The 72,089-nt window shown below is 42.7% G+C and overlaps 1 protein-coding gene across 1 annotated transcript; it reads left to right on the top strand.

Annotated features, from left to right (window-relative positions):
• Positions 1–32,861: 32,861 nt before the first annotated feature.
• Positions 32,862–70,585, top strand: VGLL2 (vestigial like family member 2). Its single transcript, XM_078773507.1, has 4 exons — positions 32,862–33,304; positions 42,132–42,426; positions 64,397–64,804; positions 66,949–70,585. The coding sequence occupies exons 1-4, from the start codon at positions 33,224–33,226 to the stop codon at positions 66,990–66,992; spliced, it is 828 nt and encodes a 275-aa protein (XP_078629633.1). The 5' UTR covers positions 32,862–33,223; the 3' UTR covers positions 66,993–70,585.
• Positions 70,586–72,089: the final 1,504 nt, after the last annotated feature.

The following is a 72,089-nucleotide window of genomic DNA, read 5'->3' as shown; positions in this document are numbered from 1 at the left end:
TAAGCCACGCCTCTCAACGGGGCGTGGTATGCAAGGCAAGCGTTCGCCCGGTAAAGGCAAGTCTCAACAAGCCCGGGCGAGTCCGGACACGTGACCGCTCGCCGGTTGCGTCATCGGCCGGTGCAGGGTAATTGTGTCATGCTACCGGTAACCGCTACACGCGCCCCCCCCAGAATTAACATGCACCGGGAGAGTCAGTTTGAGGAGGGTCTTGATGACCCGGCCGAAACGACCCCTGACGATTCGTGTGGGGGTGGTAGGTTGCGGGGCGGTGGATGGTCGGGTGGGGGGCCTGGTTGACGGGGGACGGCCCCGACATGGAGGAAAGGCCAACCGTGGAGGTTGGTCGAGGTCCAAATGGGCCGGCTTGAGGCGGTCCACGGAGATGCGGTCCGCCTTGACGCCGATGTCGATGGTGAACGACTTGTCGTCCCTCTTCAGGACCCGGAAAGGTCCATCGTACGGCGGCCGGAGCGGTCCCCGGTGTGCGTTGTGCCGGATAAAAACGGACTCCGCAGTGCGAAGTGCTGGGGGGACGTGGGGTTGGGGGCAGCCGTGGTGGGACGTGGGCATGGGGGCAAATCTCCTGGCGGCCTCCTGGAGGACCGAGCGTTGGCGAGCCGCGGACCAGGGGCCGGTGGCGTCAGGGATGAATTCGCCCGGCACGCGCAGTGGCTGGCCGAAGACCAGCTCGGCGGTGGAAGCCTGGAGGTCCTCTTTAGGGGCCGTTCGGAGGCCCAATAGGACCCACGGGAGCCTGTCGGCCCAACCGTCGTCCTGGAGGCTGGCCCTGAGAGCGGCCTTCATCGAGCGGTGGAACCGCTCGCACAAGCCATTGGCTTGGGGGTGGTAGGCCGTGGTGCGGTGAAGCTTGACCCCCAAGGCCTGGGCGACCGCGCCCCAAAGCTCGGAGGTGAATTGCGGGTCTCTATCGGAGGAGATGTCCGAGGGGGCGCCGAAACGGGCAATCCAGGTGCCATTGAAGGCCTGCGCCACGTCGGCGGATGTTGTTGATGCCAGCGGGACGGCCTCCGGCCACCTGGTGGTCCTGTCCACCATTGTGAGGAGATGGGTGAAGCCCCGCGAGGAGGGAAGGGGTCCCACCAGGTCCACATTGACGCGGTCGAAGCGCCGCGCGGGCACGTCGAATGGTGCCAACGGGGCCTGGGTGTGCCGGTGGACCTTCACGCGCTGGCAGGCGACACAGGCATTGGCCCAGTCGCGGACGTCTTTACGGAGCCCGTGCCAGACGAATTTCGCTGCCACGAGCTTCTGTGATGCTTTCCGGCCCGGGTGGGAAAGGCCGTGGAGGGCGTCAAAAATGTGCCGCCGCCATCCGGTGGGCACGATGGGGCGAGGTTGGCCCAAGGAGACGTCGCACAGGAGAACTGTGCCTGTGTCCTCGAAGGGGACGTCGGCCAACCGCAGGCCTGTGTCCGCTGTCCGGAGGGCTTGCACCGTGGGGTCGGCGGTCTGGTCGGCCGCCATGCGGGCGAAGTCCACACCCAGATGGACGGCCTTTGCGCCGGACCGGGAGAGGCAATCGGCCACAGCGTTGTCCTTGCCCGCGACGTGCCGGATGTCCGTCGTAAATTCGGACACGGTGGAGAGGTGGCGCTGCTGGCGGGCCGACCACGGCTCCGTAACCGTGGCCATGGCGAAGACCAGGGGTTTGTGGTCCACAAACGCCGTGAACGGGCGGCCCTCCAAAAGATGGCGGAAGTGGCGAACAGCCAGGTAAAGGCCGAGGAGCTCGCGGTCGAAAGCGCTATACTTGCGCTCGTTAGGGCGAAGCTGCCGGCTGAAGAAGGCCAGCGGTTGCCAAGCTCCGTTCACCCACTGTTCATGCACGGCGGCCACCGCGTAGTCGGAATCGTCCGTGGTGAGGGCGATGGGTGCATCGAGCGCCGGGTGCGCCAGCATGGTCGCGTTGGCGAGGGCCAGCTTAGCGCCTGTGAGCGCCGCGTCCATCTCTGTGATCCAGGCGACGACGTGCTTGGCCGGCTTGCCACGGAGGACTTCGTACAGGGGGCGCATGAGTTGGGCGGCGCGAGGCACGAACCGGTGGTAGAAATTTACCATCCCCAAAAATTCCTGTAGGGCCTTGATGGAGCGAGGGCGCGGGAAACTTGTGACTGCCTCCACCTTGGTAGGCAGCGGGACGGCCCCGCGCTTCGTGTGCGGTGCCCCAGGAAGTCGACGGCCGTTACGCCAAACTGGCATTTTGCCGGGTTGATGATGAGGCCGTGCTGGCCGAGGCGCTCAAAAAGCGTGCGCAGGTGGACGAGGTGCTCCGCCCGGGAAGTTCTGGCGATGAGAATGTCATCCAGGTAGACGAACAGAAAGGTGAGATCGCGCAGCACACTGTCCATCAGCCGCAGGAAGGCCTGGGCCGTGTTCTTAAGGCCGAACGGCATTCGGAGGAACTCGAAGAGGCCAAAAGGTGTAATTACAGCCGTCTTCGGAACGTCGGCCGGCCGGACAGGTACCTGGTGGTAGCCCCGAATGAGGTCGACCTTGGAGAAGATCACCCGCCCCGCCAAATGGGCGGAAAAGTCCTGTATGTGTGGTATTGGGTACCGGTCGGGGGTGGATGCGTCGTTGAGGCGGCGGTAATCGCCGCATGGTCGCCATCCGCCACCCGGTTGGGTATTCGAGCGCCGCACAATTCCCAATCGCTCCAGCGCGTTGAATTCCGCCTTCGCTACGGCGAGTTTGGCCGGGTCGAGGCGGCGAGCCCTGGCGTAGACCGGTGGACCTGTGGTCGGGATGTGGTGTTCGATGCCGTGCTTGACGGCGACGGCCGAAAACATCGGCTGCGTGAGGGCGGGAAACTCGGCGAGTAGGCGGGTGAAATCGTCCACGGCCGGGAGCGCGCAGGCTGGCTTTGTCGGAGCGGAGCCGCTCAATGAGCAAGCGAGCGAGCTGAAGGTCTCCGTGTTGATGAGTCGACGCCGTTTGACGTCGACCAAAAGCCCATGCGCGCAAAGAAAATCTGCACCCAGCAAGGCCATGGGCACGTTCGCAGTGATGAAATCCCACCTGAAGCGCTGGCCCCCGAAGCAGAATACGACGCTGCGTGAACCGAAGGTGCGGATGGAGGAACCGTTTGCGGCGACCAAAGCGGGGCCGCACAGCGCGGCCTGTTTGTCCTCCACCGAGGCGGGTATCACGCTCAGCTGAGCACCGGTGTCACACAAAAAACGCCGCCCGGACTCCGTGTCCATGATAAACAGAAGGCTGCCTGAATGGCCGACGCTCATGGCAGGCAGCGAGCGCCGGCCTGGTCGTTTCCCGACCCGCCAAAAGTGCACGGTAGGCGGCACGTTCTGGCCTTCTGCCCGAACCTGGCATGGTAATAGCACATGGTCCGCTCTGGTGGAGGCTCCGGCGGTCGCGTCGGGTTCGGTCGACGGGGCGTCGCGGCGGCCGCTGCCGCCAGTGGCGCTGACTCGGCCGGTGGAGGCGCCGCTCGTGGCGCGGGCATTGCCTCGGTCGGCCCAGGGTCCCAGGCGGCCGCTCCGACGTGTCGCCTGGCCGAGCAAAATTTATCGGCCTCCTTGGCCAGGGCGTGAGGGTCCGTGATGGGCGAATTAGCCAAAGCTAACCGTACCTGCCCGGGTATTCTGACATTGGTTTGAGACTCTGCCATTCAATATTGTATGGGCTGCCTCTGCTAGCCTCACTCCGAGCGAAGAGCAGGGTGAAGTCTTTGCCATCATAGACATTCGACTGGACAACCGTCCCAACACTCCAGCCACTCTCAGAGGCAAGATAGAAACAGGTGCTCAGGGAAATGTTTTACCATTCAGAATATTCAGAAGAATGTTCCCAGGCAAGCTCAACTCTCACAGGTTTCCCCAGAATGGTGGAACTATTCCCAAGAAGACTACCCTCCATGCATATGGGGGATCTAACATACTGTACGTTACTTCGGGGCTCATACTAGGGCAGAACAGCCAATGCTGAGTTTTATGTCACAGAGTCTGATGGCTCAGCCATATTAGGCCTACCAACATCGTCCGCCCTACGGCTTGTGGTGCTCAACTGCTCTGTGAAGGACGATGACAAATCACAGCACCTACCAGTCACATCCAAAGACGACCTATGTAAGCTTTACCTGACCGATTCAAAAGGATTGGTCATTTCAAAGGAAGGTTACACATCACTACAGATAATTCCATACATCCAGCCATACACGCACCTCGCTGCTGTCCCATACACATGCGGGACAATGTGAAGCGCCAGCTTGATGAGATGGAAAACCTTGGCGTCATCACAAAAGTGACTGAACCTTCTGACTGGGTATCTAGCCTAGTTTACACAAGGAAACCTAATGGTCAGCTCTGGATATGTCTTGACCCGAAGGACCTCAACAAGGCCATCAAAAGGCCCCACTATCATACCCCAACGCTGGAAGAAATTACACCAAATTTTCACAATTCATCGGTATTCTCTACGTAGGATGTGCGGCATGGATACTGGTCGATCGAGCTGGAAGATGAATCCAGCACGCTCAGGTGCTTCAACAGCCCGTTTGGCCGTTATCACTTCCTCAGGCTGCCATTCGGTCTCAAAATGAGTCATGACGCATTCCAACATAAAATGGACGAGATACTGGAGCAATGCCAAGGCGCAGAAGGCATTGCTGATGACATTACCATCCATGGCCGGACTAACGAGGAACATGACATCAACCTCCATCGCCTCATGACCACCGCCCGTGAACATGGTCTCGTCTTTAACCGAAACACATGTGAAATTAAGAGGCCAAGTGTGAAGTTTTTTGGCTTGATCCTTGATTCAAATGGACTCCACCCAGACTCTGGTAGTGTTGAGGCGATCAGAAAATTGAAGGCACCCACTAATGTCGCACAACTACAACAGCTCATCGGCATTGCGACCGACATGGCGTCATTCGTACCGCATCTCTCAGAACAAGCTAAACCACTTTGGGAGCTCCTAAAACACGGTGCTAGCTTTGAATGGACTTCCTCACACCAACGAACATTTGACTCGATCAAAAAACTACTCTGTCGCCAGGCGACGCTCAGCTACTTTGATCCACACAGCACGACTGTCATACAGGTGGATGCATGCATGCACAGACTTGGCACCGCTCTATGAGTGAATGGCAGGCCCATAACATTCGCTTTGAGGACTCTCAGTGACGTTGAAACCAGGTAGGCCTATACCAACATTGAACGCGCGCTACTTGCAGTAGTCTATGGGTGCAAGAGGTTCCACACAGACGTCTACGGAAGTCACTTCACTGTGGAATCCAACCATAAACCATTGGAAATTATTCACCTCAAGAACCTCTCAGCAGCACCTCAGCGACTTCAATGCCTACTTCTCTGTATTTTACCTTAAGACCTGACCATCGTGTACGTCCCAGGAAAGGACATGCTGCTGGCTGATGCGGTCTCGCCAACCGTGCGAGAACCATGTCGACACCCCGGACACTAGTGTATCCATCAGTCTTGTTCAGTTTCCTGCCAATAATCTTGCAGAATTACGCCAGTCTATGCATAAGGATGAGGAATTGCAGCAATTGAAACACATCATTATCAATGGATGGCCAGATAGACGTATATCTGTACCTCACCAGCTTCGGCATTGCTGGGCCTATAGAGACGAACTAGCCATCGAGGATGGGCTCATTATGAAAGGTGAACGCATTGTCATACTGCGGATGATGCAGCATGAAAGCCTCTCCCGCTTACATGAAGCTCATCAAGGAGCTGATAAAACAAAGCTCCGTGCCAAGACATGCGTCTTTTGGAATGACATCAACAAGGATATAGAATCCATGACACAGTGCTGCACTACCTGCCAGCAATATCAGAAATCCCAACGACCGGAGCCACTGTCACAACACCATATACCAACCAGACCATGGAAAACTGTCGCAGATGATCTATTCTTCTTCGACCATGCAGAACACCTGCTCATATGTGACTACTACGCAAAATTCCCTACAATCAAGAGGATCAGCAGTAGTCCGAGCAGCGATGCAGTCAGCCAGGTGTTTAGATCCATCTTCTCGGAGCACAGCATACCTGATCGTATTGTAACAGAGCATGGGCCACATTTTGCATCCAAAATGTTTGCCGACATTGCCAAGAAATGGGGATTTGACCATGTTACCTCCAGGCCTCACTTCCCATCCTCGAACGGTTTCATCGAACATCAAGTTCAGACGGTTAAGAACATTCGGCGTGGACCCATTCATGTCTCTTCTGATCCTGCACTCCACGCCTATTGATCACTCCCTTCCATCACCTTCTGAACTACTCAACCAACGCACTCTCAAGACAAACATCCCGATGCACATCCATAACACTGCTACAGGGAAGGACAACATTGCGTTTCTACTTCAACAACGCCAATGGCAGCAGAAGACGTATTTTGACCAACACGCCGGACCACAACTGTGCAACCTCAACCCGGGTCAGCCCGTCCGTGTCCAGGACAGCAACACTGGATAATGGTTACCAACAGCTGTAACGGGTGTGTGCCCGGAACCCCGCTCATAAAATGTAACTACCAAGTCGGTAACCATGCTACGCCGTAACTGCCGTTATCTGAAGCCATCGCCTGATGACAACCACCGAAATGCCCAAACAACTCTTTCACCAGTGTCACCCAAATGTGTACGGTTCATCGTGCCAGATACGTCACCCAGCCACAACCTTCCACCATCATATCTGACTCTCCAAACAACAACATTCCCACAGGTCAGCGTACACGTAGGCCTACTGGCCGTTTCATCAAGCCACCACCCGCCATGATGTGTAATATGTATGGGGCATTGGCAGCTCGCTGTCCTTTTTGGTAATTATCATTATGCTTCACTTTAGAAGAAGGGGGATGTTAACCACTGAATTATTAATGCCTCTTTGCTATCTATTATATAAGAGAGACGTCTGTGTGTGTGTGTGTGTGTGTGTGTGTGTGTGTGTGTGTGTGTGTGTGTGTGTGTGTCGCCATTTTTCTCAGAGATGGCTGAACGGATCTTCGTCAAACTTTTAGAGGTTCATCAGTGAGTGCCTGGTTACCTTATCCTATAAGAGGCCTGGGAGTGTTTTAGGGATTTTTTTTTTTTTGAAAAAAAAGCGTTTATTTTGAGTTTTCTTTTTTTTTTAAATCACTCGATAGTGCCAAAGCTTTTTAAAATTGATGACAGTTATATATATAAGTACACATTCGCATAAATAAATAAAAAACAATCACCAGACATTTGAATACAAATAAATCAAACAATTCCGGAAGTGTACGAAGTTTAGTAGTACGGCTTCTTCTTCCTGATCGGCATCAGCCACCAGCATATAGAAATAGATGAACGCCTTTCCTCTCCTGATTCCCCCCTCCCTCCTCTTCCCCGCTCCGTCCCTCTCCCCCATCACCTCCCCTCCCCCCCTCTCTACCCTCCCCGCCTTCCTCCTCCTTCCCCCCACTCTCCCCTACCCCCACTTCCTCCCCCCACGCCCGACCCCTTCCTCCTCCTCCCTCTTCCCCCTCCTCCCCCGCCCGGCAACGCCAAGTACTTCTGCTAGTTACCAATAATTCTGTGCCACAATAACTCGTATATTATTTACTCATTTAATTCTGTGCTTTATTAGAGTTTATTATAGGCCTACTCATGACTTTGGGGTACTTCCTCTTCCGGTGCACTGTTCAATCCAGCTCGTCTTGCAACCAACTGTACCTGGCTCGTGGTTATTTGTGTCCATGCTCTTCCTGTGCTTATTACTTCACCTCGCTCGGTCCCGATCTATCACAGATGGCATACGAAAAGTTCCACCTGTTGGGACAAGTGTCCAAAGCTGGAGAATACGGTACACTGCAAAGGTAATATCGGATGACACACTGGATGAATATCGGATGAAGCTGGTGAGGTACAGACAATGACTACTCGGATGACACAAAGAACCGTTCACATTGTGGTACAAGCATGTGAAACTTGACAGAGATGTTCTTATGTAGATACTGTTTAAATCCAGTAGATAAGCCAACTCGAAATTCAACATGGCGGCCATTTGTTTTCTTCAAAAATGTCCTTTAATTTTTTTTTCAAAAATTGAAATTTTTGTTGAAAAATTGTGAAATTGAAAAATTGAAAATTGCTAAGATGCACCATAACGTTTTTATTGATATTTCATTTAGGATGAACGAGTACAATAATTTTTTTTGCAGAACTGCATATTATCCTATAAGAGGTCATTAAAATTTTCAATTTATCTTAATTAGCACCAGTAAAGGTAAACGCCTCACCTTTCTTCAGAGCGAATGTCCAACCAAAACACGCTCAAACTTTGTTAAAACATGAGCTTTTAACCATCATACTTTTGGATGATGAGGCCACAGCAAGACTCTCTGCTCACCTTCACTCTTTCATTCCTCTTTTCTCCCACTTCTGGAACAAACTCCCCCACTCTCTTCAATCCCACTCCACCCTCCAGGTCTTTAAAACAGCTGTTCACCACCATCTCTTATCTTCCCCCATCCAAAACCTTGATCTTTTCTACCCCCGTTAATTCACCCCTGATCCACTTTTCTGAAATACCAACTTCTTTCCTGAAAGTCCGAGCAGTGTCCATGTGTTTTATACCTCCAACACATGTGTTACCCTTCCGATGCCTCCTCCCCCCAAGCCCTCTCCCTCCCACAGATCTCCCGATGTCCCTGTTCTCGACTGTTACTTGTATCCCTGTACTTGTGTGCTTCCCTCTCTCCCCCCCCCCCCCCCCAATCTTGTATCCCGCTCCCTTTATTATATGTTTTAAGTGTTGTTTTTTTTTTTCTTGTGATTAATGTTAGCTCTTACACGAGCCTCGATCTTGTATTAAAAAAAACATCGATCCAAGATGGACAGACACCAGTACAGCCAGACCACGTGTGCGCAGTACGGACCACGCGTGCGCAATACAGACCGCGCATATACCTACGCCACTTCACTAACAGCAGTAACAACATTAACATATGACAATATGTATTTGTGTGATTTTTGTATTGATACTCGTACATTCTAAATTCAATATTTAAAAGTTTATAGCATATTTTAGCAAATTTGGCGGCCATTTTGAAAGAAATGGACGCCATGTTGAAGTTGGAGTTGGCTCGTCGACTGGATTTAAAAAGTATATATGTAAGAACATAACCGCCAAGTTTCATGCTTGTATCATAATGTGAACAATGCACCCCAATAATGGGTGTTATCGCCGCGTCGCTAATACACGAGGTGGGGCCATGGAGTGCAGCTGGGCGGAGTAAGGCGGCCCCGCCCCTCGCGGAATGCGATCCCTCTCGGTCGGCCTGCGCGGCGCGGAAACCCAATCGCCGCACGCGGGCAATTTCCATCCCGCGCGGCGAGAAGGGTCGGGGGGTCAGAGAAATTGGGCTTGATCGGCGCGCCATTACGGCGGCCTTGGATGCTTTAATGCTTTCCATATTACCCCTCGCTCGTTCCCCGCCTTTCACGTAAAGAACGCAATCCACAGCGGCCTCGAACCGGTTACATCAGTGCAACCTAATGCACGTGTTTCAAAAAGCGAATACCGTCACGGGTACACGGGATCGGGCCACAAGTCGTGCGCCCTTTCGTAGTGTGCTCGACGATGGAAACGTTTGCCCTGCGCACTCCGAGTGCACTCACTGCGTGTCTAATGTAACATCAATGTATCATGTGTGCGCGGATTTCTACAAACGTGTACACACGCGTCCGAAGCGCACGCGTCCACACAACGGAGAGTTTTCATGCTCGCTGCACGTGCGCGCCATTTAAAGGGTTTCCCCAATATTACGTCACTTATAAAGATTTTCCACTCGTTAATGGCTGTCGCGCGCGGTGAAGGCCGAAAAGCTCGATGGATAATGGTGCCGAACGTACTCTGAAGTCTCATCATTCGAGCCTTTCATTATACGTGGATCGGCCTGTTTGACCTTCTATTCCCGGAATCCCAATCTGAGAACGCACAGCTCATAAAGCCTGGTATGCCAAGTTCAAATCCCATATACGGAGTTGATTGGTTTATTTGATGCGGATGTTATGGTTCATTTGGTGTCGGAAAAAAGGCTTTCAGATCAAGAAAGATAAAGAAAGAACCTTTGTAACCATTCGGAATGTAAACAAAATTCATAACGGCAAAAATGAAGAAGGTTTGTGTTGGTCTGTTGGTGTTTTCATCCGAACCCCTGACTGATCATGATGAACATGATCCTGGCCCATGGGGAACCCAAGTTCAAATCCCAGCACACTGACACACCATATGTATTTGTCCTTTTTTATTTGTATTTGTATTTGTCCTCGTCCTGGTAATTTTTTTTTTTTTTTTGGGATACAAGATCGAGGCTCGTGTAGGAGCTAACATCGATCACAAAAAGACAAACTGACACATAAAACATAAGATAAAGGGAGCGGGAGACAAGATGGGGAGAGAGAGGGAAGCACACAAGTACAACATTTGAGAGCAGGGACATCGGGAGATCTGTGGGACGGAGAGGGCTTGGGGGGAGGAGGCATGGGAAGAGGGGGGGGGGAGGAGGCATGGGAAGAGGGGGGGGGGAGGTAAAAAAACAAAACACATGGACACTGCTAGGACTTCCAGGAAAGATGTCGGTATTTCAAAAAAGTGGATTTGGGGTGAATTGACAGTGGTAGAAAAGATCAAGGTTTTGGAAGGGGGAAGATAAGAGATGGTGGTGAACAGCTAGCTGTTTTAAAGACCTGGAGGGAGGAGTGGGATTGAAGAGAGTGAGGGAGTTTGTTTCAGAGGCGGGAGAAAAGAGGAATGAAGGTGAGCAGAGAGTCTTGATTTTGGCAATATCACCAGAAGAGGGTTGCTGGCGGATCTTGTGCGACCTGTACGAATATTTGGGGGACAGAGCACAGAGAGAGCTGGGGGAGCCAGGCCGGAGAGGAGTCGGTAGAAGACAGAAAGACCACCAACCTGCCTGCGGTGAGAGAGAGAAAGACCCTCAGAGTCAGCTTCATCGCGGGAGATTCCAATGATTCTGAAAGCTTTGGAACTTAAAGCTTATTGTGAAAGTACACACTGATGTCTACTACTCTCCCTGTCAGCTTCTTGATAATTAAACAACAATGACGTCATGTAGAGCATGATACTTCCAAAATCCACCCTCCCCAAAATAAAAAGTTGCCATGGATACATCAAATTGTCCATTTCATTAAGATTAAAATTGACGATCTTAATCAAAGCTCGGGTCAATCGGATTAAAATTGATGATTTTTCAGATGAAAATTGATATTAAAAGTTTGACCTTAGGTTGACCTTTGACCTTTTGACCTCAAAAATAGATGGTTTCCCAATTCAGTGATGCACCATGTAATTGCTGTTTAACTTTCAAGTTAATAGGATGAAAAGTAATGATTTTTCAGATGAAAATTGATGATCGTAGAAGTTTGACATTGAGTTGACCTGTGGCCTTTTAACCTCAAATAGTTTTTTCAATTTAGTGACAATATGCAAATGCTGTTAAATTTTTAAGTCAATCGGATGAAAAATGACAATTTTAGAAATTAGACCTTAAGTTGATCATTGACCTCAAAATCAATAGGCTTCTTCCTTATGACCAACTCCACCATCTGGTGAAGTTTCGTGAAGATCGGTTTAAAATTGTGACCTGTAGGCGATTGACAGACAGAAGAACGCACAAGACAAACCAACATACTTGAAAAAGCTTCGATTTTACAAGTAATAACTGAGTAAATGCAGCACTGGAGTATCGGGACTCAGGATGATCGCAAAAGACAAAGATGGAGCCTTCGATCAGGATTTAAAAGTTTCCTTAGAAATTATTGTACACTTTAATTTGTGACGTTTCCTTTTGTCGGCATTTGTGATGTGTACACGTCATTTGCAGGCTTACATTTCATGACATGTCATCACTCTGCTGTGGAGGTGTGCGAAATGTTCGATTCTAATTGTAACTTTTAAAACGATATACCTGTAACATTTAAACAAAACATAGTCAATAAGGGATTTTTGAAATGACGTAATCTGCCCCAGAATGCTTGAAGTGCATGCGCAGAGTATATCTTACGCGCCAGATAAGAATTGTAACATAAAATGGCTCACAAAGCTTCTAAAATAAGCTGAACATTCTTGGGAAAGTACCTGACAGAAATGGGTGTTCCTCTGCACAACAAAAGATTTGGAGAATTTTCTGATCGACTCGCCCAAAAAGTTAACATCTTGCAGCCCGTACTGTAAAAACTCCCGACGATGTGGGCCCATGCAAGGCCTATGTATGGCCGCGTTCTACCCGATCTCCCTAATCATCCCTGCCAGTCAGTGGACTTTGAACCTTGCGGGATTACCTCGTGTGAACATGGCAGGCTTGCTGATTTATTTAATGGACGTCTTCAATGGGAAAGACGATGCTATCATTACCAACATCGAGGCAGGCTTCCCACAGGGAGACACCGTATCTGGTTTAGTTGCTTCTTAACACCGATGGTGAGGTCATATCTGGGGCTTGTCAATCCACAGGGAAAGTTTAAAATGGTGATGTTTTGCTGTTAATCATGTTTGGGAGGAGAGGGGAGGAGAGTGGTGGGTGTGGGAGTTGTATGGGCTGTGAGGGCATTATTAGTCCCCTACTGGTTTCATTTGAGGGGACTATATAGGTATGCTCTCCATCTGTCGGTCTGTCCATCCATCCATCTCACCTGTGGTTTTTCATAAAAAAATTTCCCCATACCCTTTAACATATGACAGGTTACAGAAAAAGTTCGAGTTTCAGGGAGCTTCGTCGATTTTTCACAGTTATGCTGTTTTTGGAATTAGAAAATATCACATCGGTAAGGGACATGTATTGCAAAACAATTCTCACTCTTGTTAATATTGTTATGTTTGTGGGGGTAGATGATGGAATCACATAGTAAAGATAGGATTGTAGAGTTATAGCATGGACCGTGGATGCGTAGGAGACATCTCGATGTATTTAAGAAGGGAAACTGGAGCTTAAGATTGTTTATGTGTCTTCACACGAGGGGTGAAGCTGTGCTAACTAGTTAGGAATTAAGGTTAGTTCTCCCCAGTATGTGATATTCCCTCTGTGATCTTGTCCCTACATTTTTACAAATACAACCAGGCCAGCCATGTAAAGCTTCCATTAAACAACAATAACCATCCACTGCATGCAAACAGATTCCCGAACATTGCCGATCGGCAAGTAAGCCACGCCTTACTGAACACTCACGCCAAGCAAAGCCGGAAGGCCACGCCCAAAGTTCGTGATTGGTCGAGAGGAACGTAGGGTGATTCAACAGAGCTCGGCGATTGGTCGGGGTGATGTCAGAGCAAGAAGCTTCGAGAGGAGGGAGAGGAAGAAGAGTGCGTCTCACTCTCTCTCTCTCTCTCTCTCTTGATGTGGGTTTTTGGAGGAGGAAGGCAGCTCCATTGTGCACTTTTGAAGAGTGGAGAGCTCTTGGCTGCGTGGGCAGCATTGTGAGGTGTTGTTTTGGCTGTGGTGCTCTTCAGAGGCGGAGGAGGCCGTGAGCGAAGCAAAGGAGGCCGTCCTGTCTAATTGCCTCACGCCGGTGGCTACTTCGGGCGCGGCACGGCCACCATCTTGTGCTGGGTTCTGCCGGAGGGACATCGAGCTCTGGGCCTCGTCCCCAGTTGCAAACCTCGCAGAGAAACTTGTGAGGCCAGAGCTAAGTGACTGCACTATAAAAAGGGAACATATTGTTGCGGTTTTGAGAACCCACACTTGTGAATAAATATAACATCATTAAAGGTTAAAGGTAGCACCCCATAGGTAGGCCACAAGCAACACGTAGGTCACCATAGGACGTCAGTTATTTCTTAGTCTGTGTTAGATAAGGCCATCCCCAATAGTTGAATCTGCGTTGCGTCAATCAAATAAGAGTAGGCCCTTCCGTCCATTTTTGCAGCCTCCCTCCAAGCGACGCCATTAAGCACGCTCCCCAGTCTGTGCCCCATGGCCCCTCCCAATTTGGTACGCTCCTTGGCCACAGCCTTCGCTGCCCTTGAGCGTGAACTCGCTCAAACCCCACCATAAGCCACGAGGTGAAGCCCGGAAAAAGGGGGCGGAGCGCCAGGGAGGAGGTGTGGCCACGTCACCCAGCCGTCAGGGCGGGGCCGGTAAGCAATAACCAGCCAACCAGGGCTGGAGTGACATCGCCTGGCAGGGCGTGGTTGGGGCTGGCGGAGCGATCGCTGGCTTGACTTATAAAAGCGCGCGCAAAAGCCCTTTTACAGGACTGCTGCGATTTGAAGGGCTTGGAAGGACTCTCGTAGGAAGCTTGTGTTAAAAGGACTCTCGCTAAGGACTGTCGTGATTACCGAGAGTCGGACTCGAGAGTATATGCGCTTGATCGTGGTTGAACAGGACTGGCTCCATTTGCAGCATGATAAAGAACTGATCGTGGTTGAAAGGACTGTGCAAAGAGGGCTCGCTGGCATTGGTATTTCAAAGCAGGACATTTGGGAGGGAGCGCTTGGCGCGAGTCGTGCGAATAATACGTACGCCAGTACACCAGCCTTCCCCCCGTCATTCTAATTGTCCGTTCGCGCTACGTTACAATACGAGCTGCCTGCCGGGTTTTTCATCGCCTGGACCGGAGCCGGACTGGAGCCTGGACGCGCTGGTGACCTTCCATCCGACCATCTGCAATCCCCGTGTGAGTGTCTGTATGTGAGACGGGCCCGTTTGTCCAGGGAATAAGTTAAGACTGTAATTAAGATTGCCCTGTGTGCTTTTCCTTCCTCTTTCTTTCATGTACATTTCTTTCGTTTCCTCTTCTTCTTTGTACATATGTTCATAAATTGCTCTGTTCTTCCTATTTTCCTGGTTTCCTCTCCATCCGATCGCATCAGTCTTTTCTCTAATTGGGTAAGCGTGGCACGATTCGGAACCGCTACAATCGGGTCTAGTCACCTGTTAACAGCTCGGATCGTGGATTGCTATCCGTTCGGCCTATCCCATCAATATCCGTGGTTCGAGCGGGAGTTATTCCCTTGCTTTACAGTCGGTGGTAGTAATTAGGTAATAAGACTAAAAATCGACCAACAACCCTATTTACCACCGACCGGAAGGAATGTTATAACTTCCAGGACTCGCGTCGGCCACATAAAAGGACAAGGGGATTAACCCCCTCTTGATAAGGGGAGAGCCGACGTCGGAGATCCGTAACAATATATTATATTTTGTCTTCCCCCTTGTCTGTATTTGAGTCCGGATGTGGAGGTACCTCACATAGGAAATAGTTTTTACCTCAACATTAAATTTGACATTTTCGTCTGATTTATTTTCATTAAGTCATTATTGTTGGATTTCGTTGTTGTGTCTGTTCGTTGTGGCTTCCTTTCACGAGCCTCGATCTTGTATACAAAAAAAAACAAAAAAACCAAAAAAAAACCTGTGTGTTTCGTTTAATTAAACATCTCAAATTCCTTCATTCCCACGTGCACCAAAAACAACCGTCATCTTTTGGGGACACCTCGGAGTTAAAGCTGGTTCGGCTATTCGTCCAAGGCTGGTGTTCATTGGCCACAGACAGGACAATATATACGTTTTGTTTGGTTCCATTTTGTTTGGTTCCGTTTTGTTTGGTTCCGTGGCTACAGGAGTAACTACATTCGGTGGAGCCATCCAGGATGAACAGTTTACTTTTTGTATCCCAATGATCGACCGGATCTGCATCCGGACCTGAACCAAAATCGAATTCACTTGTTCTTGTCACCGAACCAACTCTTCCACCGAGTTTTGTCACAACTCGCCCACAACATTTTGAAAGATAATGCTATATATCATTTTTAGCCCACTCAATTGTGAATAATCACAGAACAAATTTTCATATCCAGAGCTGGTTCTGGAACTTCACCTAAATTGAATCAATTCTTCCTTGTAACACACCCGACCTGTCCACCAAGTTTTGTCCAAATCCATCCATAACTTTTTGATATCCTGCTCACAGACAAACAGGGGTGAAAAATAACCTAGAGTTTTTACCTTTTTGGCAGACAAAATTATACTATATTATCTATTGATAAAAGGAGAAGCGTGTGTGTGTGTGTGTGTGTGTGTGTGTGTGTGTGTGCGTGCACGTGCACCTTGAGGAAGAACGGTGCCCAGCTGATGATTCATGCAGTCGGGAAACTAGTCAATTGCTTACGGGTTAACGTTCTTGCTTTAGGTGGAGAAACGATGTTTGAGATTTGCAATTTAAATAAAGTTGAATACGGGATGTTGTGAAATTAACATCATTTACAACAATCCTTTAAATTATTTATATTTAAGTTTAGGAACAACCGATACTGTACAATTAATTGTGTGTGTGTGTGTGTGTGTGTGTGTGTGTGTGTGTGTGTGTGTGTGTGTGTGTGTGTGTGTGTGTGTGTTATATCCACTGCCACTGCTAGCTTCTACCAACAGTAAATGCAATGGTTTAAACGTGACACCTATCATCATCCATGGATATTTTTCGTATTCCGATATTTCCGTGAGTCCAATTTTCATTCAGGAACACAACAATTAACAACTTGCCTTCACCTCCTGGATGGCAAATCCAACGGAAGGCAATCTCATTTCCTTTCACAAAGCCCGGAACAAGTGTGTCTACCCTCAGGAGAGCTAGGAAACAATATCTCTCTACTCTCAAGAGTGAACTCTCAAACCTGTCTTCCTCTTCCAAATCCTCGTGGCATCTGGTCAAATCTGTTTCTGGTGTTTTTTCCTCCTCCATCCCCTCCCTTACCTCAAACGCTACACAGCTGACTCCACATGTGAAAAAGCTAAATGCCTCAACTCTGTGTTTGCATCAAAATCTTGTGTCCCAAACCCATCTCTCTCTGTACCCACCTTACCCAGTCAAACCCAGCTGCTCCTGGACTCTGTGTCCTTCTCTCCTGACGAGGTGGAAAAGTTTCTGTCAATCCTCGACTCTGATTCTGCAACTGGACCAGACGGCATCAGCCCACGGGTCCTAAAATCCTGCTCTGCCATCCTATCTCACCCTTTCTCTGTTCTCTTCACCCTCTCTTTTCCTCAAGGTCAACTGCCATCAGCTTGGAAATCGGCCAACATGACCGCTTTACACAAAAAAGGTGTAAAAACAGATCCTTGCAACTACAGACCAATTAGCCTGCTCCCAATTATCAGCAAAGTCATGGAATCCATCATTGCTTCGGATATCAAATCCTTCCTCTTCTCCAATGGCTTGATCTCTGATCATAAATTTGGATTCAGACCAGGTTATTCTACTCTGGATATGCTGCTTCTGCTGTCCCAACAATGGATGGAGGTCCTCAATGTCAAACAGGAAGTTAGAGCTGTCTGCCTTGACATATTACGTGCCTTTGATACAGTCTGGCACCCCGCTCTGCTCACCAAACTCTCCTCCTGTGGTATCCATGGAAATCTCCACGCATGGCTTGCGGACTTCCTCTCTGATCGTAGTCAACGTGTGGCCCTGAATGGATTTCTCTCATCTCCTCTTCCTGTTCAGGCTGGAGTTCCCAAAGGCAGTTTTCTGGGTCCTGTGCTTTTTCTGGTCTTCATCAATGATCTCTCCAACTCTCTGGAAAATCCTCTCTATCTCTTTGCTGATGACTCCACTCTCTGCCGCTCCATACCTCATCCCTCAGATCGACAGTCTGCAGCCTCCTCACTCTCTGCAGACCTGGATAAAATCAGACTGGTCAAACAAGTGGAACATGTCTTTCAATCCTGAGAAATCTCACACTCTCATGACGTCTCTCCAAAAAGACCGTCTGGACAACCCTCCCATCTACTTTCTCAACAATCCTCTCCAAGAAGTTCTGTCACTCAAGCTCTTGGGTCTCACAATCTGCCATGATCTTTCCTGGGAAAACCACATTTCCAAGCTGGCCTCCAAAGCCAGTCTCCGACTGGGCATCCTCCGTCGTGCGAACCCCTTCTTTGGCACACCTGAGCTCCTCACCACATACAAGGCTTTCATCTGCATCTCAATGGAATACTGCTCTCCCCTCTAGGCTGGTGCTCCTGCCTCACACCTCGCTCGGCTTCAAGCTGTTGAAACCAAAGCTTTCAGAATCATTGGAATCTCCTGCGATGAAGCTAAGTCTGAGGGCCTTTCACTCACTCACCACAGGCATGTTGGTGGTCTTTCTGTCTTCTACCGACTCCTCTCTGGCCTAGCTTCCCCAGCCCTGTCTGTGCTCTGTCCCCCAAATACTCCTACAGGTCGCACAAGATCTGTCAGCAACCCTCTTCTGGTGAAACTGCCAAAATCAAGACTCTGTGCTCACCTCCACTCTTTCATTCCTCTTTTCTCCCATCTCTGGAACAAACTCCCTCACTCTCATCAATCCTACTCCTCCCTCCAGGTCTTTAAAACAGCTGTTCACCACCATCTCTTATCTTCCCCCATCCAAAACCTAGATCTTTTCTACCCTCATTAATTCACCCCAGATCCACTTTTCTGAAATACCAATCTTCTTTCCTGGAAGTCCTAGCTGTGTCAATGTGTTGTTTTTTTTTACCTCTCCCACCCCCCTTCCCACACCTTCTCCCCCCAAGCCCTCTCCCTCCCACAGATCTCCTGATGTCCCTGCTCTCAAATGTTGTACTTGTGTGCTTCCCCCTCTCTCCCCATCTTGTGTCCTGCTCCCTTTATTGTGTCTTATGTGTCCGTTTGTTTTTTTTGGTCATTAATGTTAGCTCTTACACAAGCCTCGATGTTGTAAAAAATAAAAAAAATAAAAAGGGGTTCACCATTTTAAACTTGCCACTCTTTCATCTAAACTAGGGCATGCCCGTACTATATATATATCTAAAATTATATCCCCCCCCTCTATTTACATGAAATGGTTTGGTCCAAAGCGAACGGCTTGCGAGTATGGTGACAATCCCCCCCCCTCTATTTACATGAAATGGTTTGGTCCAAAGCGAACGGCTTGCGAGTACGGTGTTTTTTATCGGACCCGTGGAATTATAGATAGTAGTTTTAATTAGTTTTAAAACATAGTTTAACGCCAACATAGTTTGCCAACGTGAAATAAATGAATACGCTCTCAAATGTGCCGTCCGAGGCAGAGTGTGTTCGCCACGTTCGGCACACGCGATAGCTCGCTGCTCTCTGATTGGTTGAATCGTTTTTTGGACATAGCTCGGTAAGTAATTGTCCGATTAATATGAAACCTTGAAAAGGCACATCCTCGGGTCCCCAGCAATATACCTGGCAAGTTTAAAGTATATCGGACCCGTGGTTGTCGAGAAACAGCGGTCACAGACAAACAAACAAACAAACAAACAAACACACATACAGAGATTACTGGAATTATAGATAGATGCTGAACATTATGTTTGAAAGGTGATTTGAATTACAGATTTCGCGCTGGCAACGGCAGGTTAAAAATGCCCGGCGAGCAGAACCATTTCAGTGAAAACACACAGCGCATGCGCAGAAGGCCTCGTTTAGCATTTATATGTCATTTGGAAAGTCCCGTATTGCCTAGAAAATATTTGCAGTATATGTTAGTAACTATGATGAGGTAATTGATGAAAAGAATACAGAGGAAGGGCAAGATGACAGAACATTGAGGGATACCAGAATTAATGTGATGGGGGGTGGGGGGAGGGGTCAAAGATGGCACCATTAATGCAGGTAGAGATCGATTTCCCAGTGAGAAAGCTGGAAAGCCAGGAGATGGGCTGTGGCTGAATACTCATACTATACATTGGGAGCTTCACTCAGAGTCCTTTGCACCAAACGCTGACAAAGACTTTGCTGATGTCCAGCACAACAACTCGACTTTCTCTGAAGTACTTGAGAGCTGAAGAGCATTTCTTGGCAAAGTAGGCGAGATGACTACCAGTGGACCTGGCTTTGCGGGAAGTCCTATTGGTGGTGCTTGATGAGAGAGTAAGATTCGAGTTGGGTTAAAAGTTATTTATTGATGAGAGAATCCATGACTTTGGTGATATTGGAGGTCAAGTTAATTGGATGGCAATAGGAGAAGGTGAAAAGCTTGGAGAAAATCGGAGTAAGTCTGCGAACGCAGAATTTGAGGACCACAACAGGAATGCCATCTGGATGCCGTTTTGCCTATGTTGATCTCAAAAATAGTTGGTGGTTGAATTCAGTTAGCTGATATGTAAATCCTATTCAAATTTCAAGTCAATCGGATGAAAATTGAGGATTTTAGAAACTTGAAAGAACAATTGGTTCACCTTTTAACCTCAAAAATATATAGGATTTTGTCGGACCACGAACTCTACCGTTTAGTGAAGTTTCGTGGAGATTGGTTTAAAATTGTGACCTATAGGCAAGCATAAGTGAGCGGACAGATAAACAAACACACAAACCGGAGTGATCAACACACTTGTCAAATAAAAAATATTTTTGCCAAGTAATAACGCACAAGACCAACCATTATACTTGAAAAATCTTCGATTTTCACAAGTAACACGCATACAGAATGCCACGCAACCAACCAACATACTTTAAAAATCCTAATAATAATAAAAAAAGTAATGTCAGACATTAGAAGATTGTGCATTAGAAGACATTCGTGCATTAGTACCGAGCACGATCATTAGGAGATCGTGCTCAGTACATTAGAAGAATCAGATCAAAGAAAGCTTTCATTCATTCCATACGCAGCATGTTACTGGTGGTTGCATCATTGCTGGGAGCAAGACCGGTAGGTTAGAGGTTAAGACTGTTGGAGCAATGATTTGGAATTTGTTTATGGTGCCTCAGAGATACACTACATGACCAAAAGTATGTGGACACCCGAACATCACACATCTCATTCCACAATCATGGGCATTAATATTTTGGTCGCCCCCCCCCCCCCCCCTTTGCTGCCATAACAGCCTCCACTCTTCTGGGAAGACTTTCCACTAGATGTTGGAACATTGTTGCGGGGATTTGCTTCCATTCAGCCACAAGAGCATTCAGCCACAAGAGCTCGCTGTCGGTGTTCCAATTCATCCCAAAGGTGTTCGATGGGGTTGAGGTCAGGGCTTTGTGCAGGCCAGTCAAGTTCATCCACACCGATCTCGACAAACCATTTCTGTATGGACCTCGCCTTGTGCACGGGGGCATTGTCATGCTGAAATAGGAAAGAGCCTTCACCTAACTGTTGCCACAAAGTTGGAAACACACAATCGTGTAGAATGTCATTGTATGCTGTAGCGTTAAGATTTCCCTTCAATGGAACTAAGGGGCCGAGCCCGAACCATGAAAAACAGCCCCAGACCATTATTCCTCCTCCACCAAGCTTTACAGCTGCCACTATGCATTCGGGCAGGTCGCGTTCTCCTGGCATCCGCCAAACCCAGATTCGTCCGTCGGACTTACAGATAGTAAAGCGGATTTCAACACCCCAGAGAACGCGTTTCCACTCGTCCAGAGTAGAATAGCACCGAGATTTAAACCACTGCAGCCAATGCTTGGCATTGTGCATGGTGATCTTAGGTTTGTGTGTGGCTGCTCAGCCATGGAAACCCATTTCATGAAGCTCCCGACGAACAGCTGTTGTGCTGACGTTGCTTCCAGAGGCAGTTTGGAACTCGGTAGTGTGTTGCAACCAAGGACAGACGATTTTTACGTGCTATACGCTTCAGCACTCAGCGGTCCTGTTCTGTGAGCTTGTGTGGCCTACCACTTCATGGCTGAGTTGTTGTTGCTCCTAGACGTTTCCACTTCACAATAACAGCACTTACAGTTGACTGGGGTAGCACTAGCAGGGCAGAAATTTGATGAACTGACATTGGAAAGGTGGCATCCTATGACGGTGCTACATTGAAAGTCACTGAGCTCTTCAGTACGGCCCATTCTACTGCCAATGTTTGTCTATGGAGATTGCATGGCTGTGTGCTTGATTATATATACCTGTCAGCAATAGGTGTAGCTGAAACAGCCTAATCCAATAATTATGAGGGGTGTCCAAATACTTTTGGTCATGCCATGTGTGGCGGTTATCACACTTTATGTCTATAATCCTCAGAGGTCACGAGACTTGTCTTGGTTTCAAAAAGCGTGTCTTTAATTCACGTAAAAACTGAAAAAGAAAAATACAGCCATTCAGTACATGCCGTTAATCATGGCGGCATAACGAACTTGCTATATGATTTACACAAAACCTACTATGATACATTTGCATCCACACAATACAATAATTTGCCTAAAGTTACTTCAAGAGGTTCAACAATAAATTGAGATTCAGCTTACCTCTATCCAAGGGTCGGGTATTAAAGAGAAAACATCGAAAATGGAGCCGATCAGTTCTTTCGTTCGTCGCGGACAAAACGGTTTGGCAGGAAGAAAGCGGAGGTGCCAGAATGCTAATACAGCGCCTAGCCACCACAGGAAGTCATAATAATAATATTTGCTGAAACAAAAGTTACATGGCTCCTCTAATTTGACATTTCAAATTATCTTTAAACAATCAATACACCCAAATCTACCAGTTACAATGATGCAATAAATGCAATTACCCACAACTGAGGTATTCAAAGTTATCATCAACTGAAAACAAGCATACAGAGAAACACTGAATTCTTGAAGCAAGATAATCCAATATGTATCTACATTGTTCAATAGTCCATTAGAGGTTTGGCTCCTCGTCAGGGGATTCCCGGTGCACCAACATCACAATATTGTGGATGGGTCTCTCGAAAATAGATTTTCCAACTTGGATCTTGACCTTCCGGGTATGTCCATCTTGTCCAGGATAAGCCTCGATGACACGAGCCAACAGCCATTGGCATCTTGGTAGTGAGTCATCCACCATCATGACAATATCATCTTTAATGAGGCTCTTCTGGGGCTTTGTCCACTTGTTTCGTTCTTGCAGGGTAGATAGAAACTCAGACTTCCACCGTGACCAAAAGTCATTGGCCAGGAACTGCACACGACGCCATCTGCGACGACAATATAGGTCTTGGCGAAACAAACACGCCTGGTGGAGGAAGAACCACCTTGGATTTCAGCGTCAGCAGCTGACTCGGTGTAATTGGTTTAGGAGAATCTGGGGACCTCATATCGACGTAAGTGAGAGGCCGGCTATTCACGATGGCCTCTGCCTCAATCATGAGAGTTCTGAACAGCTCGTCATCCAAATGCTGTCCATGCTGCTGTCGGAGAACCGATAGAGTGTTTCTGGTAGAGCGAATCATCCTCTCCCATGTTCCTCCCATGTGACTGGCATGGGGAACATTCATATTGAAAACAACCCAGTCACAACTGTGCTTGAGTAACTCATGTGAAATTTTCATATTGTCCATTTCAACCAGGGCGGCATTCAATTCGCTCTTGCCTCCAATGAAATTGGTGCCCCTGTCCGATCGAAGCTGTCTGATGGGGCCCCTCCTGCAGATGAATCTCCGATAAGCGTTGTTGCTGTTGGTGTCAATATATCTCCAGTCCTGTGGTGAAGTGTAGTCTCGTATCTTCTGCACATGGCGCACCTCAATGTTTCCGGCATGTCACACATCTTAACACATGCATTGTCACAGCGGCTCTGGCTCAAACTATCCAAAATCCAGCTTGACAAATTCCATTCAATGTCATGCCACGACCAGAGTGACCACTCTCAACATGATAATGGTCGATGATGATGCTACTGATATGGCTGTGACGTGGAAGCAGAATAGGATGTTTCACATCCCTTGGCACCGCTGCTCTCTTAATGCCACCAACTCTCAATATTCTGGTTTTATCCAGAAAAGGGTCAAGCGTGCATAGTGGGCTCCTCTTGCTGACTGACTGATATCTGTATTGATTCCCATCACTTGAATCATGGCTAGATCAAGATCTGCTCAGAATATAGATTTCCCTGGGGAAAGCCTGAGCCTGCACCAGTCTCACAATCATTTCTTCTGCCAGTTGCATTTCAACCACAGAGACAGGAGCATACGTCTTCATCCCGTCATCGAGCAGCACATGGCGGTTAACAGGAATTCTGGACGGCATCTTCACCCTGTGATTTCTAAGTTTTTCAATAAAGCGAAGACACACTGCTATGGCTCTCTTGAGACAAAACCAGCTGGAGAAACACTGAAATCTATCCATCAGACTTGTAGAGCCAGCGGGTGTGGGCTGGACACTGAACGCTAATATGCTCTTCACCTAAGGATCATCTGTTGTCAGCTGGACACATTCATCAGCAGGTGGTGGGATATCAGTCGTTGAAAGGACTTCTGGACCAGTCCACCATAACTTACTGTCAATCAATATTATTGGGCTGACAGACCATGGGAAGCGAGATCAGCTGGGTTGCTGTTGGTGTCAATATATCTCCAGTCCTGTGGCGAAGTGTAGTCTCGTATCTTCTGCACATGATTGGCAACGCAGATATGGAATCGTCTACTTTCATTGGAGATATACCCAAGTACTACTTTGCTGTCAGTATAGAAGAACTGAGTGATGTTATTGTATTCCAATTCCTTCAGGAGAAAGCTGCTCACTTTCACAGAGGTGACAGCCGCTGTAAGCTCTAGTCTAGGTACTGTGACCGGTTTCGATGGAGTCACTCGCGATTTCCCCATAACCCGTGTTGAGCTCACTCTACCTTGAGCATCTGTCAGTTGAGGATAACTGCACTGACCATAGCCATCCAAGCTGGCATCAGAGAAGTGGTGTAGTTCTGTTAATTTTACATCATCAACATCCTTTGACTTGTAGCATCAGGGAATCTCAAGTAAAGACAAGTGACAAATATCATGTCTCCATTTCTCCCACTGGGCTTTGGTGCTTTCAGAGACTGGATCGTCCCAGTCACGTCTTTCATGGCACAACTCTTGGAGAATGAGTTTTCCCACGAGCAGGAAAGGGGCAACAAGACCAAGGGGGTCAAATATGGAGCTGACTGTAGACAGAATTCCACGGCGAGTGAGAGGTTTCTCTTGGAGTTCAACTCGAAATTGCAAAGTGTCAGATTGAACAAACCACTGTACTCCTGGAGTGCACTCCAAAGGCAAATCTTCTGGAAACATGTCAATGTTCTGAATGTCCTTGGCATGCTCAGAAGTGGGGATTGCCTTCAGAACATCTTTGTCATTTGAGATGTACTTGTGGAGATGGAAACCTCCCTTCTCACATAGCCGCCTGCTGTCTTCTATCAGTTGTCGGGCTTCAGCACTTGATGCTACTGACTTCAACCCGTCGTCAACATAGAAGTCTTTCTTGAAGAAATCTGCAGCTTTCTTTCCACAACTCTTCTCAAATGAATCGGCAGCAGACTTGAGTGCAAAGTTTGCACATCCTGGTGAGGAGGTTGCACCAAAGAGGTGGACAGTCATACGATACACCACTGGTGGATTGCCCAGTTGGCAGTCTTCCCACCATAAGACTCTCGGTGGATTGCGGTCCTTCTCATCAACACCGACTTGGTGAAACATGGCCTCAATATCACAAGTGAAGGCCACATGTTCCTTGCAGAAGCAGCACAAAACACCAACTAGATTATTGGTCATATCAGGGCCTTGCAGTAGGTGTCTGTTGAGCACTTCCCCTTCATACTCTGCACTGCAATCAAAGACGATCCTTATCCTCCCAGGCTTCTTTGGGTGATATACACCATGGTGGGGTATGTACCACACATATCCATTGTCGAGAGCAAGCTCACTCTCCGGGACCCTCTCAGCATAGCCCTTGTCAATAATGTCCTTCATGGCGACAGTGTAGTCATCCAGGGCATCTGATCATTTTTGCCTTCAACTTGTTCAGTCGTCTCACTGCCATCAGTTTATTGTTTGGAAGTTGGATCTTATCTGTCTTTGGAGGTAGTGGCATTTCAAAATGGCCATCGTCCTTCGAGTAGATTCCTTCTTGCATTTTTTGGAGAAATCTTCTACCTTCGACAGACACCTTCTCATCCGTGGCCCTTTCACTAAAGTCCAACTCAAACATCTTGCTGACCTGGATGGGAGTTATCTCCTTCACTTGGGTATGAAAGGCAAAATGACACTGTCTCTCATGTGATAAAGTTGCAAATCTACTGGCATGGTTGTTGTCACTTGTATCTTCACGATGCATCATTCCAACGACACCCCATCCGAGTGCAGTGTTTACCTCATAGGGGTATTCTTCATTACCGTGCACCACATCTCTGGGTCTGATAGCACGTGAACAGTTACAACCAATAAGAAGTCCAATTTCTGTGTCCTTTAGATAGGGAGGGAGCAAGTTTGCAACTCCTTTCAAATGCGACCACCGTCTAACTGTACCTGACCTCGGAATCTGGCTATGATTTACATTAATCGACTGTCTCGAGTAGGTACCTGGCAATGGTATCTCCTTGTTCTCATTCAATCCCTTGATGACAAGACCATGTATTTTCTTGGACGACAATGTACCTTTGCCCAGTATTGTAAACTAATTTGGTTTAACTGCTTCTCCATCCACTTCGAGCTTGTCCAGAACAGAATCTGAAACAAAGCAAGAATCAGCATGTTCGTCGAGTAGGGCGTACACAATCACATTGTCCTGCGGATTGTCTTGATGGTGAAGCAAAACAGGGACAATGAGAGTATGAAAACAGTTCTGAGCAACATCGCAAGTCTGGACACGATGTGCAGTGGTGATCTAGACTTTGGTCTGCTTGTCATCACGGATGTCCTTTGTTTCTTTCTCAGGTGTTGACTGTGAATCGTCATGGAGCAGTGTCGGGTGAGAGCGTCCACAGGTGGAGCACTGCTTCTTATGTTTGCATTCGCGTCGTCTGTGACCCCATCTCATACATCCAAAACACAGGCCTCTTTTCGTGAGATAGTCCAGTCTATTGCTGAGATTCATGGCCTTGAAAATGAGACATGATTCAAGGCTGTGGTGACTCTGGCACAGAACGCATTTAGGCACGGAATCTGTAAACGCTGGGCTGATGCCTTTGCGAGACGTGGGGTTTGTCTTTGAAGTGGAACTCCGAGCATGACCAAGCTTGTGATGAATGGTGGGTTTAATGTTCTCCTTTTTGCTATCATCATGATTTAGGTTGAAGGGGCTGCAGGCAATGCGTGCCTCTTGACCTATAAACTTGCACAGCTCGGAAAAGGGAGGGTAGTGAACATACTGGGTGGCAGTATTAAGATCAGCATCAGTACTGTCGGGACCATGTGTCCATTGGTCGATGACACAAAGCCACTTTTCCTGGATGTGCTTTGGGAGTTTCAGAAGAATCTTCTTGTGCTCAGCCGGGTCGTCAAGTACATTTAACTGGCTGAGAGTGGCCATGGCTGTCTCACAATGGAAGAGGAAGTCAGACAAGTTGAAGTGCTTTGCCCCATCAGTAGCATGGGGTTGGTCAATAACAACATCAAATCCTGTCTGCTTCAGTTGAGTGCTGCCATCGTCAAACTGATCGAACACATTGATCCTAGCTCTACTCACTTCCATCTCAGTTTGTAGATTAAGCAGTTCAGTCTGTCTTTTAAGCTCGAGACGTGACAGCTCCATCTGTTCAATCAATCTTCTATTGTCAAGTTGCAGTTCATGCATGCGGTTGACAGCAGCAGAGCGAGCACCGAGTTCAGCTCTTTTCTGTTCTACTTCAAGGCGTAAAAGTTCAGCATTGGAGCGTAGAGAGCGTGAACTGGCTCTTGAAGCATTGGACTTATGAGATCTCTTGCTTACTACTGAGGCAGTGTCACCAAGCTGAAGATCATCTGTGACCTTGGGCTGCAACGGTTTCGTGAAGAATTCCTCCACAGTGGCCTTGAAGCTTTAAGATTCATGGCCTTCTTGCTAAAAGTCTGGGTTTGCTGAGTTTGCTCTTCTTCATCGAGGAGGCCAAAAAGTTCTTCTTCAGCATTCCGAAACTAAGCATACTGCAAAACCCAGTCTTTACACTCTTTGTGTACCAGGTGGGCGGTTCCACCAGATTCTATTACACACATGATCCGTGGCATCTTTTGACAAAGTTCTTTATAGAGTCGTTCATAGACACAATGCCTTTTTTCTCGTAGTAAATCCATACCTTTCTCTGTAAGCTTGATTTCTCTTCCAGTTCGACTCTTCAATCCAAAGGTGTTCCTCTCAGTCATGGCAAATCCCAAGGAGAGTTTTTACTGTGGCGGTTTATATCACACTTTGTCTATAATCCTCAGAGGTCATGAGACGTGTCTTGGTTTCAAAAAACGTGTCTTTAATTCACGTAAAAACTGAAAAAAGAAAAATACAGCCATTCAGTACATGCCGTTAATCATGGTGGCATAACGAACTTGCTATTGATTTACACAAAACCTACTACTGTAGCGGTTACCTTATTCGCATGTCGCGGTTAACTTATTCGCATGTCGCGGTTAACTTATTCGCATGTGACGGTTACCTTATGTTTGGTCATAATCCACGTGTACAGGCCTGTGGGGCTTTTGGTTGTGTGGAAGTGACGCACGCGCGGTTGTGGAGCCACGCCCTCCGAAGAGGGTTTTGGCTTTATAAAAGCTGTACCACTTCCATTCGCGTTTAGAGTGCTGGAGATTTCTGTACGAATAAACGAGCTTCGAACCCTACGAAATGGCCTCGTCCTCTCGCCTTCCGCGACTCCTAAACTGGTGACCCCGGCTGCCCCTGAACGGATTCGGGGGCTGCAAACGAACACGGCAAGCGCGCCCTGGCCAGGGAAGCCACCTAAACGGGTGACCCCGGCTTCCCCCGAACGGATGCGGGCGCGGTTTCGAACGCAGTTTCGATCGAACTGCCGGAGTTTCGGAAACGACGAGCGGCCATGTGGTTCGCGCACCGCGCTCGGCTCCTCCTCTACGACCAGAGGGGCGAGCCTGCTCCAGGACCCTCCGAAGGAACACAGTTACGAGATGTGGGTGGCACTGCTGCTCATCTCTTGCGCGCGCACTGACGTTGGCGGCACGGCTGCTTCGTTACCTTCGCGCGCACTGCTGCTCGCAACTCGCGAAAACTCTACAGCTACAGCTCGCATGTCGAAAGCTGCAACTCGCGCAACTACTACTCCTACTCTGCATCCTCGGGAGGCCCGCGAGGAACCTCGGCAACCTCCCCCGAGGCCTTGACCAGCCCCTCGGTTGGCTCAACCCCTTTTTGCACGCACCGAGGCCGAGCACTGCTCGAGCCTTCTCGGCACTGCCGAGCGCGCCCGTGAACTGCAACCTCGGGAGGCCTGCGAGGAACCTCGGCAGCCTCCCCCGAGGCCTTGACCAGCCCCTCGGTCGGCTCAACCCCACGGCGGCGTTTTTTCGCGCGTTCCGAGGCCGAGCACTGCTCGAGCCTTCTCGGCACTGCCGAGCGCGCCTGCGAACTACGTACATGCCCGTGGGAGTGCATTCTGGGGGGGGGGGGGGCGCATGTAGCGGTTACCTTATTCACATGTCGCGGTTAACTTATTCGCATGTCGCGGTTAACTTATTCGCATGTGACGGTTACCATATGTTTGGTCATAATCCACGTGCACGGGCTTGTGGGGCTTTTGGTTGTGTGGAAGTGACGCATGCGTGGTTGTGGCGCCACGCCCTCCGAAGAGGGTTTTGGCTTTATAAAAGCTGTACCACTTCCGTTCGCGTTTAGAGTGCTGGAGATTTCTGTACGAATAAACGAGCTTCGAACCCTACAAAATGGCCTCGTCCTCTGGCCTTCCGCGACTCCTAAACTACGATACATTTGCATCCACACAATACAATAATTTGCCCAAAGTTAATTCAAGAGGTTCAACAATAAATTGAGATTCAGCTTACCTCTATCCAAGGGTCGAGTATTAAAGAGAAAACATCAAAAATGGAGCTGATCAATAATTCTTTCATTCGTCGCGGACAAAACGGTATGGCAGGAAGAAGGAGGAAGTCCCAGAATGCTAATACAGCGCCCAGCCACCACAGGAAGTCATAATAATAATATTTGCTTAAACAACAGTTACACCCTGTATCAGCTCCATAGTGTTCTCGAAGTACACCGTGGGATCTTTAACGTCCACCAACAAATATCTGCAGATGGGTCACCATTTTAACGTCCATTCGAGGGACAGCACATGATGCATTGATGATCGCCCTGACTGACACAAGAATGACAGTTTCCAGTCAGAATTCAACGTTTTCGATTGAGATTGGAATCCAACGTACACAGCTCACGGATGAGTCTAACATACGGTACATACCTGAAGGCCATCCTGCCAGCCCCAAAAGGAAGTACGTACACATTGTAGTCTAGAGATTGACGGTACTGGGTGGTTTATGGGACCGGTGTATGTGACAGTAACTAACATTGACATGAACATGTTAACTTATCCGATTCTGTGCTTTATCTTTACACGTTTAAAAAAACAACATTCCTCCATAGCCCAAAGTTATTTTACAACATTTTTACTTTTTACCATAGTTATTTTACAGCAAGCAATGAACCTTTTCTAATACTTTTTTGTTATCTTCGCCACCGAAGGTGAATTGAGGTTATGTTGGTTTATTTGTGTGCCGGTTATATTAGTCAGGTTCACTATGTTTTTTCGTTCAAAATTTTTGGAGATTAGCAAAACTATACATTTTTGGAATATTCAGAGCATGAGGAATCCAAAAATTAATGTTTACATTTGCGTAGACACGTTTGCGAAAATGACACTCAGGACAGTGATGAAGATGTGTAAAAGCATATTCCTGAACGGTATAGACCTCGTAGATCCTGTGTATAGGAATTATAGTTCAACCTGATACTAACAAGGCTGCTTTCTTGCTTTATAACCCCATACCTATAACTTCAAAGGACTTGCAATATCATGTATTATGTAATACAGTTATATCACAAATATAAAGACAATGGTTTTCAATGACCTTTGTTTGTTGCTTTTCTATAATCCTGAGCACTATTTTGAGGCCTTTATTGGATTCCTTGACCCAGAAAACATAGGATTAGCATATTTAATTAAGTTTCTAGGTTGACTAGAAGCCCAGATAGCGCAAAATATGTATTTTATGGCGGCCATTTTGAAAATCCAAAATGGCGGCCATGCAGGTGTCTGTGCAAATGCCAACATTGATTTTCGGATTCTCCATGCTCTGATGATTCCAAAAATGTACAGGTTTGATAATCTCCCAAAATCTGAACGAAATTATATTTGTTAACATAGTGAACCTGACTATATCTCAAAAGGTTGTGGACGGATTCGGACGAAATTTGGTGGATGACAACAACAAGCTGATTAGATTTTGGATCAGGTGCGAATATGATGCTTCGTTCCTCTCTCATTGGCTTCATTCCTCTCTCATTGGATTCATTCTTCTTACGTGTGCAAAGCATGTGCTTTGTCTGAGGTATTATTCACGTGTGTCAATCATCATGTGAGAAATTATTCACGCTTCTTAATCATCATATGAGGTATTCTTCACATTTCTTAATCATCATGTGAGGTACTCTTCACGTGTGTCAATCCTCACATGAGGTATTATTCACGCTTCTTAATCATCGTATGAGGTATTCTTCACATTTCTTAATCATCATGTGAGGTACTCTTCACGTGTCAATCCTCACATGAGGTATTATTCACGCTTCTTAATCATCGTATGAGGTATTCTTCACATTTCTTAATCATCATGTGAGGTACTCTTCACGTGTGTCAATCCTCACATGAGGTATTATTCACGCTTCTTAATCATCGTATGAGGTATTCTTCACATTTCTTAATCATCATGTGAGGTACTCTTCACGTGTGCCAATCGTCATATGGAGTATTCTTCACATGCTAATCGTCACATGGGGTAGTCTTAGCATGTGCTGTAAATCATCATATGGGGGGTACTCTTTGCATGTGCTATAGTAGTTCATCACATGGGGTACTCTTCGCATGTTCAATAAATCGTCACATTCGAAATTCTATAAATCGAACTTCGCATGTTCTATAAATCTTCGCATGTGCTATAAATCATCTTATGGGGTACTCTTCGCATGTGCTATAGTAGTTCATCACATGGGGGTACTCTTCCCATGTGCTATAGATGGTCACACGGGGTACTTTTCACATGTTCTATAAATCGTCACATCGGGTACTCTTCGCATGTGCTATAAATCGTCACATCGGGTACTCTTGGCAAGTGCTATAAATCGTCACATCGGGTACTCTTCGCATGTGCTATAAATCGTTACATGGGGTATTCTTCACAAATTAATCGTCACATCGGGTACTCTTCACAAGTCCTATAAATCGTCACATGGGGTATTCATTCTTCACATGTTAATCGTTACATGGGGTACTCTTCGCATGTTCTATAAATCGTTACATGGGGAAGTCTTCGCATGTTCTATAAATCGTTACATGGCGAAGTCTTCGCATGTTCTATAAATCGTTACATGGGGTATTCATTCTTCACATGTTCTATAAATCGTTACATTGGGTATTCATTCTTCGCATGTTCTATAAATCGTTACATGGGGTATTCATTCTTCACATGTTCTATAAATCGTTACATGGGGTATTCATTCTTCACATGTTCTATAAATCGTTACATGGGGTATTCATTCTTCGCATGTTCTATAAATCGTTACATGGGGTATTCATTCTTCACATGCTAATCGTCACATCGGGTACTCTTCGTATGATCTATAAATAGTCATTGGTTTTTTCACGTGCGCCAAAAGACAATAATAGTCATGAAGGCCTATTAAATGTATTCTTCACGGAAATAAAAGCTCGTTTGGTTCAAGTTTGCCTTGTCGGATCATCGGGGAATGAATGACTCGTATCATTCATTGTTCCTGATCGTTGCGATTATTTTACGAATAACATTCGGGATTGTCACCTGTCACTCACGGCACTGTTACATTGATCCGTTTTTAATATCATCATTTCAAAAGGCGTTAATACCGAAGTAAAGGGATTTGCACACGCAGACCGAGCAGGAGAGGGCGTACTGGGCGGGGAGAGGAAGAGGAAGAAGGGAATGAAGAAGGGCGGGAGAGGCTGGATTGAGGGCGCACGACGAGGAGCTAGACGCAGGCCAAGCAAAAGGGACGTTCTGTGTAACGAGTGGAACACGAAGCGTCTCTTCAATGTGCGTTCGCACGACTCTTGGAACAACAGGAGCCGCGGTGAGTCGAGACTCATGATTCGGAAATCCGAAAAGGCAGAGCTCGGATAACTGTGGGAGTCGGTATAAGCATTGAGGAGCGAAGGTCGGACCCGGACCCGGACCAGGACCAGGGCCCGGACTCCAGACCAGAGTCGGACCAATCGAGCTGAGATCGGTACAATTCGGGATCTCAGAACCAGGAATCGAAGAGCCCCGAGCAATGAGCTGCCTCGACGTGGCGTTCCAAGCGTACGGGACGCGGCCCAGGACGTGCTTGGCCGCGGAGCCCGCGCTCCAACAGGTGACCTACCTAGACGGGCGCGCGCGCCCGTCACGTGCCTTTCTAAATCTGCTTTCCTAAGGTTCGGACAGGAAATCACGTGAACATTCGTAAATAGCACGTGCGCCGTGCATGTCCGAATTGTAACGTACGACAGACGCGCACTAAAGAACGATCTAATAATGTAGGATAGGAAAACAATCCTCAATGATCTCTTAAAACATCCGGATGGACCGGACGTGTGTCCTTCACGTGACTCTACTTCGGTCACCTGATACGTGTAAGCCGTCTGTCTGTAAGTTGACGCGTGTTGTTTGTCAGACTTCCCAGACGGTGCAGTTTGTCTATTTTCCGTTTATAGCTCTCGGTGCTTGTGAGTTATACTTTAGTTTCCTGTATTTGTGCTCTTCTTTGTACAGGTAATCTGCACACTTGCGTTCGTAAAATGTCCATCTGAGTAGTAACTTTATTTGTCTGATATATTCAGGTGTGTGGATAGTATCGGGTTATGGAACTGCGAAAAGCGCTTCGTGCAAAGTTACACAAATCGTATAAATGATACACAACCTGAGCATCCATATACGTAATAACGTCACAATAATATACAATACAAATAATAATCTTACTGTACGACACTATATAATGTTATCGAAGTAATCATGACAATTATACCATATTTACTTGTATATTCGACAACGCATATATATATACACACACACACACACAGTATATATGTGTGTGTGTGCAGTGTCTGTCATGTCCCACACATCACTGAACTACTTCCTCAAACTTTTGTGAAATCGTACCAAACTTGTGGTCTGCACCGACCTGTCCATCTTAGTACTGTATGTCCGAAGAGGTTTTGTACACCGCTCCTTTCCTATGCCACCTCCAGGCATTGCAAATCGTCATTGCCGGGCACCGAAGGGGGCTCGGCAGTGACGCACGCTGAAAGAGAGTACTCAGTTTTCACTCTGGTTTCTTGTTTGTTTTCTTGTTTTCTTGTTTGTTTGTTTTCTTTCTTGGTTGTCCGGACGATATCTCAGCCATCCTTTGAGCTAGGAAGCTGAAATTTCGGCACAGTAGTGAGCAAGTCCTTTGTCAAATACGGTATTTTTTGTTTTTTGAATAATCAATAAATTGAGGAGTTATTTAATTATTAGCGTTTAATTAAGTACTTATTTAATTAATTAAATTTCATTTCTCTTCTGACCATTATTAACTCAGGCACCTTTTCAGTTAGGAAGCTGATATTTGGACATGCCAATGACCAGGTGATTTGGCTGCAAAGGATATTTTTGATTTATTAATTAATCAATTAATCGATTAATTATTTAATTATTCGATTAATGACAAAAAAAATTTTTTTTTTTAAGTTACAGATTCTGATGAAATAGTGGTAGTTTATGTGTTCTCTGACCAAATTGATTAATAATTTAATTTTTTTATGATTATTATTTATTTATTTTCATTATTAATCATTTATTTATTTTCTTTCTCATTTGGCCAATATCTCAGGCACCTTTTGAGCTGGGAAGCTAATATTTGGACATGAGTGACCAAGTGATGTGGCTATCAAGGATATTTTTGATTTATTGATTAATCATTTCATCTATTAAGTATTTATTGATTAATCGATTAATTATTTATTGAGTAATCAATTAATTATTTAATTTTTTATAAATGACTTATTTAATTAAATTTCTAAAAGATACATCTTCGGATGAAGCACTACTGGTTTAGTTATGCGATTAGCCAATTGATTATGAAAATATTTTGTGATAATCTTTTATTGATTTTAATTATACAATTAATCAATCAATTAGTGTACACCTCTCCCTCCCAATGCAGCCTCAATGAGCTGCACTGCGGTATTGCCGGGCGCCGGAGGCGCCCCGGCAATGCCGCGCTGCAGCATATTTAATTATTTGGCATGGGGCGGTGTACTTTGAATGTATGTGTACTTGTTTTTTTTTGTTTTGTTTTTAAAATATTTTTTCTTATTTTTGAGCGTTTTTTTTTTCAACTTAAATCTTGAACTTCAATTGCTTATAAAAATGTAATATCACGAATATTACAAAAAAAAATTCTGTGAAAGTAATGTTTGTATTATGATTGGTATAAAGCATGACAAGACAAAACGTACGTTTGTACGATCATTATCCCCAGTTAAAACAAACGTGCCGAGCATAGCGAGCCGATCTACGCTGGTATATATATATGTATGTGTATATATATATATATACACATACACACACCATACATATATACATACATACATACATACACACGTTCACACGATGTCCGACATTAAGACTTTTTTCATGTAAGCAAGCATGTAAATACTGTCCATGTGGTAATGAAAAAGTTTGTAAACGTGAGAGTTTGTGCAAGTTTTCATGAAAGAAATTTGGAATCGAAATCAAAAGCGATGATGGTAAAGTTTTATATTACTGTTCGGGGGAATTATAAATCCTTTATCAGTAACAAAAAGTTTAAAAAATATACATATATATATAGGCTAATGTATACATAAAGTATTGCACATTGCTGTATACACAATGTATTATATTGTACTTGACTTGGCCTTTTGTTGCTTTCTATTCCACATTATTAATCATTCAGTGAAAGTTATTTTGATCAAAAAAGTATGAATAATTATACTGTTTTCATATTGTATTGCCAAAGGGCTGGCAGGATATCTGAAACGGACACACACTCAGCTCTAATATCTTTAGCCTGCGTTTGAATCCTGACCCAACTATAAACTGTCATGCCGGTGTTCCGCAGGCAGGGCGAGGCATCGATGTGTGTGCCGTTCTTCGGATGGACGTTAAACTCGTGTCCCGTCTGCCAGCATTAGTTGGCGAGCATTACATATTTCTGCATGTTGTCCTTCATGATGAGTGGGTGAGTTATCACTGACACCCTGGAACAAATTACAAATCACTTTCAAACCTTGGAAGACTGGTCAGCTGGTTCATGAAAAACTTGGACAAAAACAAGAAAAAGGTTCTCCGACCGATAGGAATAATTTGGGCCATTAAAGCAGTAAAAGATACATGACTAAAGCACTTAAAATGGATTACAAATGTTAAAAAAAACAAAAACAGAAATATAACAAAGTAAAAGTTAAAAGATGAAACATCAACCGTGCAAATTAAACTGAACAAAAAACATGTCAGATCATGTGATTGAACATGCAAGTGTGTGCAAATGTAAACATAAAGTGATGGCAACGTTTGATACGTATATATATATATATATCTCGTCACCCTCATAACAAAAGTGCCTAAGTCATTTTTTGCAGTTTGGAGAAAAAAGCAAAAAGCTGCTGCAATTGAAGTGCAATAAATCACACCGCAGACTTAGGCAGATTAACAAAGTGGTTCAGGAAGTTAACAATGACTTGGGCATTTTTACAGGTGTCACAAATGATAAGACAAGTGAGTTAGGCAGAAAATCTCAAAATGGCCAAAAAATGACAAGCACTTTTGTTATGAGCGTGACAATAATATATATATATATATATATAATATAAACGATTAGAAATAATTGACATATGTGGGAAAATTACATGCCCAGACCAGGATTCAAACCCAGATCCAGTTTACCAGAGGATTTGGGTTCGATTTCCTGGTCTGGGCATGTAATTTTCCCATATATGTCAATGAAATATATATATATATATATAATGTTATATTAATGCCTGCATATAGTAATATTATATACAGTATTTATATTATGTATATCGAAGTATATTATTATTATTTTTTCTGTTGTATTTATATTAGATTATAAATAGTTCCCCTGAGTGGGTTTGGACCATCAGGTTGCAGAGGAAGTTGAAATATCCCAGAATTTAGTGTAATCCCAACATATCATCATCATATATATATATATATATATATATATATATATATATATATATATATATATATATATACATACACACATACACACACGACATGACCAAAGGTATGCGGACACCCCTTCTAATTAGTGGATTCGGATGTTTCAGCCACCCCCATTACTGGCAGGTGTATATATAATCAAGCACACCACCATGCAATCTCCATAGACAAACATTGGCAGTAGAATGGCCGTCCTGAAGAGCTCAGTGACTCAACGTGGCACCGTCATAGGATGCCACCTTTCCAACAAGTCAGTTCGTCAAATTTCTGCTATGCTAGAGCTGTCCCGGTCAACTGTAAGTACTGTTATTGTGAAGTGGAAACTTCACGATTTAGGAGCAACAACACCTCAGCCACGAAGTGGTAGGCCACACAAGCTCACAGAACGGGACAGCCGAGTGCTGAAGCACGTAGCGTGTAAAAATCGTCTGTCCTTGGTTGCAACACTCACTACCAAGTTCTAAATTGCCTCTGGAAGCAACGTCAGCACAACAATTGTTCATCGGGAACTTCATAAAATGGATTTCCATGGCTGAGCAGTCGCACACAAGCATAACATCACCATGCGCAATGCCAAGCGTCGGCTAGAGCATTGTAAAGCTCGCCACCATTGGATTCTGGAGCAGTGGAAATGCGTTATCTGGAGTGATGAACCACACTTCACCATCTGGCAGTCCGACGGACGAATCTGGGTTTGGCGGATGCCAGGAGAACGCTACCTACTCGAATGCATCGTGCAAACAGTAAAGTTTGGTGGAGGAGGAATAATGGTCTGGGGCTGTTTTTCATGGTTCGGGCTCGGCCCCTTAGTTCCAGTGAAGGGAAATCTTAATGCTACAGCATACAATGACATTCTATACCTGGGGTTCTTAACCTGGGGTATCCATATTCTTTGGGGGGTATGGGGACCAAAATATGGGGGTATGGGACTCGTAATAAATAATAATAATAAATTGTAATAAATTCAATGAAATATCAACTTTAAATATATAATAAATATATATTTAAATATAAATATATATATTTCAAAACAAATTATATTTGTACGATGAGTGACAACGATTTAGTGAAGGATGATTTGATCGAGTTCCAAGAAGATCAAAGAAAGAAAGCTGATTTCGGAAAGGCTGGGCTGGATTTTAAGCAGTTTTGGTGTGAGCAGATAGCAGCTTACCCTAGCTTGGCGAAGAGGGCAATGAATGTGTTGGTTCCCTTCACAACTACGTATCTCTGTGAAACAGGTTTCTCTGCATTATTGAACCTGAAATCAAAGTGGAGAAATCGACTTGATGTGTCCGATGATATGCGAGTGGCGTTGTCACGAACTGTGCCCCGATTCCATACTGTGCCCCTGATTGCACGAAAACAGCACCAGCAATCTCACTAGATTAGTAAAACGGCTTGCATAAAACTTGCATGTTTTCGTTTCGTTTAGTTTGTTTTGTTTCTTTGTTAACAAGCAAAGAAATAAACAGGGATAAAATCCTAATGATTTTCTTTCCTGTTCTGTTCCTAATTATCCATGTGTAAAACTAAGCTATTGAGATATTTTGAAGTCACACTGGAACCTAATGGGGCTGGTAATCAGGCGCGGATCCCCAAACCTAGCCCATTTTCTGGGTAATAAGTTACCAATTTTCATCCCAAAAAATAGGTAATTAAAGTAAAAACACCCCTCAGAATGCACCACAGAGCACCTAGAAATTAAAAAGAATTCTAGGGGGACATGCCCCCAGTCCCCCCGAGCTATGCGCACCTACGGTGCGCCTTGGTCAGTCAACAGTCTGGCGAAGGGGGTATGGGGACATCGTGGGCAATCCATTGGGGGTCTTGACAGGGAAAAAGGTGAAGAACCCCTGTTCTAGACGATTGTGTGCTTTCAGCATGACAATGCCCCCGTGCACAAAGCGAGGTCCATAGAGAAATGGTTTGTCGAGATCGGTGTGGAAGAACTTGACTGGCCTGCACAGAGCCCTGACCTCAACCCCAAAAAACACTTTTGGGATTAATTGGAACGCAGACTGCGAGCTAGGCCTACTAGCCCAACATCAGTGCCCGACCTCACTAATGTTCTTGTGGCTGAATGGAAGCACAAATCCCTGCAGCAATGTTCCAACATCTAGTGGAAAGCCTTCCCAGAAGAGTGGAGGCTGTTATGGCAGCAAAGGGGGGGGACCAACTCCATATTAATGCCCATGATTTTGGAATGAAATGTGTGATGTTCGTGTGACCACATGCTTTTGGTCAGTAGTGTATTTATGTATGTATGTGCGGGTATATATATATATATATATATATATACATATATATATACATATATATATATTGTTGCGGTTTTAGAACCCTCACTTGTAAATAACTCTTGTATATAAATTCTCATCATTAAAGGTTAAAGGTAGCACCCCTAGTTAGTCCACAAGCAACACGTAGGCCACCCTAGGACTCAGTTATTTCATTAGTATGTGTTTTAGATAAGGCCATGTTTCCAATAGTTGAATCTGCGTTGCGTCGATCAAATAAGAGTCGGTCCCAATTCCGTTCATTTTGCGACCTCCCTCTCCAAGCGACGCCATTATGCGCCCCTGCAGTCGGTGCCTCATGACCCCTCCCAATTCTGTTACGCGCCTTTGTTCGCGCTCACTCAAACGACGCCATAAGCCATGCGGTTAGGCCCGAGGAAAAAGGGGGCGGAACGCCAAGAAGAAGGTGTGGCCTGTCAACCAGCCGTCAAAGGCATGGCCGGTAAGCCCTCACCAGCCAACCAGGGCTGAGGTAACATCGCTGGCAGGCGTGGCTTTTTGGCGCGCGGAGCGATCTTTGCTCGCGTTATACAAGCGCAAACGCAAAGCCCTTTCACGGACTTGGCGGGAGCACGCGCTGATCATAGAACAATTGGGGAAGGCGCGCTTGTTTCGAAGGACTCTCGCGGAGCACTCGAGTGGAAGGTTGGCATAACAAAGGACTTATTCAGCGGCGCTCATGAAAAAGGACTTGGTCGGGAGAGTGCATTGCAAAGGGACTACTTGCCGGGAGCGCTGGTTGTTTCAAAAGACTGATACGGAGCGGAGCGCACATTTGGAAGAGGACTCACCCGCTGGCGCTGATAAGAGAACTTGGAGAGGGTGCGTTTAGCACGACCGTACAAATATTACGTACGAAGGACACCAGCTTTCCCCCTGCTATATATAAGGTCCAGTCGCGTTCCAAGATACGCGGAGCTGCCTGCCGGGATTCGCCGCTGGACTGGAGCTTCACCTGGAGCCTGGACCCCATCACCAGACCCTCTACCTGACCATCCACCAGCTACAATCCCCGTGTGAGTGTGTATGTTTGTCTGGGGTCCTAAGTTAAGACTGCAATAAGACTGCCCTGTGTTCTGCTTCTTCCTCTTCCTCTTGTACACCCCTTTCGTTTCCTCTTCTTCTGTACATTTGTGAATAAACCCATCTTTGTTCTTCCTACCTTCTGGTTTCCTCTCCATCCGATCGCATCCGTCCTTTCTCTCATTGGGTAAACGTGGCACGATTAGGAACCGCTATAATCGGGTTTAGAGTCATTGTTAACGGCCCGAGTCGCGGCTCGCTTCGCTCGGCGTATCCACTAACGCTGCAGCTCGGGTGGGAGGTTATCTCCTTGCTTCACGGTCGGTGTTGGTAATTAGGTAACAGGACGAAATTGACCAGCAACCCTAACTAATACCGACCGGAAGGAACGGGGTAACTTCAGGATCACATCGGTCAGTCACAGACAAGGGGATTAACCCCCTCTTGGTAAGGGGAGAAGGCCGACGTTTGAGATCCGTAACAATATATACATACAGTATGTTGTTGTTGTTTCATATGCAGCCTGTGGATTCTGGTTGCATCATTTCTCTGGAAGTGCGTTTGTGTCGCTAATGCAGTGCCCCAATTACCAGTGAGCTGGTACTCAATTTGCCGACCTCAGAAGGATGACAGGCTGAGTCAACCCCCCCCCCCCCTCACCCCGGCCGGGATTCAAACTCAGGATTCGAGGATTCAACAATCGGCCAGGATTCAAACTCAGGATTCGAGGATTCGAGGATTCGAGGATTCAACAATCGGCCAGGATTCAAACTCAGGATTCGAGGCTCCCAAGCGAGCAGCCTAACCGTTAAGCCAACACCAGGCTATACAGTATATTTATTGAATATAATGTATTTTATTGATATATCAGCAGTGTGTAATCAGGCAAGGATGCATTTATGAGTTCCCATTGCATGCAACTTGCGAGAGGCAACCAAAAGTCCTCGGAACGATAATAAAATGTTCGAAGAAACGCCAACTGCTTCGTTTTCAATGTACGAGTGAAAGTTAAAAAAAAAAGTTATATTTTTCATGATTGTTATGATTTTACTTCGTAAAAAAAAAATACCGACTTCTATTGAACATATAAAAAATAGCATTTTTTGGACCGCTGCATCTTGTTTCTTTCATGCTTTTCAACAAGCCCTCGTTTATTGAAGCATAATGAACTATAAAACGAATCCAAATCGAGTCGTGATAATTGTTTTGAGGTGATTATGATTATAATCGGTGGTGTTGTAATTTCATTATTATACAGTGCGAGTGGATGGGAGATTGTTAGACTACAGTGGTTGGAGAGGGGCTGGTGGGAAAAGCAATTGTTGTATCATAGTTTTTTTTAATCCATGGTCTGGGCTTGTGGAAGAGCTCGGAAATAATAATATTTTTTATAACACTACATATAATGTGTGGAAATTAATAATATATAGAATATATACTGTACAATGTGTTAATGTCTTATTTAGCCTCCCCCCCGCCCCCCCTCACATTCCTCCTCCATTCCCACCCACTCTCCATGCAATTGCAATATTTTCAATTTCTAACTGCCCCCCTCCCCTTCTTCACCCCGCACACCCCTCCTCCCCCCCACCTCCTCACCCGTATCTTCAGAGGCCGCTCTTCGCTCCGCTCTTCCCGGCTCCTCTCAGCATTGCACACCCAGGCAAGTCTCCCGGCGCGGACCCGGCCCGAGTCCCGAGCCCTGTGCGGCGAGGATCCGGTAGCGAGTCTGGGAGGGACACCGAGCGCGTCCCCGCGGCCAGGTACCTCACATCCCGCTGCCTCCTACTCACCTACTTCCGTGGAGACATCTCCAGCGAGGTGGACGAGCATTTCAGTCGCGCTCTGGGTCGCCATGGCGAGGCTTCCCCTCGAGGGGAGCAGAGTGCGGAGGCACCTCGGCACGGTGAGCCTCGGCATCTGCAGCACACAAAGTGTTATATAGCGATTTGTTAGAAATTGTACAACGTACTGTATATAATAGCTATGATATACACACGAGGGGGGGCGGGAAAATAAAAATTTTACTGTTATTTTTTCGTCTAGCCCCCTAAAATGAGAGGGTGTGCGATATAAAATAAAATAAAATACTATATAAAAATTGGCCACCCGAATACACACACAAATACTTGTCACATTTGTTTTTGTTTTCATCTGCTAGTATAACTCGTGGTGCTATAAATAAATGAATAAATTGGGTGGGTGAATTAGTGAGTGAATTGGTGAATTAGTGAGTGAATTGGTAAGTGAATTGGTGAATTGGTGAGTGAATTGGTGAATCAGTGAGTGAATTGGTGAATTAGTGAGTGAATTGGTGAGTGAATTGGTGAATTGGTGAGTGAATTGGTGAATTAGTGAGTGAATTGGTGAATTAGTGAGTGAATTGGTGAGTGAATTGGTGAATTGGTGAGTGAATTGGTGAATTAGTGAGTGAATTGGTGAATTAGTGAGTGAATTGGTGAGTGAATTGGTGAATTGGTGAATTAGTGAGTGAATTGATGAGTGAATTGGTGAGTGAATTGGTGAATTGGTGAGTGAATTGGTGAATTAGTGAGTGAATTGGTGAATTAGTGAGTGAATTGGTGAATTAGTGAGTGAATTGGTGAATTAGTGAGTGAATTGGTGAATTAGTGAGTGAATTGGTGAGTGAATTGGTGAATTGGTGAGTGAATTGGTGAATTAGTGAGTGAATTGGTGAATTAGTGAGTGAATTGGTGAGTGAATTGGTGAATTGGTGAGTGAATTGGTGAATTAGTGAGTGAATTGGTGAATTAGTGAGTGAATTGGTGAGTGAATTGGTGAATTGGTGAATTAGTGAGTGAATTGATGAGTGAATTGGTGAATTAGTGAGTGAATTGGTGAATTGGTGAGTAAATTGGTGAATTAGTGAGTGAATTGGTGAATTAGTGAGTGAATTGGTGAATTGGTGAGTGAATTGGTGAATTAGTGAGTGAATTGGTGAATTAGTGAGTGAATTGGTGAATTAGTGAGTGAATTGGTGAATTAGTGAGTGAGTTGGTGAATTAGTGAGTGAATTGGTGAATTAGTGAGTGAATTGGTGAATTAGTGAGTGAATTGGTGAGTGAATTGGTGAATTAGTGAGTGAATTGGTGAATTAGTGAGTGAATTGGTGAGTGAATTGGTGAATTGGTGAGTGAATTGGTGAATTGGTGAGTGAATTGTTGAATTAGTGAGTGAATTGGTGAGTGAATTGGTGAATTAGTGAGTGAATTGGTGAATTAGTGAGTGAATTAGTGAGTGAATTGGTGAATTAGTGAGTGAATTGGTGAATTAGTGAGTGAATTGGTGAATTAGTGAGTGAATTGGTGAATTAGTGAGTGAATTGGTGAATTAGTGAGTGAATTTGTGAGTGAATTGGTGAATTAGTGAGTTAATTGGTGAATTAGTGAGTGATTGGTGAATTAGTGAGTGAAATGGTGAATTAGTGAGTGAATTGGTGAATTGGTGAGTGAATTGGTGAATTAGTGAGTGAATTGGTGAATTAGTGAGTGAATTGGTGAATTAGTGAGTGAATTGGTGAATTAGTGAGTGAATTGGTGAATTAGTGAGTGAATTAGTGAATTAGTGAGTGAATTGGTGAATTAGTGAGTGAATTGGTGAGTGAATTAGTGAGTGAATTGGTGAATTAGTGAGTGAATTAGTGAGTGAATTGGTGAGTGAATTGGTGAGTGAATTGGTGAATTAGTGAGTGAATTGGTGAATTAGTGAGTGAATTGGTGAATTAGTGAGTGAATTGGTGAGTGAATTAGTGAATTAGTGAGTGAATTGGTGAATTAGTGAGTGAATTGGTGAATTAGTGAGTGAATTGGTGAATTAGTGAGTGAATTGGTGAATTGGTGAGTGAATTGGTGAATTGGTGAGTGAATTGGTGAATTAGTGAGTGAATTGGTGAATTAGTGAGTGAATTGGTGAGTGAATTGGTGAATTAGTGAGTGAATTGGTGAATTAGTGAGTGAATTGGTGAATTGGTGAGTGAATTGGTGAATTAGTGAGTGAATTGGTGAGTGAATTGGTGAATTAGTCAGTGAATTGGTGAGTGAATTGGTGAATTAGTGAGTGAATTGGTGAATTAGTGAGTGAATTGGTGAGTGAATTGGTGAATTGAGATATTATTCCACATGAGATACCACATGAGATATTATTCCTCTATTTTTGTTGGTGGAAATCACCTGATATGTTTTTCAATCTTTGGTGTTGTGTTGCATTTTGATATTTCTAAGAAGAGATATACATTATAGTCACAAGAGAATGTATTTTGAGGTGTTTTTAATTGATATTTTCATGATTCTATTTATTTTTCATCTGATGTAAATGTGTTTATCCAAAATGGTGAGCAAAATAATCATGGGGTCATTATTTGGTGTAATCTAAGTTTATACTTTCACTTTACTTTGGGTGTCAATCAACGCAATGTGGTATTCCAAATTACTGCTCAATACTCTGTTTTTTTGGAATGGAATTTTTTTTCCATCAAAATTTATTTGATATTTAACATGGATGTCCTTATTTCTGATTCATTATTTTGAGGATTATATTTGTTTTTAACTGATGAGAAAGTGTTTAACTTGGATGCTTGAGCAGCGGTATATTGGTTTTATTGTGGGTTTCTGTGTAAGTTGATTTGATGTTGCTTTGGTTCTGAAATAATGCGGTGTCTCATTTTCAGTCAATTAGTGAGTGAATTGGTGAATTGGTGAGTGAATTGGTGAATTAGTGAGTGATTGGTGAGTGAATTGGTGAATTAGTGGGTGAATTAGTGAGTGAATTGGTGAATTAGTGAGTGAATTGGTGAATTAGTGAGTGAATTGGTGAATTAGTGAGTGAATTAGTGAGTGAATTGGTGAATTAGTGAGTGAATTGGTGAATTAGTGAGTGAATTCGTGAGTGAATTGGTGAATTAGTGAGTGAATTGGTGAGTGAATTGGTGAATTAGTGAGTGAATTGGTGAATTAGTGAGTGAATTTGTGAATTAGTGAGTGAATTGGTGAAATAGTGAGTGAATTGGTGAATTAGTGAGTGAATTAGTGAGTGAATTGGTGAGTGAATTAGTGAGTGAATTGGTGAATTAGTGAGTGAATTAGTGAGTGAATTAGTGAGTGAATTGGTGAGTGAATTGGTGAGTGAATTGGTGAATTAGTGAGTGAATTGGTGAATTAGTGAGTGAATTGGTGAATTAGTGAGTGAATTGGTGAGTGAATTAGTGAATTAGTGAGTGAATTGGTGAATTAGTGAGTGAATTGGTGAATTAGTGAGTGAATAGGTGAATTAGTGAGTGAATTGGTGAATTAGTGAGTGAATTGGTGAATTAGTGAGTGAATTGGTGAATTAGTGAGTGAATTGGTGAATTGGTGAGTGAATTGGTGAATTGGTGAGTGAATTGGTGAGTGAATTGGTGAATTAGTGAGTGAATTGGTGAATTAGTGAGTGAATTGGTGAATTGGTGAGTGAATTGGTGAGTGAATTGGTGAATTAGTGAGTGAATTGGTGAATTAGTGAGTGAATTGGTGAATTAGTGAGTGAATTGGTGAATTAGTGAGTGAATTGGTGAGTGAATTGGTGAATTAGTGAGTGAATTGGTGAATTAGTGAGTGAATTTGTGAATTAGTGAGTGAATTGGTGAAATAGTGAGTGAATTGGTGAATTAGTGAGTGAATTAGTGAGTGAATTGGTGAGTGAATTAGTGAGTGAATTGGTGAATTAGTGAGTGAATTAGTGAGTGAATTGGTGAGTGAATTGGTGAGTGAATTGGTGAATTAGTGAGTGAATTGGTGAATTAGTGAGTGAATTGGTGAATTAGTGAGTGAATTGGTGAGTGAATTAGTGAATTAGTGAGTGAATTGGTGAATTAGTGAGTGAATTGGTGAATTAGTGAGTGAATTGGTGAATTAGTGAGTGAATTGGTGAATTGGTGAGTGAATTGGTGAATTAGTGAGTGAATTGGTGAATTAGTGAGTGAATTGGTGAATTAGTGAGTGAATTGGTGAGTGAATTGGTGAATTAGTGAGTGAATTGGTGAATTAGTGAGTGAATTGGTGAATTGGTGAGTGAATTGGTGAATTAGTGAGTGAATTGGTGAGTGAATTGGTGAATTAGTGAGTGAATTGGTGAGTGAATTGGTGAATTAGTGAGTGAATTGGTGAATTAGTGAGTGAATTGGTGAATTAGTGAGTGAATTGGTGAATTAGTGAGTGAATTAGTGAGTGAATTGGTGAATTAGTGAGTGAATTGGTGAATTAGTGAGTGAATTGGTGAATTAGTGAGTGAATTGGTGAATTAGTGAGTGAATTGGTGAATTAGTGAGTGAATTTGTGAGTGAATTGGTGAATTAGTGAGTTAATTGGTGAATTAGTGAGTGATTGGTGAATTAGTGAGTGAAATGGTGAATTAGTGAGTGAATTGGTGAATTGGTGAGTGAATTGGTGAATTAGTGAGTGAATTGGTGAATTAGTGAGTGAATTGGTGAATTAGTGAGTGAATTGGTGAATTAGTGAGTGAATTGGTGAATTAGTGAGTGAATTAGTGAATTAGTGAGTGAATTGGTGAATTAGTGAGTGAATTGGTGAGTGAATTAGTGAGTGAATTTGTGAATTAGTGAGTGAATTAGTGAGTGAATTAGTGAGTGAATTGGTGAGTGAATTGGTGAGTGAATTGGTGAATTAGTGAGTGAATTGGTGAATTAGTGAGTGAATTGGTGAATTAGTGAGTGAATTGGTGAGTGAATTAGTGAATTAGTGAGTGAATTGGTGAATTAGTGAGTGAATTGGTGAATTAGTGAGTGAATTGGTGAATTAGTGAGTGAATTGGTGAATTGGTGAGTGAATTGGTGAATTGGTGAGTGAATTGGTGAATTAGTGAGTGAATTGGTGAATTAGTGAGTGAATTGGTGAGTGAATTGGTGAATTAGTGAGTGAATTGGTGAATTAGTGAGTGAATTGGTGAATTGGTGAGTGAATTGGTGAATTAGTGAGTGAATTGGTGAGTGAATTGGTGAATTAGTCAGTGAATTGGTGAGTGAATTGGTGAATTAGTGAGTGAATTGGTGAATTAGTGAGTGAATTGGTGAGTGAATTGGTGAATTAGTCAGTGAATTGGTGAATTAGTGAGTGAATTGGTGAGTGAATTGGTGAATTAGTGAGTGAATTGGTGAATTGGTGAGTGAATTGGTGAATTAGTGAGTGAATTGGTGAATTAGTGAGTGAATTGGTGAGTGAATTGGTGAATTAGTGAGTGAATTGGTGAATTGGTGAGTGAATTGGTGAATTAGTGAGTGAATTGGTGAGTGAATTGGTGAATTAGTCAGTGAATTGGTGAGTGAATTGGTGAATTAGTGAGTGAATTGGTGAATTAGTGAGTGAATTGGTGAGTGAATTGGTGAATTGAGATATTATTCCTCTATTTTTGTTGGTGGAAATCACCTGATATGTTTTTCAATCTTTGGTGTTGTGTTGCATTTTGATATTTCTAAGAAGAGATATACATTATAGTCACAAGAGAATGTATTTTGAGGTGTTTTTAATTGATATTTTCATGATTCTATTTATTTTTCATCTGATGTAAATGTGTTTATCCAAAATGGTGAGCAAAATAATCATGGGGTCATTATTTGGTGTAATCTAAGTTTATACTTTCACTTTAATTTGGGTGTCAATCAACGCAATGTGGTATTCCAAATTACTGCTCAATACTCTGTTTTTTTGGAATGGAATTTTTTTTCCATCAAAATTTATTTGATATTTAACATGGATGTCCTTATTTCTGATTCATTATTTTGAGGATTATATTTGTTTTTAACTGATGAGAAAGTGTTTAACTTGGATGCTTGAGCAGCGGTATATTGGTTTTATTGTGGGTTTCTGTGTAAGTTGATTTGATGTTGCTTTGGTTCTGAAATAATGCGGTGTCTCATTTTCAGTCAATTAGTGAGTGAATTGGTGAATTGGTGAGTGAATTGGTGAATTAGTGAGTGATTGGTGAGTGAATTGGTGAATTAGTGGGTGAATTAGTGAGTGAATTGGTGAATTAGTGAGTGAATTGGTGAATTAGTGAGTGAATTGGTGAATTAGTGAGTGAATTAGTGAGTGAATTGGTGAATTAGTGAGTGAATTGGTGAATTAGTGAGTGAATTCGTGAGTGAATTGGTGAATTAGTGAGTGAATTGGTGAGTGAATTGGTGAATTAGTGAGTGAATTGGTGAATTAGTGAGTGAATTTGTGAATTAGTGAGTGAATTGGTGAAATAGTGAGTGAATTGGTGAATTAGTGAGTGAATTAGTGAGTGAATTGGTGAGTGAATTAGTGAGTGAATTGGTGAATTAGTGAGTGAATTAGTGAGTGAATTAGTGAGTGAATTGGTGAGTGAATTGGTGAGTGAATTGGTGAATTAGTGAGTGAATTGGTGAATTAGTGAGTGAATTGGTGAATTAGTGAGTGAATTGGTGAGTGAATTAGTGAATTAGTGAGTGAATTGGTGAATTAGTGAGTGAATTGGTGAATTAGTGAGTGAATAGGTGAATTAGTGAGTGAATTGGTGAATTAGTGAGTGAATTGGTGAATTAGTGAGTGAATTGGTGAATTAGTGAGTGAATTGGTGAATTGGTGAGTGAATTGGTGAATTGGTGAGTGAATTGGTGAGTGAATTGGTGAATTAGTGAGTGAATTGGTGAATTAGTGAGTGAATTGGTGAATTGGTGAGTGAATTGGTGAATTAGTGAGTGAATTGGTGAGTGAATTGGTGAATTAGTGAGTGAATTGGTGAATTAGTGAGTGAATTTGTGAATTAGTGAGTGAATTGGTGAAATAGTGAGTGAATTGGTGAATTAGTGAGTGAATTAGTGAGTGAATTGGTGAGTGAATTAGTGAGTGAATTGGTGAATTAGTGAGTGAATTAGTGAGTGAATTGGTGAGTGAATTGGTGAGTGAATTGGTGAATTAGTGAGTGAATTGGTGAATTAGTGAGTGAATTGGTGAATTAGTGAGTGAATTGGTGAGTGAATTAGTGAATTAGTGAGTGAATTGGTGAATTAGTGAGTGAATTGGTGAATTAGTGAGTGAATTGGTGAATTAGTGAGTGAATTGGTGAATTGGTGAGTGAATTGGTGAATTAGTGAGTGAATTGGTGAATTAGTGAGTGAATTGGTGAATTAGTGAGTGAATTGGTGAGTGAATTGGTGAATTAGTGAGTGAATTGGTGAATTAGTGAGTGAATTGGTGAATTGGTGAGTGAATTGGTGAATTAGTGAGTGAATTGGTGAGTGAATTGGTGAATTAGTGAGTGAATTGGTGAGTGAATTGGTGAATTAGTGAGTGAATTGGTGAATTAGTGAGTGAATTGGTGAATTAGTGAGTGAATTGGTGAATTAGTGAGTGAATTAGTGAGTGAATTGGTGAATTAGTGAGTGAATTGGTGAATTAGTGAGTGAATTGGTGAATTAGTGAGTGAATTGGTGAATTAGTGAGTGAATTGGTGAATTAGTGAGTGAATTTGTGAGTGAATTGGTGAATTAGTGAGTTAATTGGTGAATTAGTGAGTGATTGGTGAATTAGTGAGTGAAATGGTGAATTAGTGAGTGAATTGGTGAATTGGTGAGTGAATTGGTGAATTAGTGAGTGAATTGGTGAATTAGTGAGTGAATTGGTGAATTAGTGAGTGAATTGGTGAATTAGTGAGTGAATTGGTGAATTAGTGAGTGAATTAGTGAATTAGTGAGTGAATTGGTGAATTAGTGAGTGAATTGGTGAGTGAATTAGTGAGTGAATTGGTGAATTAGTGAGTGAATTAGTGAGTGAATTAGTGAGTGAATTGGTGAGTGAATTGGTGAGTGAATTGGTGAATTAGTGAGTGAATTGGTGAATTAGTGAGTGAATTAGTGAGTGAATTGGTGAGTGAATTAGTGAATTAGTGAGTGAATTGGTGAATTAGTGAGTGAATTGGTGAATTAGTGAGTGAATTGGTGAATTAGTGAGTGAATTGGTGAATTGGTGAGTGAATTGGTGAATTGGTGAGTGAATTGGTGAATTAGTGAGTGAATTGGTGAATTAGTGAGTGAATTGGTGAGTGAATTGGTGAATTAGTGAGTGAATTGGTGAATTAGTGAGTGAATTGGTGAATTGGTGAGTGAATTGGTGAATTAGTGAGTGAATTGGTGAGTGAATTGGTGAATTAGTCAGTGAATTGGTGAGTGAATTGGTGAATTAGTGAGTGAATTGGTGAATTAGTGAGTGAATTGGTGAGTGAATTGGTGAATTGAGATATTATTCCACATGAGATACCACATGAGATATTATTCCTCTATTTTTGTTGGTGGAAATCACCTGATATGTTTTTCAATCTTTGGTGTTGTGTTGCATTTTGATATTTCTAAGAAGAGATATACATTATAGTCACAAGAGAATGTATTTTGAGGTGTTTTTAATTGATATTTTCATGATTCTATTTATTTTTCATCTGATGTAAATGTGTTTATCCAAAATGGTGAGCAAAATAATCATGGGGTCATTATTTGGTGTAATCTAAGTTTATACTTTCACTTTACTTTGGGTGTCAATCAACGCAATGTGGTATTCCAAATTACTGCTCAATACTCTGTTTTTTTGGAATGGAATTTTTTTTCCATCAAAATTTATTTGATATTTAACATGGATGTCCTTATTTCTGATTCATTATTTTGAGGATTATATTTGTTTTTAACTGATGAGAAAGTGTTTAACTTGGATGCTTGAGCAGCGGTATATTGGTTTTATTGTGGGTTTCTGTGTAAGTTGATTTGATGTTGCTTTGGTTCTGAAATAATGCGGTGTCTCATTTTCAGTCAATTAGTGAGTGAATTGGTGAATTGGTGAGTGAATTGGTGAATTAGTGAGTGATTGGTGAGTGAATTGGTGAATTAGTGGGTGAATTAGTGAGTGAATTGGTGAATTAGTGAGTGAATTGGTGAATTAGTGAGTGAATTGGTGAATTAGTGAGTGAATTAGTGAGTGAATTGGTGAATTAGTGAGTGAATTGGTGAATTAGTGAGTGAATTCGTGAGTGAATTGGTGAATTAGTGAGTGAATTGGTGAGTGAATTGGTGAATTAGTGAGTGAATTGGTGAATTAGTGAGTGAATTTGTGAATTAGTGAGTGAATTGGTGAAATAGTGAGTGAATTGGTGAATTAGTGAGTGAATTAGTGAGTGAATTGGTGAGTGAATTAGTGAGTGAATTGGTGAATTAGTGAGTGAATTAGTGAGTGAATTAGTGAGTGAATTGGTGAGTGAATTGGTGAGTGAATTGGTGAATTAGTGAGTGAATTGGTGAATTAGTGAGTGAATTGGTGAATTAGTGAGTGAATTGGTGAGTGAATTAGTGAATTAGTGAGTGAATTGGTGAATTAGTGAGTGAATTGGTGAATTAGTGAGTGAATAGGTGAATTAGTGAGTGAATTGGTGAATTAGTGAGTGAATTGGTGAATTAGTGAGTGAATTGGTGAATTAGTGAGTGAATTGGTGAGTGAATTGGTGAATTAGTGAGTGAATTGGTGAATTAGTGAGTGAATTGGTGAGTGAATTGGTGAATTAGTGAGTGAATTGGTGAATTAGTGAGTGAATTTGTGAATTAGTGAGTGAATTGGTGAAATAGTGAGTGAATTGGTGAATTAGTGAGTGAATTAGTGAGTGAATTGGTGAGTGAATTAGTGAGTGAATTGGTGAATTAGTGAGTGAATTAGTGAGTGAATTGGTGAGTGAATTGGTGAGTGAATTGGTGAATTAGTGAGTGAATTGGTGAATTAGTGAGTGAATTGGTGAATTAGTGAGTGAATTGGTGAGTGAATTAGTGAATTAGTGAGTGAATTGGTGAATTAGTGAGTGAATTGGTGAATTAGTGAGTGAATTGGTGAATTAGTGAGTGAATTGGTGAATTGGTGAGTGAATTGGTGAATTAGTGAGTGAATTGGTGAATTAGTGAGTGAATTGGTGAATTAGTGAGTGAATTGGTGAGTGAATTGGTGAATTAGTGAGTGAATTGGTGAATTAGTGAGTGAATTGGTGAATTGGTGAGTGAATTGGTGAATTAGTGAGTGAATTGGTGAGTGAATTGGTGAATTAGTGAGTGAATTGGTGAGTGAATTGGTGAATTAGTGAGTGAATTGGTGAATTAGTGAGTGAATTGGTGAATTAGTGAGTGAATTGGTGAATTAGTGAGTGAATTAGTGAGTGAATTGGTGAATTAGTGAGTGAATTGGTGAATTAGTGAGTGAATTGGTGAATTAGTGAGTGAATTGGTGAATTAGTGAGTGAATTGGTGAATTAGTGAGTGAATTTGTGAGTGAATTGGTGAATTAGTGAGTTAATTGGTGAATTAGTGAGTGATTGGTGAATTAGTGAGTGAAATGGTGAATTAGTGAGTGAATTGGTGAATTGGTGAGTGAATTGGTGAATTAGTGAGTGAATTGGTGAATTAGTGAGTGAATTGGTGAATTAGTGAGTGAATTGGTGAATTAGTGAGTGAATTGGTGAATTAGTGAGTGAATTAGTGAATTAGTGAGTGAATTGGTGAATTAGTGAGTGAATTGGTGAGTGAATTAGTGAGTGAATTTGTGAATTAGTGAGTGAATTAGTGAGTGAATTAGTGAGTGAATTGGTGAGTGAATTGGTGAGTGAATTGGTGAATTAGTGAGTGAATTGGTGAATTAGTGAGTGAATTGGTGAATTAGTGAGTGAATTGGTGAGTGAATTAGTGAATTAGTGAGTGAATTGGTGAATTAGTGAGTGAATTGGTGAATTAGTGAGTGAATTGGTGAATTAGTGAGTGAATTGGTGAATTGGTGAGTGAATTGGTGAATTGGTGAGTGAATTGGTGAATTAGTGAGTGAATTGGTGAATTAGTGAGTGAATTGGTGAGTGAATTGGTGAATTAGTGAGTGAATTGGTGAATTAGTGAGTGAATTGGTGAATTGGTGAGTGAATTGGTGAATTAGTGAGTGAATTGGTGAGTGAATTGGTGAATTAGTCAGTGAATTGGTGAGTGAATTGGTGAATTAGTGAGTGAATTGGTGAATTAGTGAGTGAATTGGTGAGTGAATTGGTGAATTAGTCAGTGAATTGGTGAATTAGTGAGTGAATTGGTGAGTGAATTGGTGAATTAGTGAGTGAATTGGTGAATTGGTGAGTGAATTGGTGAATTAGTGAGTGAATTGGTGAATTAGTGAGTGAATTGGTGAGTGAATTGGTGAATTAGTGAGTGAATTGGTGAATTGGTGAGTGAATTGGTGAATTAGTGAGTGAATTGGTGAGTGAATTGGTGAATTAGTCAGTGAATTGGTGAGTGAATTGGTGAATTAGTGAGTGAATTGGTGAATTAGTGAGTGAGTTGGTGAGTGAATTGGTGAATTGAGATATTATTCCTCTATTTTTGTTGGTGGAAATCACCTGATATGTTTTTCAATCTTTGGTGTTGTGTTGCATTTTGATATTTCTAAGAAGAGATATACATTATAGTCACAAGAGAATGTATTTTGAGGTGTTTTTAATTGATATTTTCATGATTCTATTTATTTTTCATCTGATGTAAATGTGTTTATCCAAAATGGTGAGCAAAATAATCATGGGGTCATTATTTGGTGTAATCTAAGTTTATACTTTCACTTTAATTTGGGTGTCAATCAACGCAATGTGGTATTCCAAATTACTGCTCAATACTCTGTTTTTTTGGAATGGAATTTTTTTTCCATCAAAATTTATTTGATATTTAACATGGATGTCCTTATTTCTGATTCATTATTTTGAGGATTATATTTGTTTTTAACTGATGAGAAAGTGTTTAACTTGGATGCTTGAGCAGCGGTATATTGGTTTTATTGTGGGTTTCTGTGTAAGTTGATTTGATGTTGCTTTGGTTCTGAAATAATGCGGTGTCTCATTTTCAGTCAATTAGTGAGTGAATTGGTGAATTGGTGAGTGAATTGGTGAATTAGTGAGTGATTGGTGAGTGAATTGGTGAATTAGTGGGTGAATTAGTGAGTGAATTGGTGAATTAGTGAGTGAATTGGTGAATTAGTGAGTGAATTGGTGAATTAGTGAGTGAATTAGTGAGTGAATTGGTGAATTAGTGAGTGAATTGGTGAATTAGTGAGTGAATTCGTGAGTGAATTGGTGAATTAGTGAGTGAATTGGTGAGTGAATTGGTGAATTAGTGAGTGAATTGGTGAATTAGTGAGTGAATTTGTGAATTAGTGAGTGAATTGGTGAAATAGTGAGTGAATTGGTGAATTCGTGAGTGAATTGGTGAATTAGTGAGTGAATTGGTGAATTAGTGAGTGAATTGGTGAATTAGTGAGTGAATTGGTGAATTAGTGAGTGAATTGGTGAATTAGTGAGTGAATTGGTGAATTAGTGAGTGAATTGGTGAATTAGTGAGTGAATTGGTGAATTAGTGAGTGAATTGGTGAGTGAATTGGTGAATTAGTGAGTGAATTGGTGAATTAGTGAGTGAATTGGTGAGTGAATTGGTGAATTAGTGAGTGAATTAGTGAGTGAATTGGTGAATTAGTGAGTGAATTGGTGAATTGGTGAGTGAATTGGTGAATTAGTGAGTGAATTAGTGAGTGAATTGGTGAATTAGTGAGTGAATTGGTGAATTAGTGAGTGAATTCGTGAGTGAATTGGTGAATTAGTGAGTGAATTGGTGAGTGAATTGGTGAATTAGTGAGTGAATTGGTGAATTAGTGAGTGAATTGGTGAATTAGTGAGTGAATTGGTGAATTAGTGAGTGAATTGGTGAATTAGTGAGTGAATTGGTGAATTAGTGAGTGAATTGGTGAGTGAATTGGTGAATTAGTGAGTGAATTGGTGAATTCGTGAGTGAATTGGTGAATTAGTGAGTTAATTTGTGAGTGAATTGGTGAATTAGTGAGTGAATTGGTGAATTAGTGAGTGAATTGGTGAAATAGTGAGTGAATTGGTGAATTAGTGAGTGAATTGGTGAATTAGTGAGTGAATTGGTGAATTAGTGAGTGAATTGGTGAATTAGTGAGTGAATTGGTGAATTAGTGAGTGAATTGGTGAATTAGTGAGAATTTGTGAGTGAATTGGTGAATTAGTGAGTGAATTGGTGAATTAGTGAGTGAATTAGTGAGTGAATAAGTGAATTAGTAAGAATTGGTGAATTAGTGAGTGAATTGGTGAATTAGTGAGTGAATTGTTGAATTAGTGAGTGAATTGGTGAATTAGTGAGTGAATTGGTGAATTAGTGAGTGAATTGGTGAGTGAATTGGTGAATTAGTGAGTGAATTGGTGAATTAGTGAGTGAATTGGTGAGTGAATTGGTGAATTAGTGAGTGAATTGGTGAATTAGTGAGTGAATTGGTGAATTAGTGAGTGAATTGGTGAATTAGTGAGTGAATTGGTGAATTAGTGAGTGAATTGGTGAATTAGTGAGTGAATTGGTGAGTTAATTGGTGAATTGGTGAGTTAATTGGTGAATTAGTCAGTGAATTGGTGAGTGAATTAGTGAGTGAATTGGTGAATTAGTGAGTGAATTGGTGAATTAGTGAGTGAATTGGTGAATTAGTGAGTGAATTGGTGAGTGAATTGGTGAATTAGTGAGTGAATTAGTGAGTGAATTGGTGAATTGGTGAGTGAATTCGTGAGTGAATTGGTGAATTAGTGAGTGAATTTGTGAATTAGTGAGTGAATTGGTGAATTAGTGAGTGAATTGGTGAATTAGTGAGTGAATTGGTGAATTCGTGAGTGAATTGGTGAATTAGTGAGTGAATTGGTGAGTGAATTGGTGAATTAGTGAGTGAATTAGTGAGTGAATTAGTGAGTGAATTGGTGAATTAGTGAGTGAATTGGTGAATTAGTGAGTGAATTGGTGAGTAAATTGGTGAATTGGTGAGTGAATTGGTGAATTAGTGAGTGAATTAGTGAATTAGTGAGTGAATTAGTGAGTGAATTAGTGAGTAAATTGGTGAATTGGTGAGTGAATTGGTGAATTAGTGAGTGAATTGGTGAATTAGTGATTGAATTGGTGAATTATTGAGTGAATTGGTGAATTAGTGAGTGAATTTGTGAGTGAATTGGTGAATTAGTGAGTGAATTGGTGAATTAGTGAGTGAATTGGTGAATTAGTGAGTGAATTGGTGAGTGAATTGGTGAATTAGTGAGTGAATTGGTGAATTAGTGAGTGAATTCGTGAGTGAATTGGTGAATTAGTGAGTGAATTGGTGACTTAGTGAGTGAATTGGTGAATTAGTGAGTGAATTGGTGAATTAGTGAGTGAATTGGTGAATTAGTGAGTGAATTGGTGAATTAGTGAGTGAATTCGTGAGTGAATTGGTGAATTGGTGAGTGAATTGGTGAATTGGTGAGTGAATTGGTGAATTAGTGAGTGAATTGGTGAATTGGTGAGTGAATTGGTGAATTAGTGAGTGAATTGGTGAATTAGTGAGTGAATTGGTGAGTGAATTTGTGAATTGGTGAGTGAATTGGTGAATTAGTGAGTGAATTGGTGAATTAGTGAGTGAATTGGTGAGTGAATTGGTGAATTAGTGAGTGAATTGGTGAATTAGTGAGTGAATTAGTGAATTAGTGAGTGAATTAGTGAGTGAATTGGTGAATTAGTGAGTGAATTGGTGAATTAGTGAGTGAATTGGTGAATTAGTGAGTGAATTGGTGAATTAGTGAGTGAATTGGTGAATTTGAGTGAATTGGTGAATTAGTGAGTGAATTGGTGAATTAGTGAGTGAATTGGTGAGTGAATTGGTGAATTGGTGAGTGAATTGGTGAATTGGTGAGTGAATTGGTGAATTAGTGAGTGAATTGGTGAATTAGTGAGTGAATTGGTGAGTGAATTGGTGAATTAGTGAGTGAATTGGTGAATTAGTGAGTGAATTAGTGAATTAGTGAGTGAATTGGTGAATTAGTGAGTGAATTGGTGAATTAGTGAGTGAATTGGTGAATTAGTGAGTGAATTGGTGAATTAGTGAGTGAATTGGTGAATTAGTGATTGAATTGCTGAATTAGTGAGTGAATTGGTGAATTTGTGAGTGAATTGGTGAATTAGTGAGTGAATTGGTGAATTAGTGAGTGAATTGGTGAATTAGTTAGTGAATTTGTGAGTGAATTGGTGAATTAGTGAGTGAATTCGTGAGTGAATTGGTGAATTAGTGAGTGAATTGGTGAATTAGTGAGTGAATTGGTGAATTAGTGAGTGAATTGGTGAGTGAATTGGTGAATTGGTGAGTGAATTGGTGAATTAGTGAGTGAATTGGTGAATTAGTGAGTGAATTGGTGAGTGAATTGGTGAATTAGTGAGTGAATTGGTGAATTAGTGAGTGAATTAGTGAATTAGTGAGTGAATTGGTGAATTAGTGAGTGAATTGGTGAATTAGTGAGTGAATTGGTGAATTGGTGAGTGAATTGGTGAATTAGTGAGTGAATTGGTGAATTAGTGATTGAATTGCTGAATTAGTGAGTGAATTGGTGAATTTGTGAGTGAATTGGTGAATTAGTGAGTGAATTGGTGAATTAGTGAGTGAATTGGTGAATTAGTGAGTGAATTTGTGAGTGAATTGGTGAATTAGTGAGTGAATTCGTGAGTGAATTGGTGAATTAGTGAGTGAATTGGTGACTTAGTGAGTGAATTGGTGAATTAGTGAGTGAATTGGTGAATTGGTGAGTGAATTGGTGAATTAGTGAGTGAATTGGTGAATTAGTGAGTGAATTGGTGAATTAGTGAGTGAATTGGTGAATTAGTGAGTGAATTGGTGAATTAGTGGGTGAATTCGTGAGTGAATTGGTGAGTGAATTGGTGAATTAGTGAGTGAATTGGTGAGTGAATTGGTGAATTAGTGAGTGAATTGGTGAATTAGTGAGTGAATTTGTGAATTAGTGAGTGAATTGGTGAAATAGTGAGTGAATTGGTGAATTAGTGAGTGAATTGGTGAATTAGTGAGTGAATTGGTGAATTAGTGAGTGAATTGGTGAGTGAATTGGTGAATTAGTGAGTGAATTGGTGAATTCGTGAGTGAATTGGTGAATTAGTGAGTGAATTTGTGAGTGAATTGGTGAATTAGTGAGTGAATTGGTGAATTAGTGAGTGAATTGGTGAATTAGTGAGTGAATTGGTGAATTAGTGAGTGAATTGGTGAATTAGTGAGTGAATTGGTGAGTGAATTGGTGAATTAGTGAGTGAATTGGTGAATTAGTGAGTGAATTGGTGAATTAGTGAGTGAATTGGTGAGTGAATTGGTGAATTAGTGAGTGAATTGGTGAATTAGTGAGTGAATTAGTGAGTGAATTAGTGAATTAGTGAGAATTGGTGAATTAGTGAGTGAATTGGTGAATTAGTGAGTGAATTGGTGAATTAGTGAGTGAATTGGTGAATTAGTGAGTGAATTGGTGAATTAGTGAGTGAATTGGTGAGTGAATTGGTGAATTAGTGAGTGAATTGGTGAATTAGTGAGTGAATTGGTGAGTGAATTGGTGAATTAGTGAGTGAATTGGTGAATTAGTGAGTGAATTAGTGAATTAGTGAGTGAATTGGTGAATTAGTGAGTGAATTGGTGAATTAGTGAGTGAATTGGTGAATTAGTGAGTGAATTAGTGAGTGAATTGGTGAATTAGTGAGTGAATTGGTGAGTTAATTGGTGAATTAGTGAGTGAATTGGTGAATTAGTGAATTGGTGAGTGAATTGGTGAGTGAATTAGTGAGTGAATTAGTGAGTGAATTGGTGAATTGGTGAGTGAATTTGTGAATTCATGAGTGAATTGGTGAATTAGTGAGTGAATTGGTGAATTAGTGAGTGAATTGGTGAATTAGTGAGTGAATTGGTGAATTAGTGAGTGAATTGGTGAATTAGTGAGTGAATTGGTGAATTAGTGAGTGAATTGGTGAATTAGTGAGTGAATTGGTGAATTAGTGAGTGAATTGGTGAGTGAATTGGTGAATTAGTGAGTGAATTGGTGAATTAGTGAGTGAATTTGTGAGTGAATTGGTGAATTCGTGAGTGAATTGGTGAATTAGTGAGTGAATTGGTGAATTAGTGAGTGAATTGGTGAATTAGTGAGTGAATTGGTGAATTAGTGAGTGAATTGGTGAATTAGTGAGTGAATTGGTGAATTAGTGAATGAATTGGTGAATTAGTGAGTGAATTAGTGAGTGAATTGGTGAATTAGTGAGTGAATTGGTGAATTGGTGAGTGAATTGGTGAATTAGTGAGTGAATTGGTGAATTAGTGAGTGAATTGGTGAGTTAATTGGTGAATTAGTCAGTGAATTGTTGAGTGAATTGGTGAGTGAATTGGTGAATTAGTGAGTGAATTGGTGAATTAGTGAGTGAATTGGTGAATGAGTGAGTGAATTAGTGAGTGAATTGGTGAATTAGTGAGTGAATTTGTGAATTCGTGAGTGAATTGGTGAATTAGTGAGTGAATTGGTGAATTAGTGAGTGAATTGGTGAATTAGTGAGTGAATTGGTGAATTCCTGAGTGAATTGGTGAATTCGTGAGTGAATTGGTGAATTAGTGAGTGAATTGGTGAGTGAATTGGTGAATTAGTGAGTGAATTGGTGAGTGAATTGGTGAATTAGTGAGTGAATTGGTGAATTAGTGAGTGAATTGGTGAATTAGTGAGTGAATTGGTGAATTAGTGAGTGAATTGGTGAATTAGTGAGTGAATTGGTGAATTAGTGAGTGAATTGGTGAATTAGTGAGTGAATTGGTGAATTAATGAGTGAATTGGTGAATTAGTGAGTGAATTGGTGATTTAGTGAGTGAATTGGTGAATTAGTGAGTGAATTGGTGAATTAGTGAGTGAATTGGTGAATGAGAGAGTGAATTGGTGAATGAGAGAGTGAATTGGTGAATTCCTGAATGAATTGGTGAATTCCTGAGTGAATTGGTGAATTCGTGAGTGAATTGGTGAATTAGTGAATGAATTCGTGAATTAGGAAGTGAATTGGTGAATTCGTGAGTGAATTGGTGAATTAGTGAGTGAATTGGTGAATGAGAGAGTGAATTGGTGAATTCCTGAGTGAATTGGTGAATTCCTGAGTGAATTGGTGAATTAGTGAGTGAATTAGTGAGTGAATTGGTGAATTAGTGAGTGAATTGGTGAATTAGTGAGTGAATTGGTGAATTAGTGAGTGAATTGGTGAGTGAATTGGTGAATTAGTGAGTGAATTGGTGAATTAGTGAGTGAATTGGTGAGTTAATTGGTGAATTAGTCAGTGAATTGTTGAGTGAATTGGTGAGTGAATTAGTGAGTGAATTGGTGAATTAGTGAGTGAATTGGTGAATTAGTGAGTGAATTGGTGAATGAGTGAGTGAATTAGTGAGTGAATTGGTGAATTAGTGAGTGAATTTGTGAATTCGTGAGTGAATTGGTGAATTAGTGAGTGAATTGGTGAATTAGTGAGTGAATTGGTGAATTAGTGAGTGAATTGGTGAATTCCTGAGTGAATTGGTGAATTCGTGAGTGAATTGGTGAATTAGTGAGTGAATTGGTGAGTGAATTGGTGAATTAGTGAGTGAATTGGTGAGTGAATTGGTGAATTAGTGAGTGAATTGGTGAATTAGTGAGTGAATTGGTGAATTAGTGAGTGAATTGGTGAATTAGTGAGTGAATTGGTGAATTAGTGAGTGAATTGGTGAATTAGTGAGTGAATTGGTGAATTAGTGAGTGAATTGGTGAATTAGTGAGTGAATTGGTGAATTAATGAGTGAATTGGTGAATTAGTGAGTGAATTGGTGATTTAGTGAGTGAATTGGTGAATTAGTGAGTGAATTGGTGAATTAGTGAGTGAATTGGTGAATGAGAGAGTGAATTGGTGAATGAGAGAGTGAATTGGTGAATTCCTGAGTGAATTGGTGAATTCCTGAGTGAATTGGTGAATTCGTGAGTGAATTGGTGAATTAGTGAATGAATTCGTGAATTAGGAAGTGAATTGGTGAATTCGTGAGTGAATTGGTGAATTAGTGAGTGAATTGGTGAATGAGAGAGTGAATTGGTGAATTCCTGAGTGAATTGGTGAATTCCTGAGTGAATTGGTGAATTTGTGAGTGAATTGGTGAATGAAAGAGTGAATTGGTGAATTAGTGAGTGAATTGGTGAATTAGTGAGTGAATTGGTGAATTAGTGAGTGAATTGGTGAATTAGTGAGTGAATTGGTGAATGAGTGAGTGAATTGGTGAATGAGTGAGTGAATTGGTGAATGAGTGAGTGAATTGGTGAATGAGTGAGTGAATTGGTGAATGAGTGAGTGAATTTGTGAATGAGTGAGTGAATTGGTGAATGAGTGAGTGAATTGGTGAATGAGTGAGTGAATTGGTGAATGAGTGAGTGAATTGGTGAATGAGTGAGTGAATTGGTGAATTAGTGAGTGAATTGGTGAATTAGTGAGTGAATTGGTGAATTAGTGAGTGAATTGGTGAATGAATAAGTGAATTAGTGATTGAATTGGTGAATTGGTGAGTGAATTGGTGAATTAGTGAGTGAATTGGTGAATTAGTGAGTGAATTAGTGAATTAGTGAGTGAATTCGTGGATTAGTGAATTGGTGAATTCGTGAGTGAATTGGTGAATTAGTGAGTGAATTCGTGAATTAGTGAGTGAATTCGTGAATTAGTTAGTGAATTGGTGAATTCCTGAGTGAATTGGTGAGTGAATTGGTGAATTCGTGAGTGAATTGGTGAATTAGTGAGTGAATTCGTGAATTAGTTAGTGAATTCGTGAATTAGTTAGTGAATTGGTGAATTAGTGAGTGAATTGGTGAATTAGTGAGTGAATTGGTCAATTAGTGAGTGAATTGGTGAATTAGTGAGTGAATTGGTGAATGAGTGAGTGAATTTGTGAATTGGTGAATTAGTGAGTGAATTAGTGAATGAATGAGTGAATTAGTGAGTGAATTGGTGAATTAGTGAGGGAACTCGTGAATTAGTTCGTGAATTCGTGAGTGAATTGGTGAATTAGTGAGTGAATTGGTGAACTAGTGAGTGAATTAGTGAATGAATGAGTGAATTAGTGAGTGAATTCGTGAATTAGTTGGTGAATTCGTGAATGAGAGAGTGAATTGGTGAATGAGTGAGTGAATTTGTGAATTAATGAGTTAATTGGTGAATTAGTGAGTTAATTAGTGAATGAATGAGTGAATTAGTGAGTGAATTGGTGAATTGGTGAGTGAATTCGTGAATTAGTTCGTGAATTGGTGAATTAGTGAGTGAATTGGTGAACTAGTGAGTGAATTAGTGAATGAATGTGTGAATTAGTGATTGAATTGGTGAATTAGTGAGTGAATTGGTGAATTAGTGAGTGAATTGGTGAATTAGTGAGTGAATTGGTGAATTAGTGAGTGAATTGGCGAATTAGTGAGTGAATTGGTGAATTAGTGAGTGAATTGGTGAATTCGTGAGTGAATTGGTGAATTAGTGAGTTAATTCGTGAATTAGTTATTGAATTGGTGAATTCCTGAGTGAATTCGTGAATTCGTGAGTGAATTGGTGAATTAGTGAGTGAATTCGTGAATTAGTTAGTGAATTCGTGAATTAGTTAGTGAATTGGTGAATTCGTGAGTGAATTGGTGAACTAGTGGGTGAATTAGTGAGTGAATGAGTGAATTAGTGAGTGAATTGGTGAATTAGTGAGTGAATTGGTGAATTAGTGAGTGAATTGGTGAATTAGTGAGTGAATTGGTGAATTAGTGAGTGAATTGGTGAATTAGTGAGTGAATTCGTGAATTAGTGAGTGAATTCGTGAATTAGTGAGTGAATTGGTGAATTAGTGAGTGAATTGGTGAATTCGTGAGTGAATTGGTGAATTCGTGAGTGAATTGGTGAATTAGTGAGTTAATTCGTGAATTAGTTATTGAATTGGTGAATTCCTGAGTGAATTCGTGAATTCGTGAGTGAATTGGTGAATTAGTGAGTGAATTCGTGAATTAGTTAGTGAATTCGTGAATTAGTTAGTGAATTGGTGAATTCGTGAGTGAATTGGTGAACTAGTGGGTGAATTAGTGAGTGAATGAGTGAATTAGTGAGTGAATTGGTGAATTAGTGAGTGAATTGGTGAATTAGTGAGTGAATTGGTGAATTAGTGAGTGAATTGGTGAATTAGTGAGTGAATTCGTGAATTAGTTAGTGAATTCGTGAATTAGTTAGTGAATTGGTGAATTAGTGAGTGAATTGGTGAATGAGGGAGTGAATTTGTGAATGAATGAGTGACTTAGTTGACAGGTTGGTGCGCAGATAGCTCGGTACCTTTGAGCTGTCTCGTCTTGGTTTGATTTATCGACCTGACTATATAAACTGTTCCATTGGTTCTTCACAGGTAGGGTGGGTGTTGCACCATAAAGTGCTCCGTCCCTCGGAAGGACGTTAAACTGTGTCCCATCTGCTAGCATTACCGGTGGATGTTCAAGACCCCAAGGTACCTTTTTCTGAAGCGTGGGTGAGTTATCGCCAGCACCCTGAACAAATTACAAATTCCTGTCCTGAATCCCTCTGGGAAGATAAAGGCAACTCTCCTCACCTGCCTCATTCCCAATCATCCTTCCCATTCCTCACCTTTTTCCTTCCCATTCCGCAGCTTCCTCCATCCCATTCTTCACCTCACTAATTGTCACCATCATCCTTACCAATCCCCCACCTTCTCTGCCTCTTCCTTTACCTCCTTTGTCCAAGCGTGATACACGTCTATCGCTTTACTCATTTTGTTGCTGATTCTTCACATATTAAGACTTCCCCTGCTTTAGGTGTGGGTACTGTGATCATGTGACATGTTTGTGTGACCAATTGCCTTTTCATTGCGCATCCTATAAATGATTAGTGCATGGGCTGCGTGTTCATTTCTGTACGCGTATTGAATCCCTGCTTGTCCCGCGGACAGATGGAGTCTCACCGGCCATGAACCGCCGCGCTTTTCCCGCCTCCTTCTGGCGCAGCAGCCCCGTGGGGTCCGCACCGCGACCACAGGATTTTCCTTTTTCCCTGGAGTCCTTCGCGAGTCTGCAACAGCATCCGCATCACCACCATCACCCTCACCACCATCACCACCATCACCCTCACCATCCACGCCCTGTGGCGCCTGAGCCGTGGCGTCCGTACCATGGTCCTGGGTACGAGGTGTTCGCGGGAACCACACCACACCTTGAACCCCTATACGGTTCCTTGTTGGTCCCGCTCTGTGGCTCTCGTGGAGATTCCAGAGAATCTGAGGCGGGTGGCGCGGCACCGTGGCCCGGTGGATACGGTCCAGGTCCCGTGGACGTGGCGCACAGTCTGAGCGTCGAGGCAGGTGAGTGGAGGTGACATGACTCTGGAAGGTGGGGAGGAGGGAGGGAAAGTAGTCATGGTGAGTTAACGGATAGTTCTACATTTACATGTATTGCACATTATTGTAAAACGAAACATGGGCTATGCATACAAAGAGCGGGAAAAGCAGGTTTGGTGTTTCCTTCAGGCGCACTGTGTGTCACGTTTTTAAAGTGTTTAAGGCTTCAGGTTCATACTAAAATCACCTAAAAAGGCAAAAAAAAGACCCGTTTTGTACTTGAACTGAATAAATACCACAGCACGCCAAACAAAGACATAACATAGCGAGCAGTGTTCCTGCAGGAGGTCTTCATGCAGTCTACATACATCTATCTATAATTCCAGTAATCTCTGTGTGTTTGTTTGTACGTTTGTACGTTTGTACGTTTGTACGTTTGTTTGTCTGTGACCGCTGTTTCTCGACAACCACGGGTCCGATATACTTTAAACTTGCCAGGTATATTGCTGGGGACCCGAGGATGTGCCTTTTCAAGGTTTCATATTAATCGGACAAGTACTTACCGAGCTATGTCCAAAAAACGATTCAACCAATCAGAGAGCAGCGAGCTATCGCGTGTGCCGAACGTGGCGGACACACTCTGCCTCGGATGGCACATTTGAGAGCGTATTCATTTATTTCACGTTTGCAAACTATGTTGGCGCTATGTTGGCGTTAAACGATGTTTTAAAACTAATTAAAACCCCGGGGGGGTTGTCACTGTACTCGCAAGCCGTTCGCCGTTCGCTTTGGCGTTGCGAATGAACCAAAACATTTCATGCACCAAACCATTTCATGTAAAGCGTTCGCCGTTCGCTTTGGCGTTGCGAATGGACCAAAACATTTCATGGACCAAACCATTTCATGTAAATAGAGGGGGGGATATAATTTTAGATATAGATATAGTACGGGCATGCCCTAGTAACTATTAAAGCGAGAATCATATACGGACTGGTACGAGGATACCCTAAACCACAAGGTATGCACACCTGGTCTCGAACCTTGACACGGCTACAAACTCTCATCCTGGTGTGCGTCGTCCTTCGGATGGGGGTTAAGCTGGAGAACCCGTTTGGTTAGCATTAGCTTGTGGACATAAGATATCCCACGGTGTCAATGGTGAAGAGTAGATGAGTCCTCACCGACATCTTGAACAAATTTCAAATTCCTGTTCAAATCACCTTCAGTCGAGTATCCTGTGATGGAGTGGCGATCTGTTCAAGATTGCTTGTAGCCTTGAAATGTTTCTTGACTTGTGATGACCCTGAAGCTGTCAAGAAAGAGTAAGGGCCTCATATATATATATATATATATATATATATATATATATATATATATATATATATATATATATATACACCTAATTTCTGACAGGATGATGCAGAGATAACGCACTTTGCCTTTGAGCTGCCTCGTATAGGTTCAATTCCTGACTGTCCAATTGGTGTATCCCAAGCTGGGCGTTGCATCTCCTCAAAGTGCGCCGTCCCTCAGATGGTCGTTAAACTGGGTGTCTTTTCTGATAGCATTAGCTGGTGGACGTTAACTATCCCACGGTGTCTTTTGATTAAGAGTTGTAAGAAGACATCAAGGGGTAGTTCTGTACTCATATAGGGACTTAACCGTTGGTTGAATGACATAATCATAAGGATTCTCACGAAGTACATCAAAGTCGCTCAGGGAGTTATATTTGTGGACTTCGCTCTCATTGTGTGCACAATGTGCAGAGAAAGTGATGCCATGTTTTTGTTTTTCAGCATTTTCTGAGAATGAAGGGGAGGAGCTAGGGTGGGGAAGGGCGGTGCTTATATATCAGTATGATTAATTTATATAGTTTGTGGGTTTAGGGTGGGCTCACTGTTTATATGCTTTGTCCCTCTTTGGAAATGCAAGACACCAGGGTAAAGGAAGACCGGCTACCCCAAACGTGATACGTATCCAATACACCACCCGCCAAAGAAAAATTATCCAATTTGGCCCATCCTCTCTGTGTTACACTCCCATGCCTCAACACACAATGCAAGTCATGGCCGTTCGGAAGTCTAATGAGGTTAAAAATCCCTCCTGCATTTTCGTTGTACGAGAGTAGATTTTGAGGGGCCTGATTCTCTGTCCGTGTCTCTCTGCAGCCCGGCGGTATTCCTTGTGCGGAGCAGCGGCGCTCATCAGCTGAAACGCGCAGAGAATATGGGACGGGCAAAAGCGAAGACAAACACCGACCATGGACGGATGGACAAATAATGTGTTCCATTAAAGTGATGGATAAAGTGCAGAGTTCCTGTTGATCGCATCATTACAGAGAGTTGTTGTACATCATCATCGTGCATGCTCCATCTTGTAAAAAAAAAAAAAAGCCACAGATATTGTTCAGGGCTGCCTCTGAGCTGGACCACTAAAGGACGAGCACACCAGCATCGAGTACAAGCTATACAGACAAAGACATGTGGACTCACATTTTAGACATTGGATAGGAGAACTCGTTTTTATACAGACCTGTAGACATTGTCAAACACATGGATTCACATTTTTACAAACAAAACAAATTCAATTTTTTAAGACGCATATCGATATGTGAGTGAGCTCAATCTTTTTCAGACAGACACGCTAACTTAATTTTTTCAGACATGGACATAGACACATGAACTCAATTTTTTTTCCAGACATTAATTCAGTTTGGTCAGACACACATAGACACGTGAGCTTAACCTCATCTCCACGTATCGACAATTCCAGCCGCCATTACGGCCATCGCTTTGTCTTTCTCTTCGCTCGACACTACATCACTGTGAAACACTCGCAATGGTACGGGTTTCGAGACAGGCGGGGCAACGCTCGCAGATCGGGGGTTTAGAAACACGAAACCACTTCGGTTTCTACTCTTCCTCTTCCTTCTGTCCATCTCTAACGCCACTGGCTGAACTGTTTTCAAAACCCGCACCTTCTCCTTCCTGAATCCTGACGCCAGCCATGCGTCTTTGGCTCCTAGCTGCTGGGATTCTGTTTGGCATGCGGAATAATGATGATGATGCTGTCGCAGAGACGTGGTCATGCAAGTTGATTCAGAGAAGAAGAAGGATGGCGGACTCCTGAGTTTGTGTAAATGAAGAAATCTCTCTACTCTCGCAAAACCAGGACCATCGTCTTCGGGGTAGTTGTTGGCGCGAAGCTTTTTTGTTGTGCTACTATAACATGCAAATTGTCCAAAAGGATGGATGTGGCAAGATACTGTCCTTTATCATTCCTTCTCTTTCCAAGATATTCCACGAGCCTTGGCTAACCACGGAGATGGTGAGGCCATGTGGGCTCATCGCCAACAAGGACAATTACCAATCATGAAGGGCTTCTCCGGTGAGGTCACCGAGCAATTCAAAAAACTCTGATGAAGGATCTCCGGAGACAGTTATTGGAGGAATGGCCGTGCGGTTGGAATTTTTCTCTAAAAAGTGTATTATGGATTGAGTAACTCATAGGCAGCACCTCCAATTTGCTCTTTCAACCACCACCGGGATTCCCCTTTTCTTTTTCTTTCTCTCGCTTTCTCTTTCTTTCAGCACCTTGTATCCATTGGCAAAAGGTGCTTAAAAAATCGAATTACAAGTCAGGAGACGACGATGGTTCACGAGCGAGCGGTATTCAATGACAAAGGTCAAAACCGACATTGAAAATATATAAACAGGAATGTATTATCTGTTGTGAGACTAGTTAGCTACACAATACCGAAAATTCGGTTCGATTCCAACAACTTTGAAAATTTGACCTTTGTGACCTTGAAATGTCAAAACGAAGGGTACTGACCTTGAAATGAGATAGAAAATAATGTATAATCAGTTATGAGGTTAGTTAGCTACACAATACCGAAAATTCGGTTCGATTCCGACAACTTTGAAAATTTGACCTTTGTGACCTTGAAATGTCAAAACGAAGGTTACTGACCTTGAAATGAGATAGAAAATAATGTATAATCAGTTATGAGGTTAGTTAGCTACACAATACCGAAAATTCGGTTCGATTCCGACAACTTTGAAAATTTGACCTTTGTGACCTTCAAAGGTCAAGTTCGAAGATTTTGAAATTTGTTGGAAAAGTTGTATTTCATGATGTATGTGATAATATAAGATCATGTATGACATTTCACCCTATCAGGAAGCGAACAATGTAATAAAACCATCAAAAATCGACCTTTCTAAATTTCGTGACCTTGTGACCTTGACCTTGGGGCGAAAATGAAAAATCGAGCTCCGTGGGGCTAGACACGTGACATTGGCCTAACCAAATATCGAAACCCCTGACAGATTCCACCAACTCCCTCGGAGAAGATGTAGCCTGAACTCGATTACCCCCTAAAAAGACATCTTTTTCGGGCGTGGCTCCGCCCACAATGGGCGCAATACGCCCACTCTAGGCAGGGCACAACTCGATCATGATGTCAACCTCCCACCCAAGTTTCATCAAGATCGGATGATATCATCGGGTAGTTATGCTGCAGACAGACAGACACACACACACCCATGACGAATATAGTGGTCACTCTGATAACTCGTGAACCAATTATTGTTATTATTACTAGAATATAAGTCCAATCGCTTCGCTAACGGGAATCCCAATCTTTGTGTAATTGCAAAAAAAATTCAAAACGGATTTTTTTAATGGGATAAAATAAAATTTAGCTCTAGATATACCAGCCAGAGAGGGATTGTTATTATACAGGGAGCGAGGAGATTGTTAATGGGATATTAATCACAGCCTTATTAGATGCTGAAATGCAAATAATACACAACAACACACCAAGAGGAAGATCAAAATAAAAAATAATTTCTCGCCCTTCCTCTCTCTTCTTTCTTTTGATCAAACTGTCTGGGGTACGTATTCGGCACAGGCCATGCCAAGAAACAAACTGGGGTCTCCTCTCGTCTCTGCCTTTACGTAAACGCTAAGAAAACGGGGTTTTCCGTTTCCTCGGCAGAGCTCTGTGATGGCTAATCGATGGAGCGAGAACAAAAAAGGATTCCTGGGAGATTCCGCCCTCCATGCAGGGATAACCAGCGTTGCACGTTGGTATTTGCAGTTTCGACATGTGTCCACGTGCCCATTTAAAAAATTTTAAAAAATTGTGTCACAAACATTCCCGGGAGTTCCCTGAATCCATCACAGTTGGATTTTTTGAAATCCGTTAATCTGTTCTCAAGTTGTAACCCGACAAATAAACAAACAAACAGACAGACACGGCTCCTCTTAAATTACAGATGATTATTGTCAGACGGACATAGACAGGTGGGCTCGATTTTTTAAAGACGATACATGAGCTCAAATGTTTTAGACAGACATAGACACAATCAGTTACAGATGTATGCACACACTTGAAGTAAGTAAAAAATATATATTTATTTTTTACTTTCTTCTTTTTCAAACATAGACATGTGAACCCATTTTTCAGACATTGACAAATTAACTGTTTTTTTCAGACAGATACGGACACGTAAACTCATAATTCACGACTCCATCGACTATAGTGGTTCCTCAACTGCAAGCACCGCAGGTTCACAGGGATGTCTGTCTGCAATTGTCAATGCCTGATGATAAATCGATGTCCTTGGCTCTTGCTGTCCGAGTATTGTCGTGTTGTACATGATATATAGCTGGCTAGGTTTCCTGTGCCATGAGTTTACCATTAGTTTGTGCGATGGGTTGAAATGGATGACCCAACTAAGGTGTCCGAAATGACGCTTCGTTTGTTTGGAAATAAAATCACGAGGTGAAAGTTGTATCAGCTCTTGTGGTGTGCATGGATATTTAAAGGCGTGAAGTTACTAGGTTTGGAATACAGGTCAACCTCCACTCATCTCCCCCCCCCCCCCCCCTCATCCCTCAGCCCCACCGTCCGTGTAGGAATAGAGATTTCATTTTTACACTCACATTATACATTGTAGACACGCTCTATGGTATCAATTTAGCAAAATTAATTTATTTAGCTAAAAATTTAAATTTTATAAATTTAATATTATTAAATATTAATAATAAATTAATTAATAATAAATTAATTATTAATAAATTAATAAATTAATAATATTAAAATTTAATAAAATTTAAAAATTTAGCTAAATTTATCAATTTAGATTAAATAATCACGAGCCTCAATTCGGTATACAAAAAAAAAAAAAAAAAAGAAAAAAAAAAGCTGGAATCTATAGAGAGCAGTCAGTATAAAAATGGAACATTCAGCTATTTTAGTCTTTCTCAGTCGGTTTAACTATAAATGTACAAAAGTATTTCTACGGAAAGTTACTAATTTGTTGAGGTGACGGATTGACACAAAAATGGCGTGACTGGGTTTTCAAACTATACAAACGGTTTTTCAGAAATGAACTGTTTTGGTGATGATTTTGGTTAAATAAATTCCATAGTGTCGGGTGGTGCTTCTTTGATCACGAACTTTGATGAATGCTTAACCAAATCGAACGAGGGTATTATTGTTTATTAGAAGATGGAATGCATCAGGACGTAATATAACTGAATGAACAGTAGTAAGAGAGGGAAAACACCAACATAAGCGTTGAGTGACAAATAGAGGGAGACTTGGAGGGAGGGATAAGAGATGTGCCGAAGAATGAGGGCTAGGGGAGGCCATGGGGTGGACAATAGACAATATGGATACGGCCGTAAACTCTCACAAAGGAAAAACTGGAAACGTGGAAAGAGGTGGGCCAGGGGAGAGCAGTGCTTCATCAAACTGCAGATGAAGACCTTGGAGGTGAATAATAGTTCAGGTGTGCGAAGGAAAGACTTTACATGATGGAGGATGCCCAGTGGGCTAATGGCTTCGCCTCAATATTGAGGAGGGAGAACGAGACGCGACTCCTGCTGGGCTGGCAGGACATCCTCGAGATGTGTACCTTGGCCTCTGAGCTGTCTCGCAAGTTTTTGAATCTCTGCTCAGCTATAAACTGTTATCCCTGTGTTTCATGGACAGGGTGATTCATCGATGTGTGTTCCGCTCCTTGGATGGAGGTTAAACGGGACGTCCCATCTGCCAGCATTAGTTGGTGGACGTTAAAGATCTCATGGTGTCATTATTCGTGGAGAGTTTATGTAGCTAGGGGCCCTGGCCAAATTTCAGCTCTAACCTACAAGGGTGATTCATGTCATTTTCAATCTTTCTTTGTCGGAACATAAATCCATATCACGTGTGGTATATCCTCTATCCAATCCTTCAGTCCGTGTCGGGCTAAACAGGCATGCAATAATTATTTATTTGAGCGTATACCACAGATTT

The sequence above is a fragment of the Myxine glutinosa genome, chromosome 3 (assembly GCF_964187855.1).
Source record: "Myxine glutinosa chromosome 3, kmMyxGlut1.1, whole genome shotgun sequence".
In the NCBI taxonomy this organism is placed as follows: Eukaryota; Metazoa; Chordata; class Myxini; order Myxiniformes; family Myxinidae; genus Myxine; species Myxine glutinosa.
Note: the sequence above shows the minus strand (reverse complement) of the source record. Positions and strands in the feature narration are given on the sequence as shown.

What these genes read in the sequence shown, in the direction of transcription:
- VGLL2 (XM_078773507.1), top strand. Translation starts at nt 33,224, where the DNA reads ATGAGCTGCCTCGACGTGGCGTTCCAAGCGTACGGGACGCGGCCCAGG. An exon ending in TGCGGAGGCACCTCGGCACG is followed by an intron (nt 42,427 to 64,396) that starts GTGAGCCTCGGC and finishes TCCCGCGGACAG; the next exon opens with ATGGAGTCTCACCGGCCATG. An exon ending in CAGTCTGAGCGTCGAGGCAG is followed by an intron (nt 64,805 to 66,948) that starts GTGAGTGGAGGT and finishes GTCTCTCTGCAG; the next exon opens with CCCGGCGGTATTCCTTGTGC.